Consider the following 69,124-nt stretch of genomic DNA (forward strand, 5'->3'; position numbering starts at 1 on the left):
GCTCAGGATTTTGGCTTTGGGATGGGGATTTGGATGGGGATTTTTGGGATTTAGGCTGTGGATTTTTGGGATTTTTGGGGCTTTGGGATGGGGATTTTTGGGCAGGGGATTTTTGGGTATTGGGATGGGGATTTTTGGAATTTTTGGGGTTTTAGGCTGTGGATTTTTAGGATTTTTGGGCTGATCCTCACCTGCTCAGAGTAGCTGCCCACCACGGCGAGGTGCGCGCGGCGTTCAGGGATTGGGATTCGGGATGGGAATTTCTGGGATTTGAGCTCAGGATTTGGGGGTTTGGCTGGGGATTTTTGGGATTCCTGATTTTCGGGATCAGGATTGGGACAATTGGGCTTTAGGCTGTGGATTTTTAGGATTTTTGGGGCTTTGGGATGGGGATTTTTGGGCAGGAGATTTTCAGGATTTGTGCTCAGGATTTTGGGGACTTGGGCAGGGGATTTTTGGGCAGGGGATTTTTGGGATTTAGGGTGTGGATTTTTGGGATTTTTGGGGCTTTGGGATGGGGATTTTTAGGGTTTTAGGCTGAGGATTTTTGGGATTTTTGGGGCCTTAGGCTGTGGTTTTTTGGGCTTTGGGATGGGGATTTTTGGCTGGGGATTTTTGGGATTTGGGCTGGGAATTTTGGGGATTTGAGCTCAGGATTTTGGGGCTTTGGGATGAGGATTTTTAGGGTTTTACGCTGTGGATTTTTGGGCAGGGGATTTTTGGGCTTTAGGCTGTGGATTTTTGGGATTTTGGGGATTTAGGCTGAGGATTTTGGGGATTTTTGGGGCTTTGGGATGGGGATTTTTGGGCTGGGGATTTTTGGGATTTGGGCTGGGAATTTTAGGGATTTGAGCTCAGGATTTTGGGGTTTTAGGCTGTGGATTTTTGGGATTTTGGGGCTCTAGGACCATTATTTTACCTGCTCAGAGTAGCTGCCCACCACGGCGAGGTGCGCGCGGCGCTCGCGGCATCGCTCCCGCGCCCGGGGCCAGCTCAGCCTCTCCAGGGAGAAATAATAACAATTCCCAGAGAAATATTCCCAATCCCGGGAATCCGCCCCGCACGGGAACACTGCGGGCAAAAATGGGAATTTTGGGGAATTTATCCTGAAAAAATCGTCCAAAAATTGGCATTTTTGGGGTTTTTAGCATCAAAAATGTGGATTTTTTTGGGGATTTTTGGCCCAAATTCCTTCCAAATGTTGGGAATTTGGGGATTCTTCTCCCTCTTGTCCCAAAATATTGAGATTTGGGGATTTTATCCCCAAAAAAATCATCCAAAAATTGGCATTTTTCAGTGTTTTTTTGGTCAAAAATGCTCAAAATGTCGATTTTTGGGAATTTCGTTGCCCAAAAATGTCCCAAATGTTGGGAATTTTGGATCTTTCTCCCAAAGAATCCAACAAATATTGGGAATTTTGGGTTTTTCTCCTTCTTGTCCCAAAATATTGGGATTTTGGGAATTTTATCCCAAAAAATTGCCCCAAAATTGGGGTTTTCGGGGGTTTTTTGGCATCAAAAACGCTCAAAAATTAGATTTTTTGGAGAAATTTTGTCACCAAAAATGTCCTAAATGTTGGGATTTTGGATTATGTCCCAAAAAAACGAGGAAAATGGGGATTTTAAATTTTTTTTCCCAAAAAAATGCCTAAGATTTGGCATTTTTCAGGGTTTTGGCATCAAAAACTCTCAAAATTTCGATTTTTTGGAGGATTTTTGTCACCAAAAATGGCCCAAATGTCAGAAATTTGGGATTTTTATCCCCAAATTCCCTCCAAATGTTGGAATTTGAAGTTTCTTCTCCCTCTTATCCCAAAATATTTGGATTTTGGGATGTTTTTCCTTAAAAAAATCCCAAATATTCATTTTTTGGGGAATTTTATCCCCCCAAATCCCCAAAATTGGGATTTTTATCCGTCCAAACGCCCCAAAATTTGATTTTTTTGGAGAATTTTATTCCACAAAAAATCCCCAAAATCGAAATTTGGTTTTTTTTATCCCACATTGGGATTTTTATGACAAAAAAATCCCTCAAAATTTGAGTATTTAAAGATTTTTCTCCCCCAATTTTTGGAATTTGGGGATTTTTTGGTGGATTTTTATCCAAATTGAGGATTTGGGGGTTTTTTCACCCCCCAAATGTTGGAATTTTGGGAATATTTTTGGGAAATTTGGGGAATTTTGGGGACTTACAGAAGGAATCCCAGTTGGAGAAATTGAGCTCCAGGTGCTGCTGCTGAACTTGGGAGGAAATGGAGGAAACTGGGAGGGAAAAAAGAGAAAAAGTGGGAAAAAATCCCTGAAAAATTAAAATTTTGGGGGTTTAGGGAATTTCTGGGATTTTGGGGATGAGGGAATTGGGAAATTTGAGGATTTGGGGATTTGGGAAGGAGAAAATTCCAGGATTTGGGGAATTTGGGGATTTGGGGATGAGGAAATTGGGAATGAGGGAATGAAAAAATTCCTGAAAAATTAAAATTTTGGGGGTTTGGGGAATTTCTGGGATTTTGGGGACGAGGGAAATTGGAGAATTTGAGGATTTGGGAAGGAGAAAATTCCAGGATTTGGGGAATTTGGGGATTTGGGAATGAGGGAATTTGAGGTTTCTGGAATTTGGGAATGAGAAAATTTGGGGAATTTTGGGATTTGGGAAAGAGGGAATTGGGAATGAGGGAATGAAAAAATTCCTGAAAAATTAAAATTTTGGGGATTTGGGGAATTTCTGGGGTTTTGGGGATGAGGGAAATTGGGAAATTTGAGGATTTTGGGAACTTGGGAAGGAGGGAATTCCAGGATTTGGGGAATTTGGGGATTTTGGGAATGAGGGAATTTGAAGATTCTGGAATTTGGGAATGAGAAAATTTGGGAATTTGGGAATGAGGGAATTCCAGGATTTGGGAATGAGGGAATTTTGGGAATTTGGGAGATTTGGGGATGGAATTTTGGGATGGAATTTTGGGGATTTTTGGGCTGGATTTTTGGGAAATTTGGGGAGGATTTTTGGGAAATTTGGGGTGGAATTTTGGGGATTTTTAAGATGGAATTTTGGGAGGAGATGCTGTTCCAGCACAGGGAATTTTGGGGTGGAATTTTGGGATTTTTGGGAAAATTGGGGTGGAATTTTGGGGAATTCTGGGATGGAATTTTGGGGTATTTTAGGGATGGAATTTTGGAGAATTTGGGGATTTTTGAGATGGAATTTTGGGGATTTGGGGGGGAATTTTGGGAGGAGATGCTGTTCCAGGACAGGGAATTTTGGGGTGGAATTTTGGGATTTTTAGGGTGGAATTTTGGGATTTTTGGGCTGGACTTTTGGGAAATTTGGGATGGAATTTTGGGGAATTTTTGGGATGGAATTTTGCGGAATTTTTGGGATGGAATATTGGGATTTCTGGGCTGGATTTTTGGGGAATTTTGGGGAATTTGGGGATTTTTGAGACAGAATTTTGGGGATTTGGGGGAATTTTGGGGTGGAATTTGGGATGGAATTTTGGGCTGGAATTTGGGGGAATTTTGGATGGAATTTTGGGGATTTCTGGGGTGGATTTTGGGATTTGTGGTCTCACCTCTGGCCAGGGCCAGGGCACTGAGCAGCAGCAGGAACAGGGAGCTCAGGGCCAGGCTCAGGTAAACGGCCCAGAACGAGCCCAGACACCGCGGGAGGGACGAACGGCCTGGGGAGAAAATGGGACACAAAATGGGGTTAAACAGGGGAAAAATGGGGGGAAAATGGGATAAAATGGGACAAAACAGGGGAAAATGGGGATAAATGGGGGGAAAATGGGGTAAAACAGGAGGGAAATGGGATCAAACGGGGAGAAAATGGGATTAGACAGGGGAAAATGGGATAAAATGGGATAAAACAGGGGGAAATGGGATAAAACGGGGGAAATGGGGCTAAACAGGGGAAAATGGGGTAAAACAGGAGGAAAATGGGATAAAACAGGGGAGAAGTGGGATAAAATGGGGGAAAAAACAGGGAAAATGGGATAAAACAGGGAGGAAATGGGATAAAATGGGATGAAAGAGGGGGAAATGGGGTTAAACGGGAAAATGGGACTAAACGGGGGGAAAGGGGATAAAATGGGGATAAACAGGAAAATGGGGAGAAATGGGGGGAAATGGAGTAAAACAGGAGGATTAAACAGGGGAAAATGGGATAAAATGGGAAAAAATGGGATAAAACAGGGGGGAAATGAGATTAAACAGGGGGAAATGGGATTAAATGGGGGGAAATGGGGTAAAACAGGGGAAAATGGGATAAAACAGAGGGAAATGGGGTAAAACGGGGGAAATGGGGTTAAACGGGGGAAATGGGATAAAACGGGAAAAATGGAAAACAGGGAAAATGGGATTAAACAGGAAATGGGATAAAAAAAGGGGGAAATGGGATAAAAAAAGGGGGAAATGAGATTAAACAGCATAAAACAGAAAAAACAGGGAAAACGGAGGGGAAAAAGGGGAAAAGGGGGGAAAAAGGGGGAAAAATGGGATGAAACATGGGAAAATTGGGTTAAACAGGATGAAATGGGGAATAAAAAGGAGAAAAACAGGAATAAACAGGGGAAAAACAGGGGGAAAGGGATAAAATGGGAAAAACGGAAAAAAATGGGATTAAACAGGGTAAAACAGGGGGAAAATGGGGGAAAAAACAGGAATCCCAGAAAATGAAGGGAGAATGAAGGAAAATCCTGGAAAACGTTCAAGGAAAATTCAGGGAAAATTCAGGGAAATTAAATGAAGGAAAATCCAAGGGAAAATCCAGGGAAAATGAAAGGAAGTCAAGGGAAAACCAAGGCAGAAAGAAGGGAAAATTCAAGGAAAATCCTGGAAAAATGCAGAGAAAATCCAAGGAAAATTTAGGGAAAATTCAAAGAAAATTCAAGGAAAATTCAGGGGCAAATTCAGGGAAAAATTCAAAGAAAATTCAGGGGAAAATTCAAAGAAAATTCAGGGGGAAATTCAGGGAAAAATTCAAAGAAAATTCAGGGAAAAATTCAAAGAAAATTCAGGGGAAAATTCAGGGAAAATTCAAAGAAAATTCAGGGAAAATTCGGGGAAAAATTCAAAGAAAATTCAGGAAAATTCAGGAAAAATCTCTGAAAAATGCAGAGAAAATCCCTGGAAAATTCACAGAAAATCCCTTTTTTCTCTTCCCAGATTTCCCCCCCCAGCTCTTCCCTCTCTGTTTATTCAGGGATTAATCAATAACTACAAAATATCCCGAATTTTGCTCCAGGAGGGGAAAATTTGGGGATAAATCCCAAAATTTGGGGCTCCTTTTCTTGGGATTTATCGGGGGAATTATTTAGGGATTTATTCCAGAATTATTATTTGGGATTGTTTATTCCAATGATTATTTTGGGGAATTATTTTTTAATAATTTCTCAATTATTTCAAGGATTTTTTAAGGAATTTTCAGCGTTTTTCAGGGATTTGAAGCTCCCAGAATTGGAATTTTTGGGATTATTCAAATTCCCTGATAAGAGGAATAAAAAAGAAGGAAAAACCTTTGGAAAAATGAGAAAAATCCTGAATTTCCACCTGGGAAAAGGCGAAGATCGTCCTGAAGCTCCTCCTGATCCATCCTGGGATTCCTTTGGATTTTTTGGGAATTTTTTTGGGATTTTTTGGGATTTTTTGGGATCAGGAACAACAAGAAAAACTCCTGGAATGACCCCGGGGAAGGTTCCAGTTCCTCCGCCCCCTCCAGAGGGTTTAAAATTTAATCCAAAGGAATTTCTGGGGCTCAAATTGGGGAGAATTGAAGAGAATTTCAGGTGGATTTTTGACTTTAATGAGGATTTTTTAAAATGGGTTTTTAAAAAGGAATTTTTTTTGGGGGGGGGGGGGGATTTATGGGGAATTTTATGAATTTTTTTGTGATTTTTTTTTGTGGATTTTAATGGATTTTTTGGGATTTTTTAAGTGAATTTTAATGGAATTTTTGTGATTTTTTGGTGGATTTTAATGGAAACTTTGTGAACTTTTTTGTGGATTTTGTGGCATTTTCATGGCATTTTTGGGACTTTTTTGTGATTTTTTTCATGGATTTTTGGTGATCTGTTTGTGGACTTTTGAGGGATTTTCATGGATTTTTTTGTGATTTTTTGGTGGATTTTTGTGGGATTTTAATAGATTTTTTTGTGGATTTTGTGGGGTTTTCATCGATTTTTTGTGATTTTGGGGGAGATTTTTGTGGGATTTTCATGGAATTTTTTTTTCTGTGTGTGGATTTTTGTGGGATTTTAATGGAATTTTTTTGTGGATATTTGTATTGTTTTCATGGATTCTTATGGATTTGTTTTATTTTTAAAAAACTTCAAGATGTTTTAGTGGATTTTTTTGATCTTTATGGCTTATTTTTGTATTGCAAATGGGATATTTTAAATTATTGTAGATTTTTGTGTTGTTCAGGGGAATTTTCTCTAATTTTTTGTGGATTTCAGGGGAGATTCTTGTGGATTTTTTAACGGATTTTGAGGGATTTTGGTGGAATTTTTAACGGATTTTGAGGGATTTTTGTGGATTTTTAAATTAATTTTGAGGGTATTTTTGTGGCTTTTGGGGGAATTTTTCTCTGAATTTTGAGGATTTTGGTGGCTTTTAGGGAGGATTTTTGAGGAATTTCCAAGAATTCTCCTCCCCCCTTTGAACCAAAACCAACGGGAAAAAAATCCACAAAATCCCGGAGCCGCCACCTCCAAACAGGGAAAGAAACGGGGCTGGAAAATGACAAAAAATTGGGAATTACCTTTTTAAAAGTGAGATTTGGAAACAAATTCCGCAATTCCGAGGGCACCGAGACCGGGAAATGTCACCGGGGCCAAATCCCCGGGCAGAGCTCCAGAGGACTCGGGGCCAAAATGGCGCCGGGGCCCTGAGGGGGAGGAGAAAAGGGCGGGAAAAAAAGGGCGCGAAAAAAAAGGGCGGGAACAAAAAAGGGCGGGAACAAAAGGGCGGGAACAAAAGGGTGAGAAAAAGGCGGAGAAAGGACCCAAAAAAAGGTGAGAAAAAAGCGAGAAAAAGACGGGAAAAAAGAAGGGGGAAAGCGGGAACAAAAAACGGGGACAAGGCAGGGAAAAGGCAGGAAAAAGACGAGAAAAAGGCGAGAAAAAGCCGGGAAAAAGCCGGGAAAAAGGCAGGGCTGGGGTGGCTTTGGGTTCGGGTCCCAATGGGAATTTTTAGGGATGGTCCCCTTAGAGAATGGAGGAGACCCCAATTGAAGGGAATTTGGGTGGGGGTCCCCCTCATGAGGGGAATTTTGGGGGGATCATCCCCTCAGAGAAGGGGGCGACACTCCAGCTGGGTGAATAAGTTGGGATTTGCTGTCAATATCCTGTTTTTTCAGTCCCCCCCGTCCTCAGTGTCCCCCAGTGACCCCTCAGAGCCCCCAAGGACCCTCCCAGTGCCCTCCCAGTAGGTCCCAGTAACGCCCAGTTCCCACCCCCGGGAAGCCCCCGGCCGCTCCCGCCGCCATCTTGGCCGTTGCTAACAACAAACGCCGTTGCCAAGCAACGCCTCGGGACGCCCGTGGGCGTGACGTCACTTCCTATACATGGGACGTCACTTCCGTCTCACGCAATGGCGGTACCGGGGGAGTTCTGGATGTACCGGGAAGGCCCAGGAAGTACCGAGAAGCCCCTGAGGGGTCCCGGGAAGGCTCCGGAGGTCCCGGGGGAGGCTCCGCGTCCCAAAATCCACCAACCGCCCTCCCAGTTGTCTTTAATTCCTGCTGCGGATGAGATCAAGGACGGGGATGAACGACCAGGAGCGGCTGCCGCGTCCCCCGGTGTCTCCCCGGTTATCCCGGTATCCCCCGTTATCATTCCCAAGCCCGGTTTTCCCTCTCCCATCCCCGCTATGACCAAACCAGCGCCACATTGAGGCTTTAAACCGGCCGCGCGCGTTCTTGAGCGTTGAATTTATTTATAATAAAGCTTCTTATGGAGTCTCCGGTTATTTCGTGGCTCCGGTGAGACCGGGACTGGCCTCCCTAGTCGGCCACGGCGCTGCCGTTTTGCGTTCCCATTACATTTGTGCCACCGGGGCCACCGTCACTCGTTTCCCGCGCGTCTTAGCTTCACTGCGTGCTTGATTGACGGGCGGTTCAACCAATAGAATTGTGCAGTGAGGGGCGCCGCGTCCCTTCCGACCAATAGGAGAGCGAGAAGGGCGAGTTTGCCCCGCCCCCTGGAGAGGCGGTGTGGGCGGGCCGCGCAGAGCGGGCAGAGGGAAGGGAAGATGGCGGAGGAGGAGAAGCTGCCCGCGGGTTGGGAGAAGCGCATGAGCCGCAGCTCCGGTGAGGGCCCGAGGGCGGGGGGCGGCCGTGGGGGGACCGGAGGGGGCGCGGGGAAGGAGCGGCGGCGATGGGCGAGGTGGGGAAGGGAGGTGGAGGCGGCGAGGATGGGATGTGGGGGGGATGAGGGGGCGTGGGAGGGGAGAGATGCGTGAGGGGAATGTGAGGGGGGATCCCCAATTCCGGGGGGTCCTGAGGGGATCATCGCCTCAGGGAAGGTGGGAACACCCCCGTGTGGGGAATTTGAGGGGGGTCTTCAACTCCGTGAGGAGAATTTTGAGGGATCATCCCCTCAGCGATGGGGGACACCCCAATTGAGGGGGGTCACCTCCGTGAGGGGAATTTGGGGGGGATCTTAAACTCTGTGAGGGGAATTTGAGGGGGATCCCTCAATTTTGGGGGGTTCTGAGGGGGTCATTCCCCTCATGGATTGGGGACACCCCAATTGAGGGGAATTTGGGGTGAGGGTCTCCCTCATGAGGGGAATTTGGGGGTGTCTTCAACTCCGTGAGGGGAATTTTGGGGGGATTGTCCCCTCAGAGAATGGGGGACACCCCAATTAGTTGAATAAGTTGAGATTTGATGTCAATATCCTGTTTTTTCAGTGTAAATTGATAACCAATCACTAATCAATAACTGATAGTTAATCGATAACACCCTGGGCAGGGTGTGCTGCTTCAACCACCTGGTGAACACGAGTCAGTGGTGTCTGTCAATGGATTTTTGGGGTGGATAAACTGGGACTTAGTGCCAACAACCTGATTTTTTGGTGCCAATCAATAACCGATAACCAATCAATAACCAATAACTGATCAATAACCCTATAGGATGTGTCCACTACTTCAACCACCTGATAAACACGAGTCAGTGGGGTCAATGAGGTGGTTTTGGGGGTCTCTGAGAGGATTTTTAGTGCCGATAACCAACTTTTTTCTACTAATCACTAACCAATAATTGATCAATAACCTATAACTGATCAATACCCCTTTAGGGAGGGTTTACTACTTCAACCACCTGACAAACACGAGTCAATGGTGTCCATTAATGGATTTTTGGTGCCAATAACCAGGTTTTTGGTACCGATTGATACCCGATAAGCGATCAATAACCAATAACCGATCAATATCTCTACAGGACGTGTCTACTACTTCAACCACCTGACGAACGCCAGCCAATGGGAGCGGCCCAGCGGGGTGGGCGGGGCCCCGGGCCGCGTGCGCTGCTCCCACCTCCTGGTCAAACACAACCAGTCGCGGCGTCCCTCGAGCTGGAGGCAGGAGAGGATCACCCGCTCCAAGGAGGAGGCCCTCGAGCTCATCAATAGTGGGTTTGGAGGGATTTGGGGGAAATTTGGGAATTTTGGGAATTTTTTGGGAATTTTTGGGAATTTTGGGATCATTGGGATCGCTGGAGATGTGGAGTTTCGGTCAATTTTCGGTCATTTTTTGTCAATTTTTCATCAATTTTTGGTCAATTTTCAGTCAATTTTTGGCCGATTTTCCATCAATTTTTGGTCAATTTCCCATCAATTTTCAGTCAACTTTCGGCCAATTTTCGGTCCAGTTTTGATCAGTTTTCAGTCAATTTTTGGTCCATTTTTGGTCAATTTTCAGTCAATTTTTGATCAATTTTGGTCAATTTTTGGTCCATTTTTGGTCAATTTTTGATCCGTTTTCGGTCAATTTTCCATCAATTTTCCTTCAATTTTTGATCAATTTTGGTCAATTTTTGATCCATTTTCGGTCCATTTTTGGTCCATTTTCGGTCAATTTTCAGTCAATTTTTGGTCAAATTTTGGTCAATTTTCAGTCAATTTTTGATCAATTTTAGGTCAATTTTTTATCAGTTTTTGATCAATTCTTGGTCAATTTTTTATCAATTTTCAGTCAAATTTTGGTCAAATTTTTGGTCAATTTTAGTCCATATTGGTATAATTTCTGTACATTAAAGTGTCAAAATGTTTTGATTGGAGCTCATCAATGGCAGGTTTTGGGGGGAATTTTGGGGATATTGGGAAATTCCAGGAATTTTGGGAATTCTGAGGGATTTGGGATTGTTGGGATATTGGTTTAATCCTATTTTATTTGACTATTTCTATTTAATTTCTATTTAATTCATCAATAAATGCACTTTCACTCTTAATTTTTTGATTTTTTTATATATATTTGTGTAGAATTTGTGTTAATTGAAGTATCCAAATCCATGTTAATGATGTTTAAAGCTCATTAATGACAAAGGTGGGATCAATTCTGGGAAGGAATTCCAGGAATTCCCTGGAATTTGAGATCTCCCAAAATTCATCCAAAAATTCCTTCATTGGGAGGTTCTTCTCCCCAATTTTCCCATTTTTGGGGGAGAAAAAAAACCCGGGAATGGCAAATTCTGGGGAAAAAACCCTGGAAATTGTGATTTTTTTGGGAAAAAAATCCCTGGGAATGGCATTTTTTGGAGAAAAAAAAAAAAACCCTGGGAATGGCAATTTTTGGGAAAAAAAAAAAAACTGGGAATTGTGATTTTTTTTGGGGGGGAAAAAGTAGGATTAGGTTGGTTTTATTTAAATAAAACCCTGGAATTTTTAAAATAAAACTCTGGTGATTTTCAGAAACAAAAAAAAAAACTGAGAATGATGATTTTTTTAGGTGGAAAAAAACCCAGGAATGTTGTTTTTGGGGATGTTTTGGGGCTTTATCTTCTTCCCCATGGAATTTTTGGAGTGGTTTTTATCCCTAATTTGGGATTTTTTCCGTTTTTTTCCAGGTTACATCCAGAAGATCAAATCAGGAGAGGAAGATTTTGAGTCTTTGGCTTCTCAATTCAGCGACTGCAGCTCGGCCAAGGCCGGAGGGGACCTGGGGGCCTTTGGGAGAGGTGAGGGGTTCACCCCAAAAACCCCAAATCTGGGGGATTTATCCCAAAAAAATCCTGAATCTGGGGAATTTATCCAAAAAAAACCCAAAATCTGGGGGATTTAACACAAAAAACCACAAAATCTGAGGGATTTATCCCCCCAAAAAACCCAAAATCTGGGGGTTTATCCCAAAAAAATCCTCAGTTCTGGTGGATTCATCCCAAGAAAACCCAAATCTGGGGGATTTATCCCAAAAAAATCCCGAATCTGGGGAATTTATCCAAAAAAACCCAAAATCTGGGGGATTTAACACAAAAACCCACAAAATCTGAGGGATTTATCCCCCAAAAAAACCCCAAATCTGGGGATTTATCCCAAAAAAATCCTCAGTTCTGGTGGATTCATCCCAAGAAAACCCAAATCTGGGGAATTTAACTGAAAATCTGGGAGATTTATCCCAAAAAAAACCCCCAAATGTGGAGATTTAACACAAAAAAACCCCAAATCTGGGGAATTTATCCCAAAAAAAACCCCAAAATCTGGGGGATTTATTCCCCAAAAAATCCAAATCTGGGGATTTATCCCAAAAAAATCCCAAAATCTGGGGGATTTATCCCAAAAAAAATCCAAAATCTGGGGGATTTATTCCCCAAAAAATCCAAATCTGGGGATTTATCCCAAAAAAATCCCAAAATCTGGGGATTTATCCCAAAAAAACCCAAAATCTGGGGGTTTATCCCAAAAAAATCCTCAGTTCTGGTGGATTCACCCCAAAATCTGGGGGATTTAACCCAAAAAAACCCAAAATCTGGGGATTTATCCCAAAAAACTCCAAAATCTGGGGGATTTATCCCCCAAAAAATCCAAATCTGGGGATTTATCCCCAAAAAGCCAAACCTGGTGGATTTATCCCAAAAAATCCTCAGTTCTGAGGGATTCATCCCAAAAATTCTCCCCCCAAAAAACCCAAATCCTCCAATTCTAGAGGATTTACCCCCAAAAAAATCCCAAATCCCCCAGAATTCCAACTGGGATTGATCCAGAGGAACCAACTTCCCTCCCTCCACTTCCAAATCCCAGATTTTTTTAGGGAAAAGCCCCAAATCCCAGATTTTTGATGGAATTTTGAGTTGTATTCCTTCTTTTTTTTTCAAGATCCAAACCTCCCTAAATGTTGTTTTTTTTCCCTTTTATGACCCAAAATTCCATCTGGGATCGATCCACCAGAACCAAACCCTGGAATCAACTTCCCCCTCACTTCCCAATCCCAGATTTTTTTTAGGTAAAATCCCCAAATCCCAGATTTTCAATCAAATTTTGGGTTGTGCTCCCTCATTTTCTGGGGGGAATCCAAACTTTTCCAAGCATTTTATGACCCCAAAATTCCATCTGGGATCGATCCAACTGAATCAACTCCTCTCCCCAACTCCAAATCCCAGAATTTTTTTTTGGGAAAAGCCTCAAATCCCAGATTTTTTTTGGAAAAAAGCCCCAAATCCCAGATTTTTTTTGGGGAAAAAGCCTCAAATCCCAGATTTTTTTGGTGAAAAAGCCCCAAATCCCAGATTTTTTTTTGGAAAATCCCCAAATCCCAGATTTCTGACGGAATTCCGGGGGGGTCTCTCCGCAGGGCAGATGCAGAAGCCGTTTGAGGACGCGTCGTTCGCGCTGCGGGCGGGAGAGATGAGCGGCCCCGTCTTCACCGACTCCGGGATCCACATCATCCTCCGCACCGAGTGAAGTGCCTTGGCCGGGCCGGCATTCCCGGGAATTCCAGGGAAAATCCATGGAAAAATCCAGGGAAAAATCCAGGGGAGATCCAGGGAAAATCCATGGAAAAATCCAGGGGAGATCCAGGGAAAATCCAGGGGAATCTGCGGGAGGTTCGTGGAGATCGACGGGAATCTGTGGGAACCTTCAGGAATTCACAGGGATTTGTGGAGATCCATGGAAGTTCTTAGGAATTCATGGGAATTTGTGGAAATTCTTGGGAATCCATGAAAATCCTTGGGAATCCAGAGGAATCCTTGGGAATTCATGGAAATTCTTGGGAATTCATGGGAATTCTTGGGAATCCAGAGAAATCCTTGGGAATTCATGGGAAATCTTTGGGAATTCATGGAAATCCTTGGGAATTCATGGGAATCCTTGGGAATCCAGAGAAATTCTTGGGAATTCATGGGAAGTCTTGGGAATTCATGGAAATCCTTGGGAATTCATGGAAGTCCTTGGGAGTCCAGAGAAATCCTTGGGAATTCTTGGGAATCCTTGGGAATTCATGGGAATTCTTGGGAATCCAGAGAAATCCTTGAGAATTCAGAGAAATTCTTGGGGATCCAGAGAAATCCAGGGAAATCCTCGGGAATCTGTGGGAGGTTCATGGAGATCTACAGGAATCTGGAAGTCCTCAGGAATTCATGGGAATCCTCAGGAATTTGTGGAAATCCTTGGGAATTCATAGAAATCCTTGAGAATCCATGGGAATTCTTGGGAATCCTCAGGAAGTCGTGGAAATCCTCAGGAAATTCATGGAAATCCTCAGGAATCCACGGGAATCCATGGGAATCTATGGAAATCCACAAGAATCCCCGGGAAATTCATGGAAATCCACGGGAATCCTCAGGAATTCATGAAAATCCATGGAACTCCTCAAGAATCCCCAGAAATCCCTGGAATCCACAAGAATCCCCTGGAAATCCTCAGAAATCCCGAGGAAATCCACGGAACTCCTCAGGAATCCTCAGAAATCCCCAGGAATTCCTGGAAATCCCCAGGAAATGGATGGAACTCCGCAGGAAACTGATGGAACTCCTCAGGAATCCACCAAATTCCAGGGAAATCCTCAGGAATTCCCGGGAATCCGGCAGGAAGTCCAGCTCCTGCTCCCACAGCACTCCTGGGCCGTTCCCGGTCGGCCCCGGATCGGGCGGGAACTGAAAATGGGGAAATTCCCGGAATTCCTGCGGGGGTTTTTTTGGGAACGTCGGGGAGGCCGGAGGCGGGAAATGCGGCGCCCGCGGTGGTGACGGTGACAGCGGTGACGGTCACCAAGGGTAGCGGTGGTGACAATGACAATGACCATGGCCAATGATAACCATGGTCAACGATGGTGACGGTGACCAACGATGACAATGACAATGACCATGGCCAATGATAACCATGGTCAACGATGGTGACGATGACAATGATGACAATGACAATGATGACAATGACCAACCACAACCAACAGTGGTGACAATGACAATGGTGACCAACGACGGCAATGACAATGATGACAGTGACCAACGATGACCAACAGTGGTGACAATGATGACAGTGACCAACAATGATGATGACGATGACAATGACCAACAGTGGTGACAATGACAATGATGACAGTGATGACAATGACACCAATGATGATGATGACAGTGATGATGATGATGACAATGACCACCAATGACAATGTCAACGATGATGATGACAATGACAACGATGACATTGATGACAATAACACTGATGACAATGACACCAATGATGATGATGAAGGTGACAATGACCACCAATGACAATGACAATGATGACAGTGATGACAATGACACTAATGATGACAATGACACCAATGATGATGACGGTGACAATGACAGCAATGTCAACAATGATGACGGTGACGATGACAGTGATGACAATGACAACAATGACAATGACACCAATGATGACGATGACCACCAATGACAATGATAGGGATGTCAACGATGATGACAATGACGATGACAATGACAACAATGACAGTGACACCAATGATGATGAAGGTGACGATGACCACCGATGACAATGACAATGATGACAGTGATGACAATGACAACAATGACAATGACACCAATGATGGCAATGACACCAATGATGACAATGACACCAATAATAATGAAGATGATGATGACCACCAATGACAATGACAAGGATGTCAACGATGATGACGGTGATGATGACAATGATGACAGTGACAACAATGACAATGACACCAATGATGATGAAGATGACAATGACCACCAATGACAATGGCGTCAACAATGACGACAATGACAACAATGACAATGACACCAATAATGATGAAGATGACGATGACCACCAATGACGATGATGTCAACGATGATGATGATGACAATGACACCAATGATGACAATGACACCAATAACGATGAAGATGACCACCAATGACAATGACAATGATGTCAACGATGATGACGGTGACGATGACAATGACGACAATGACAATGACACCAATGATGATGAAGATGACAATGACCACCAATGACAATGACGTCAACAATGATGACAATGACACCAATGACAACAACAATGGCAACAATGTCACCAACCACGATGACGATGACATCGATGACGTCACCACCACCGAAGACGCCCCAGCCCCGTCTCCAGGCCACGCCCCCTCCCCTCGCCCCGTGCATGTTTATTTAACTCATTCCCGCCCTTTTCTCCCCCCAAAAAAAGGCTCTGCTTGAATCAAGCCATTAATTAATTAATTACTAATGAATTACTAATTAATTGATTAATAGCAAAAACCTGAGGCAGCTCCCGGTGTCCGTCCGGATTCTCCCGGGGAATTTTCCCGGCGACGTCGCTTGGACTTCCAGTAAAAAAACAACCCAAAACCCGCCGGATTTTTGGGGTGAATTCTCGGGAAATTGGGAAAAGAAATCGGCGGGATTTCGGTTTTTTCGCCCTTTCGGGGCCTGTGGGTTTTTCAGTTTGGGGGGAAAAAAAAAAAAAAGTTGGATTTTGAGTGGGGTTTTTTTTCCCCCCTGAGATTTTTCGGTTCTGTCGTTTTTCGCTTCCGTTCGGTGGGAAAAAAAAATACAAAAAAAAAAAAAAGGAAAAAAACCCAGGAAAAATCCCCAAAAAATCCTCAAAAATCCCAGCTTGGATCTGTGCAAATATTCCCCAAAAAATGCTGTAAAGCCCCGGCTCTTTTCCTGCAGAAATAAATCCTTCTCCAGTGGAAATTCTGGGTTTTATTTTTTGATTTTTGGGAATAAATTGGGAAAAGGGAAAATTCTGGGGGTTTTTGGTTGGATTTGGAGCTTAAAATGAAAGAAAAAAAAGTCTAAAATTGAGAATTTAAGGGTTTATTTAATGGGAAAATGGGATTTATTAATAGGACATGATTGGATTTATTATTAGGGAATAATTTGATTTAATTAATAGAGAATATGGGATTTAATTAATAGGAAATACAGGATTTTTGTTAGGAAATATGGGATTTATTACTAGGGACTAATTGGATTTATTTACTAAGAAATATGGGATTAATTTAATCGAGAATAATTGGATTTATTAATAGGGAATAATAGGATTTATTTAATGGCAAATGTGGGATTTGATTAATAGGGAATAATTGGATTAAATTAATAGGGAACATGGGATTTATTAATAGGGAAATATGGGATTTAATAGGAAATAATTGGATTTATTTAATAAGGAATATGGGAATTAATGGGAAAGATGAGATTTAATTAACAGGGAAAATAAAATTTAATTAATGGGAAATATGGCATTTAATGGGGAATAATTGGATTTATTTAATAGGAAATATGGGATTTAATTAATAGGAAATAGGAGATTTATTAATAGGAATTATAGGATTTAATTAATAGGGAATGTGGGATTTAATTAATGAGAAAAATGGGATTTAAAGGGGGTTTGGGGTGAGCTGGGGTTTCCTAAATTCCCCCAAATCATCCCAAAAATTGCCCAAATTTCCCCAAAACGGCCCCAAATTCCTTCGGTCTGGGGGATTTGGGGGATTTTTAGGGGGAATTTGGGTTTTTTTGGAAGGGGGATTTTGGGGTTTGGGGGATTTTTAGGAGGAATTTGGGGAAATTTGGGGGGGATTCGTAGAATTTGGGGGGATTTGAGGAAATTTTGGGGGAAATTTAGGAGAATTTGGGGCAGTTTTGGGGGGATTTGGGGAAATTTTAAGGGAATTTTGGGGGAATTTTGGATTTTTGAGGAGGAAGATTTTGGGGTTGGGGTGTGGAGCAAAATTTGGGGGATTTTGAAGGATTTTTGGGGGAGTTTTGAGGGGATTTTGGGGGAAATTTGGAGAATTTGGGGGGATTTAGATAATTTGGGGGAGATTTAGGAGAATTTGGGGGGATTTGGGGAATTTTTGGGGGAAATTTAGGAGAATTTGGGGCAGTTTTGGGGGAAATTGGGGAAGTTTTGGAGGAATTTTGGGGGAATTTGGGATTTTTGAGGAGGGAGATTTTGGGGTTGGGGGTCATGGAGCAAAATTTGGGGGGTTTTGAGGGAATTTTGGGGGAGTTTTGAGGGGATTTTGGGGGGGAATTTGGAGATTTTTGGGGGGATTTGGAGAATTTGGGGGGAAATTTAGGAGAATTTGGGGAATTTTGGGGGGATTTAGGAGAATTTGGGGCAGTTTTTGGGGGATTTAGGGGGAATTTTGGGTTTTTGAGGTGGGAGATTTTGGGGTTCAGGGCAGGAAACAATTTGGGGAATTTTGGGGGAATTTTGGGGGAATTTTGATAATTTGGGGGGGATTTGGATAATTTGGGGGGAATTTAGGAGGATTTGGGAGGATTTGAGGCAGTTTGGGGCGAATTTGGGGCGAATTTGGGGAAGTTTTGGGGGAATTTGGGGTTTTTGAGGAAGGGGGAGTGTGGAGCAAAATTTGGGGGGATTTTTGGGGGGATTTTTGGGATTTTTGGGGGGATTTGGGGGATTTTTGAGGGAATTTCGAGGATTTTTCGGGAGAATTTCGGGAGGATTCGTATAATTTGGGGAAACTTGGGGAATTACGGAGAATTTGGGGAGAATTTGAGAGAATTTGGGGGAAAATTTGGGGCAATTTTGGGGTAATTTTGGGGGGTATTTAAATATACTGAAAAAAAAATGGGCGGAGCTTCCAACACCGAGACCCCACCCCCCAAAAACCCCCCCAAAAAAACCCCAAAAATCCCCCAAAATCCTCTCCCCACCCCCTCCGACCATCCCCCAAATTTATTTTTGCTTTTTTTGGTTCATTTCGGGTCATTTTTTTGGGGATTTTCAGGTGGGGCGGCGGCTCCGAATTTGCGGCTGCGCGAAGGCTCCGGGTGGGGGTGGGGGGGGGGTTTGGGGGGGGATTTTTTTTTTTTTTGGGAGAATTTTGATTATTTTGGGGATTTTTATAGAATTTTGAGGGGTCCCGGAGGAGTTTTTGGGGGGGATTTTGGGGTGTTTTAGGATGCGCTTCCTCCCCCCCAGCCTCCTCCTCCTCCTCCTCCGCGCCCGGCAGGTAAGGGGGGGAAATTTGGGGAATTTTGGGGGTTTTGGTGATTTTTTGGGGATTTTGGGGTTTTTTGGGGGGAGGGGGAGGCGGGGTTGGGAATTTTGGGAATTTTCGGGGGGAATTTTGGGAATTGCGGGGGATGGGTGTGGCCGGGGGGGGGGAGGGGAGGGGGACACGGGGACAGCGGGGGGGGGGAGGGGAACGACTGGGGGATACTGGGAGATACTGGGAGACAACTGAGGACACTGGGGACACCCCCAGACACTCCCAGTTTGAATTGGGGGACACTGGGAGATACTGGGGGACACTGGGGATACCCCCAGACACTCCCAGTTTAAACTGGGGGACGCTGGGAGATACTGGGGGACACTGGGGACACCCCCAGTTTGAACTGGGAGATACTGGGAGACAATTGGGGACACTGGGGACATCCCCAGACACTCCCAGTTTAAACTGGGGGACACTGGGAGATACTGGGGACACCCCCAGACACTCCCAGACATTCCCAGTTTGAACTGGGGGGCACCGGGGACACCCCCAGTTTGAACTGAGGGACACTGGGAGATACTGGAGGATACTGGAAGGTACTGGGGGACACTGGGGACACCCCCAGACACCCCCAGACACCCCCAGTTTGAACTGGGAGCTACTGGGAGGACACTGGGGGGACATGAGGAAGCAACTGGGGACACTGGGGACATCCCCAGACACTCCCAGTTTAAACTGGTGGACACTGGGAGATACTGGGGGACACTGGGGACACCCCCAGTTTGAACTGGGAGATACTGGGAGACAATTGGGGACACCCTCAGACTGTCCCAGTTTGAACTGGGAAACACTGGGAGATACTGGGGGACACTGGGGACACCCCCAGACACTCCCAGTTTGAACTGGGGGACACTGGGAGATACTGGGGGGATGTTAGGGAGCAACTGGGGACACTGGGGACACCCCCAGACACTCACAGTTTAAACTGGGAGATACTGGGAGACACTGGGGGGCACTGGGGGATACCCCCAGACACTCCCAGTTTGAACTGGGAAACACTGGGGGATACTGGGGGACACTGGGGGGCACTGGGGACACCCCCAGACAGTCCCAGTTTGAACTGGGGGACACTGGGGGATACTGGGGGACAACTGAGGACACTGGGGGGCACTGGGGACACCCCCAGTTTGAACTGGGACATACTGGGAGGACACTGGGGGACACTGGGAGATATTGGGGACATCCCCAGACACTCCCAGTTTGAACTGGGGGACACTGGGACAAACTGGGGACCCCTCCAGACCGCCCTGGGGGACACTGAGGGAAAGGAGCGCCCCAAAAACCCCAAAATTCCACCTTAAAAACCCCAAAATTCCCCCCAAAACAACTCCAAAAACCCCAAAATTCCACCTTAAAAACCCCAAAACAACTCCAAAAACCCAAAATTCCCCCAAACCTCAAAATCTTCCCCAAAACAACCCCAAAAACCTCAAAATTCCACCTCAAAAACCCCAAAATTCCCCCAAAAACAACCCAAAAACCCCAAAATTCCACCTCAAAACCCCCAAAATTCCCCCAAAAACAACTCCAAAAACCCCAAATTCCCCCAAAACGCCAAAATTCTGTCCCAAAACAACTCCAAAACCCCCAATTTTTTTCCCAAACCTCAAAAGTCCCCCCAAAACCAAAACCGCGCAGATTTTGGGGGGGATTTTGGAGGTTCCAGGGGTTTTTTTTGGGGCCTGATCCCCTAAATTTGGGGGGGGGTTGGGGGTTCTGGTCTCGTAAATTTGGGAATTTCGAGGGTTTCCACCCCAAACCCGCCCCAAACTCATCCTAAACCCATCCTAAACCCATCCCAAATCCGCCCTAAACCCGCCCCAAACTCATCCTAAAACCATCTTAAACCTGTCTTAAACCCAGCCTCATTAATCCCATTCTAAACCCGCCCTAAACCCGCCCTAAATTCACCCTAAACCCGCCCTAAGTCAGCCATAAACCCGCCCTAAATCAACCATAGCCTCACCCTAAACCCGCCCTCATTAATTCCCTTCTAAACCCGCCCCAAAACTACCCTAAACCCGCCCTAAACCCGCCCTCATTAATCTCATTCTAAACCCGCCCCAATCCCGCTTTAGTCCCGCCCTAATCCCGTTTTAGCCCCGCCCCATTTCCATCGTAACCACGCCCCATTCCCGTTCTAACCCCGCCCCATTCTGGGTTAGCCACGCCCACTTCCATTATAACCGCGCTCACTTCTGTCTTAGTCCCGCCCCTTTATTTGCATAGCCACGCCCCAGTCTATGTTTAGCCACGCCCCTTTCCATGTTTAGCCTCACTTCAAACCCGCTTTAGCCCCGCCCTAATCCCGCTTTAGCTCCGCCCCTTTCTGGCTTTAGCTCCGCCCCTTCTTGGTTTAACCACGCCCACTGCCGCCTTAGCCCCGCCCACTCTGTGTTTAGCCCATCTCCAAACCAGCTTTAGCCCCGCCCCTTTCCTGGTCTAGTTCCGCCTTATTCCCGCTTTAGCCCCGCCCACTCATTTCTTAGCTCCGCCCCTTTCCCGGTGTGGCCCCGCCCCGTTCCCCGCCCGGTGCCGGGTCCGGTCCCGCCCCGTTTCGGGGCCGTTCGGGGCTGGCCCGGGGCCAGCGGCAGCAGCGGCGACGTCACCCCCGGGCCGGGCTGGGCTGGGCCCGACAGCGGCACCGGCGCCGGGACCGGCACCGGGGACAGCCCGGGGGGCCCGACAGCGGCACCGGGACCGGCACCGGGGACAGCCCGGGGGGCTCCGGGGGGACCGGTGACATCCCTGGGGGGCTCCGGGAGAGGTTCGGGGACATCCCCGGGGGGCTCCGGTGACACCCCCGGTACCGGTGACATCCCTGGGGGGGGGTTTGGGGTCTCCGGTGACACCCCCGGGGGGATTTTGGGGCTCCCGGTACCGGTGACACCCCCGGGGGGGGGTTGGGGTCTCCGGTGACACCCCCGGGAGGGTTTTGGGGCTCCCGGTACCGGTGACACCGCGGGGGGGGCTCCGGTGGTACCGGGAGAGGTTCGGTGACATCACCGGGAGGGGTTTGGGGGGTTCCCGGGGGGGATTTGGGGGTTCCCGGTACCGGTTCCACCCCCGGGGGGGTTTGGGGGCTCCCGGGGGGATTTGGGGGTTCCCGGGGGGATTTGGGGGTTCCCGGGGGGGTTTGGGGGTTCCCGGGGGGGGTTGGGGGTTCCCGGGGGGGATTTGGGGGCTCCCGGTGCCACCCCCGGTACCGGAGCCGCATTAAAGCCCCGGGGGGGGTTCGGATCGCCCCTCCCGGTGCCGCCCCCGGTTCTGGCTGTTCCCGGGGGGCTCGGGGGGTTCGGGGCCGTTCCCGGGGCCGTTCCCGGTGCTCCAAGGGCGGCTTTTGCAGCGGGGGAGGTTCGGCTTGAGCCGGTGCCGGTTCTGGCGGTACCGGGGGGGGTTAAACCGAACCTTTACCGGTACCGGGGGGGTTTTAAACCCCTTAAACCGAACCTCAGCCGGTACCGGGGGGGGTTTAAACCCTTCAAACCGAACCTCAACCGGTACCGGGAAGGATTTAAACCCCTTAAATTGAACCAGTCCCGATCCCTGGTGGTCCCAGGAGGGGTCGAACCGAACCTTTACCGGTGCCAGGAAGGTTTTAAACCCTTTAAACCGAATCTTTACCAGTCCTGGTTGGGCTCAAACCCCTTAAACCGAACCTTTACCGGTACCAGGAAGGACTTAAACCCCTTAAACTGAACCTTGACTGGTACCAGGAAGGTTTTAAACCCCTTAAACCGAACCTTTACCGGTCCTGGTTGGGCTCAAACCCCTTAAACCGAACCCCAACCAGTTCTTGGTATCACCAGGAGGGGTCAAACCAAACCTCAACTAGTCCTGGTTGGGCTCAAACCCCTTAAACCGAACCTCAACCGGTACTGGAGGAGCTCAAACTGAACCAATCCCAATCCCTGGTATCACCAGGAAGGGTCGAACCAAACCTCAACCAGTCCTGGTCTGGTTCCAACCCTTCAAACCGAACCTTTACCGGTCCCGGTTGGGCTCAAACCTCTCAAACCTCCCCGGTACCAATTGTTGGTGATCCTGGGAGGGCTCAAACCGAACCTCTGCTGGTCCTGGTTGGGCTCAAACCCCTTGAACCGAACCAGTCCCGATTCCTGGTGGTCCTGGTTGGGCTCAAACCGAACCTCAACCAGTTTCTGGTATCACCGGGAGGGCTCAAACTGAACCTCAGCCAGTCCTGGTTGGGTCCAGATCCTCAAACCGAACCTCTGCCGGTTCCTGGAGCTTAAACTGCCACTTTACCAATCCTGGTTGGGCTCAAACCCCCCAAACCCCCCGGTTCCGATCCCTGGTGCCCCTGGGGGGGCTCAAACCAAACCTCAACCAGTCCCGGTTGGGCTCAAACCCCTCAAACCAAAACTTTACCGGTCCCGGTCTGGTTCCAACCCCTTAAACCAAACCTCAACCGGTACCAGGAAGGTTTTAAACCTCCCAAACCCCCCGTACCAATCCCTGGTATCACCGGGAAGGGTCGAACCAAACCTTTACCAGTCTTGGTCTGGTTCCAACCCTTCAAACCGAACCTTTACCAGTCCTGGTTGGGCTCAAACCCCTCAAACCAAACCTCAACCAGTCCCAGGAAGGTTTTAAACCTCCTGAACCCCCCAGTTCCGATCCCTGGTGGTCCCAGTTGGGCTCAAACCGAACCTCAGCCAGTCCCAGTTGGGTTCCAACCCCTTAAACCTCCCTGGTACCAATTGTTGGTGATCCTGGGAGGGCTCAAACCGAACCTTTACTGGTCCTGGTTGGGTCCAAATCCCTCAAACCAAACCAGTCCCAGTTCTTGGTATCACCGGGAAGGGTCGAACCAAACCTTTACCAGTCTTGGTCTTGTTCCAACCCTTCAAACCGAAACTTTACCGGTCCCGGTTGGGCTCAAACCCCTTAAACCTCCCAATTCTTGGTGATCCCAGGATGGGCTCAGGGGGCTCAAACTGAACCTCAACCAGTCCTGGGATGGGCTCAAACCCCTTGAACCTCCCCGGTACCAATTCTTGGTGATCCCAGGAGGAATTGAACCTCCCTGGTGCCCCTGGGGGGGCCCAAACTGAACCTTTATTGGTCCCGGTTGGGCTGAAACCTCTCGAACCTCCCAGTTCCAATCCCCGGTTCCGATCCCGGTTCCGATCTCCGGTTCCGATCTCCGGTTCCGATCTCCGGTTCCGATCCCGGTTCCGATCCCGGTCCAGTCCCCGGTTCGATCCCCGGTCCCCGGGGTGGGTGATGGGGCAGCGATGACGGTGCCGCTGTTGAAGATCGGGGCCGTGCTCAGCACCATGGCCATGGTCACCAACTGGATGTCCCAAACCCTCCCGTCCCTCGTGGGCCTCAACGGCACCGCCGGGGCCCGGCCCGGCACCTCCGAGAAAATCGTGAGTGGAAAAAACATTCCCAATTTCGGGGTTTTTTGGGAGTTTTTGGGGATTTTGGGGGATTTTTTGGGGATTTTTTTGGAGGAATTTTGATTTTTTTGGGGATTTTTTGGGGATTTTTTGGAGGTATTTTGATTTTTTGGGGGGATTTTTGGGGTTTTTTTGGGTGTTTTTTGCTCCGCCGGGGCCCAGCCCGGCACCTCCGAGAAAATCGTGAGTGGAAAAGTTTTGGGGGATTTTTGGGATTTTTTTTTGGGGGTTTTTGGGGATTTTTTGGAGGAATTTTGGGGATTTTTTGGAAGTATTTTGATTTCTTGGGGGGGTTTTGGGGGATTTTGCTCCGCCAGGGCCCGGCCCGGCACCTCCGAGAAAATCGTGAGTGGAAAAAATATCACAATTCTGGGTTTTTTTGGGGGGTTTTTGGGGGGATTTTTTTGAGATTTTTGGGGGAAATTTTGGGATTTTGGGGGATTTTTTGGGAATTTTTGGGGTTTTTTTTTTTTTGGAGGAATTTTGGGGGATTTTTGGGGGTTTTTGGGGGATTTTTTGGGGATTTTTTGGGGGTTTTTTGGAGGAACTTTAGGGATTTTTTGGAAGTATTTTGATTTTTTGGGGGTTTTTTTGGAGGAATTTTGGGGGATTTTTGGGAATTTTTTGGAGGGTTTTGGGGATTTTTTTGGAGGAATTTTGGGTTTTTTTGGGTTTTTTGGGGGATTTTTTTAGGGGATTTTTGGGGATTTTAGGGAGATTTCTTGAGGATTTTTGGAGGTTTTCTTTGGGGATTTTTGGAAGAATTTTTGGGATATTTTTTGGGGTTTTGGGGGGATTTTGGGGGGTTTTTTGGGGGTTTTTTGCTCCGCCAGGGCCCGGCCTGGCACCTCCGAGAAAATCGTGAGTGGGAAAAACATTCCAAATTTGGGTTTTTTTGGGGGGTTTTTGGGGATTTTTTGGGTTTTTTGGGGATTTTTTTGAGGAATTTTGGGGATTTTTGGGGTTTTTTTGGAGGAATTTGGGGAGTTTTGGAGAAATTTTGAGATTTTTGGAGGAATTTTGAGGGATTTTTTGGGGGATTTTTTGGGGGTGTTTTGGGGAGTTTTGGAGGATTTTTTGGGGATCTTTGGAAGAATTTTGGGGATTTTTTGGGGGATTTTTGGGGGGATTTGTTTTGGATTTTTGGAGGAATTTTGGGGATTATTGGAGGATTTTAGGGGATTTTTGGGGGGTTTTCGGGGTTTTTTTGGAGGATTTTGGGAGGAATTTGGGGGGATTTTTGGGGGATTTTGGGGGGATTTTTGGGGGCCTTTGGGGTTTTGGGGGGGGGATTTTTGGAGGAATTTTGAGGGTTTGGGGGTTTTTTTTGGGGATTTTTGGAGGATTTTTTTGTGATTTTTTTGAGATTTTTGGGAGGTTTCTGGAGTTGTTTTGGATTTTTGGGGGGATTTTTGGAAAAATTTGGGGGATTTTTGGGGGGTTTTGGGGATTATTTGGGGGATTTGGGGGATTTGGGGGATTTTTTGGGGGGATTTTGGGGGGGTTTGGGGGATATTTTGGATTTTTGGGGGGATTTTTTGGGGTTATTTTTTATTTATTTTTATTTCTATTTTTGCATCACTGTGTCTTGTGCCGGAACCTCCAAGAAAATCATGAATTAAACATTTTTTTGGTTTTTTTTGGGGGGGATTTTGGGGATATTTTGAAGATTTTTGAGGATTTTTAGGGGTTTGGGGGGGATTTTAGGGAGGCTTTAGGTTTTTTTTTTTAGGGATTGGGGGAGTTGGAATATTTAAATAGGATTTTTTTGGATTTTTTTGGATTTTTTTCGGATTTTTTGGGGAGTTTTTTTGCTGTTTTTTTTTTTTTCTCGGGTGGGGTTGATTTTTCGGGCGGGGATTCCGCGTGTTTTGAGGCGATTTTTGTGAATTTTTTTCGGATTTTTTTGGGATTTATTTTGGATTTTTTTTGGCTTTTTTTTGGAGGCGGCTGCGGGAGCTGCGGCAGAGGAGGGGGAGGGGAAAAGGGAGACCCCCCTCCCCCCCCCCCGGGGCTTCCCGGGGCTCCGGGACCCCCAAAAATCCCCCCAGGGACCCCCCAGGGAACCCCCAAAATTTTGGGGATCCCCCCCTTTGTTACCCCCTAAAAAAACCCCAAAAATCCCCCAAAAAAATCCCAAAAATCCCCCCCAAAAAACCAAAAATCCCCCCAAAAATCCCCTCGGGGACCCCCCAGGGAACCCCCAAATTTTGGGGATCCCCCCCTTTGTTACCCCCCAAAAAAAACCCCAAAAAATCCCAAAACTTCCCCCCAAAAACCCAAATCACCCCAAAAATCCCCTCCGGTTTTGGGACCCCCCCCAAAAAAAATCCTTCCCGGGACCCCCCAAATTTTGGGGACCCCCCCCTTTGTTACCACCCAAAAAAACCCCCCAAAAAACCCCCAAAAAATCCCAAAATTCCCCCCAAAAACCACAAAAATCCCCCCCAAAAATCCCTCCCGGGACCCCCCAAAAATCCCCCCGAGACCCCCCAGGGAACCCCCAAATTTTGGGGATCCCCCCCTTTGTTACTCCCCAAAAAACCCCCAAAAAATCCCAAAAATTCACCCCAAAAGCCCTAAAAATTCCCCCCAAAAATCCCCTCGGGGACCCCCCAGGGAACCCCCAAATTTTGGGGATCCCCCCCCTTTGTTACCCCCCAAAAAAAACCCCAAAAAACTCCCAAAAAATCCCAAAAAATCCCCCCCCAAAAATCCCAAAATCCCCCCAAAAAACCCCAAATAAACCCCAAAACTCCCTCCTCGGTTTTGGATAAATTAATGATTAATTAAAGGTTAATTAGCGCCTCGGGCCATTAATTAGCGCCTCATTAACTCCCCTGGCCCCTCGTTAATCACCGGGGAAATAAAACCTGGAAAAGGCAAAAATTATCCCAAAAAATCTCAAAAGGTTTTTGGGGGATTTTGGGGGCTAAAAAAAATGATTTTTAATTTTTTTTTTTCCCAAATCTCCAAACCACAAAATCTCTAAAAAATTCCCTTTTTCCCCAAAAATCCCTAAAAATTTCCTATTTTTCCCAAAAATCCCTAAAAATTTCCCATTTCCCCCCAAAATCCCTAAAAAAAAAAATCATTTTTTCCCCCAAAACTCCTAAAAAATTCCCATTTTCCCCCAAAAAACCCTAAAAATTCCCATTTTTTACCCAAAAATCCCTAAAAATTCCCATTTCCCCAAAAAATCTCTAAAAAATTCCTTTTTTCCCCAAAAAAATCCCCTTTTCTCCCCCCAAATCCCTAAAAAATTTCCTTTTTTCCCCCCAAACCCTTAAAAAATTCCCATTTTCCCCCCAAAATTCCCTAAAAATCCCTTTTTTTCCCCAAAAAATTCCCTTTTTCTCCCCCAAAATCCCTAAAAATTCTTTTTTTTCCCCCAAATTCCTTTTCCCATCTCGTCCCTCTCTCATTAATTTTTAATTAACGCTCCTTAATTAACGCCCCCGGGGTGGGGGAGGGGCTGGGAGGGGTTTTTTGGGGTTTTTTTGGGGGGAAATTCCGGATTTTTTGGGGAATTTTGGAGGGATTTTCCAGGATGGAGTGACGTCATCGCGGTGTGACGTCATCGGGTGGGAATGGGAAAAAATGGGGAAAAAATGGGGGAAAAATGGGGAAAAAATGAGAGAAAAAATGGGGAAAAAATGGGAAAAAATGGGAATAAATGGCAGAGAAATGGGGGAAAAATGAGAGAGAAAAATAGGGGAAAAATAGGAAAAAAATAGGGGAAAAAAATGAGAGAAAAATAGGAATAAATGGGAAAAAAAGTGGGAAACAAATGGAGGGAAAATGGGCGAAAAATGGGAATAAATGGGGGAAAAAATGGGGGAAAATGAGAGAAAAAAAAGAGAAAAATGGGGGGAAAAATGAGGAAAAAATGGGGGTAAAGTGACAGAAAAATGGGAATAAAATAGGGAGAAAAATGAGGGGAAAAAAAGAGAGAAAAATGGGAATAAATGAGAGAAAAATGGGAATTAATTGAGAAAAAAATGGAAAAAAATAGGGAAAAAATGGGGGAAAAATGGGGGGAAAATGAGACAAAACCAGAAATAAATGGGAGAAAAAAAGAAGGAAAAAAAAATGAGAGAAAAATGAGAATAAATGGGGGGAAATGGGACTAAATGGGGAAAAAAAAAGGGAAAGAATAGGGAAAAAATGAGAGAAAAAATTGAGAGAAATGGGGAAAATGGGAATAAATGGGAGGGAAATGGGGGAAAATGTGGAAAAAATAGGGAAAAATGAGAGAAAAATGGGAATAAATGAGAAAAAAGTGAGAAAAAATTGGGGGGAAAATGAGAGAAAAATGGGAATAAATGGGAGAAAAAAGAGAGGGAAAAATGGGAATAAATGGGGGAAAATGGGGAAAAATGAGGAAAAAATGAGAGAAAAATAGGAATAAATGGAGGAAAACGAAGGAAAAAATGTGAGAAAAATGGGGATAAAAGGGGAAAGAATCGGGGGAAAATGGGGAAAAAATGAGAGAAAAATAGGGGGAAATTTGGGAAAAAAATAGGGAAAAATGAGAGAAAAATGGGGGCAAAAATGGGAATAAATGGGGAAAAAATGGGAATAAATGGCGGAAAAAATGGGAATAAATGGGGAAAAAATGGGAATAAATGGGGAAAAAATGGGAATAAATGGGGAAAAAATGGGAATAAATGGGGAAAAAATGGGAATAAATGGGGAAAAAATGGGAATAAATGGCGGAAAAAATTGGAATTTTTGTGTGGGATTTCCCAGAAATCCAGATTTTGTAATTTTCTGTGATTTTTATTTAATTTTGACTCAAATATTTGGATTTTTCAGACTCTTTTCCAGAGCCCAGACGAGGGCTGGCAGGTTTTTACCTCGGCCCAGGCCCCGGACGGGAAATGTCTGTGACAGCCCTGGGGGAAAATCAGAGAGAAATGGGGAAAATGAGAGAAAAATGGGAATAAATGGGGAAAAAATGGGGGAAAAAAGAGAGAAAAAATGAGCTAAAAAATGGGGGGAAAGAGAGAGGAAAAAACCCATGGAAAAATGGGGGAAAAAATGAGAGAAAAATGGGAATAAACAGGGATAAATGGGGGAAAAAATGAGGACAAAATAAGGAAAAAATGGGAAGAAATGGGGGAAAATAGGGGGAAAAAGAGGGAAAAATGAGAGAAAAATGAGAATAAATGGGGAAAAAACATGGGAAAAATAGGGGAAAAAAGGAGAGAAAAAAATCAGAATAAAAGGGGGAAAAATGGGGAAAAAATGAGAGAAAATTTGAAAAAAAAAAGAGAAAAAATGGGAAAAAAATGACAATAAATGGGGAAAAAATGGGATTTTTTGTATGAGATTGTTTGGCAAGTTTGAATTTTGAATTTTAATTGACAAATTTGATTTTTCAGACTCTTTTCCAGAGCCCAGACGAGGGCTGGCAGGTTTTCACCTCGGCCCAGGCCCCGGACGGGAAATGTCTGTGCACGGCCGTGATCCCCGTGCAGGGCTCCTGCTCCAGGGACCTGCGCAGCCTCCAGATCAAACAGCTCCTCCAGAAGGTCAGGAATATCCGGGATTTAGTGGGGAATTATTGGGGATTTATTGGGAAATTATTGGGAATTTTTTGGAATTTTTTTTTGGAATTTATTGGGGATTTTTTGGAATTTTTTTTTGAATTTTTTTTGGAATTTTTTTGGAATTTATTGGGGATTTGTTGGGGATTTATTGGGGATTTATTGGGGATTTATTGGGAATTTATTGGGGATTTATTGGGGATTTATTGAGAATTTTTTTGAATTTTTTTGGAATTTTTTTGGGATTTATTGGGGATTTATTGGGGATTTATTGGGGATTTATTGGGGATTTTTTTGGATTTTTTTGGAATTTTTTTTGGAATTTTTTTGGAATTTAGTGGGGATTTTTTGGGATTTTTTTGGTATTTTTTTGGAATTTTTTTGGGATTTATTGGGGATTTATTGGGAATTTATTGGGGATTTATTCGGGATTTATTCGGGATTTATTGAGAATTTTTTGGATTTTCTTTGGATTTTTTTTGGAATTTTTTTGGAATTTATTGATAATTTATTGGGAATTTATTGAGAATTTTTTTGGAATTTTTTTGGAATTTTTTTGAAATTTTTTTGGAATTTATTGGGGATTTTTTGGGATTTTTTTGGATTTTTTTGGATTTTTTTTTGGAATTTTTTTGGAATTTTTTTGGTTTTTTTGGGGAATATTTTGGGGATTTATTGGGAATTTATCGGGGATTTATTGGGAATTTATTGAGAATTTATTAGGATTTTTTTTTTTTTTTTGGAGGGGGGTTTTTTGTGAATTTTTTTGGAATTTTTTTGGGATTTTTTGGGAATTTCTTGGGAATTTTTGTGGCTGGAGGTGCTGGATTAGCCCCAATAATTCCCCGATTAATCCCAAAAATTCCCTCATTAATCCAAATAATTCCACAAATAACTCAATTAATGACCCAAATAATCCCATTAATGACCCAAATGACGCCATCAATGACCCCAATTACCCCTTTTAATTAATTAATTAACTCTAATTAACTCCCCCAGGTTCAGAACATCTCCCAGTCCATGGAGGTTCTGGATTGACCCAAATATTTCCCAGATTAATCCCAAAAATTCCCTCATTAATCCAAATAATTCCACAAGTAACTCCATTAATGACCCAAATGACGCCATTAATGACCCCAATTAGCCCATTAATGACCCAATTAATTGATTAATTACCCCCTCCAGGTTCAGAACATCTCTCAGTCGATGGAGGTTCTGGATTAACCCAAATAATTTCCGGATTTACTCAATAATTCCCCCAAATAACTCAAATATTACCCAAAATAACCCTATTAATGACCCAAATGACGCCATTAACGACCCCAATTACCCCATTAATTAACTCTAATTAACTCTGATTAACTCCCCCAGGTTCAGAACATCTCCCAGTCCATGGAGGTTCTGGACCTCAAATCACAACGATTTCATTAACCCAAATAACTCTACAAATAGCTCAATAATTACCCAAAATTACCCCAATAATTCCTCCAATTACCCCATTAATGACCCCAATTACCCCATTAATTAACTCTAATTAACTCTAATTAACTCCCCCAGGTGCAGAACATCTCCCAGTCCATGGAGGTTCTGGATCTCCAAATCTCAATGATTTCATTAACCCGAATAACTCCAAAAATAACTCCATTAATGACCCAAATTAACCCATTAATGACCCAAATAACTCCATTAATTTCTTCAATTATTCCATTAATGACCCAATTAACCCATTAATTAACTCCTCCAGGTGCAGAACATCTCCCAGCCCATGGAGGTGCTGGATTGACCCAAATATTTCCCCAATTAACTCGATAATTCCCCCAAATAACTCCATTAATGACCCAAATTAACCCATTAATTTCTCCAATTACCCCATTAATGACCCAATTAATTGATTAATTACCCCCTGCAGGTGCAGAACATCTCCCAGTCCATGGAGGTTCTGGACCTCAAATCACAATGATTTCATTAACCCAAATAACTCTACAAATAGCTCAATAATTACCCAAAATTACCCCAATAATTCCTCCAATTACCCCATTAATGACCCCAATTACCCCATTAATTAACTCTAATTAACTCCCCCAGGTTCAGAACATCTCCCAGTCGATGGAAGTTCTGGATTAACCCAAATAATTTCCGGATTACCCCCAAAAATTCCCCAAATAACTCAAATATTACCCAAAATAACCCCAATAATTCCTCCAATTACCCCATCAATGACCCCAATTAGCCCGTTAATGACCCAATTAATTGATTAATTACCCCCTGCAGGTGCAGAACATCTCTCAGTCGATGGAGGTTCTGGATTAACCCAAATAATTTCCGGATTTTCTCAATAATTCCCCCAAATAACCCCATTAATGACCCAAATTAACCCATCAATGACCCAAATGAAGCCATTAATGACCCCAATTACCCCATTAATTAACTCTAATTAACTCCCCCAGGTGCAGAACATCTCCCAGTCGATGGAAGTTCTGGATTAACCCAAATAATTTCCGGATTACCCCCAAAAATTCCCCAAATAACTCAAATATTACCCAAAATAACCCCAATAATTCCTCCAATTACCCCATCAATGACCCCAATTAGCCCGTTAATGACCCAATTAATTGATTAATTACCCCCTGCAGGTTCAGAACATCTCCCAGTCGATGGAGGTTCTGGATCTGCGCACGTTCCGGGACCTGCTCATTAACAACCCTAAAAATTCCCAAAATAACTCAATAATTACCAAAAAACCTCATATTAAATACCCAAATGACCCCATTAATGACCCCAATTACCCCATTAATTAACTCTAATTAACTCCCCCAGGTTCAGAACATCTCCCAGTCGATGGAGGTTCTGGACCTGCGCACGTTCCGGGACCTGCAGTACGTGCGGAACACGGAGGTTCTCATGAAGGGTTTGGACTCGCGGCTCCGCGTGGCCTCTGAGGGCCCCAGAGCCCTCAACGCCCGCGCCTTCCAGGTGGGAAATTTAGTATTTTATTTTAAAAAATTACGGTTTTCAAGCTGTTTTTATTCCCAAAAAAATTCCAGTTTTATTATCAAAAAAATCCCATTTTTATTCCCAAAAAATCCCATTTTTATCCCCAAAAAATCCCATTTTTCCAGCCATTTCATTTCCAAAAATCCCGTTTTTCCACCCTTTTTATCCCCTGATTTATTCCCATTTTTGCCTTGATTTATTCCCATTTTTCCCAATATTTTTTCCCATTTTTTCCTCTGATTTATTCCCATTTTCCCATTATTTTTCCCATTTTTTCCTCTGATTTATTCCCATTTTCTCATTATTTTTTCCCATTTTTTCTCTGATTTATTCCCATTTTTCCCAAGTTATTCCTTTTTTTCCCATTATTTATTCTCATTTTTGCCCTGATTTATTCTGCATTTTCCCCTGATTAATTCCCTTTTTTCCCCTGATTTATTCCCTATTTTTTCCCTGATTTATTCCCATTTTTCCCTGATTTATTCCCATTTTTTCCCTGATTTATTCCCATTTTTTCCCAGATTTATTCCCATTTTTCCCTGAGTTATTCCTTTTTTTCCCATTATTTATTCCCATTTTTTCCCTGATTTATTCCCATTTTTTCCCTGATTTATTCCCATTTTTGCCGATTTATTCCCATTTTCCCCAGATTTATTCCCATTTGTCCCAATATTTATTCCCTATTTTCCCTGATTTATTTGCATTTTTCCCCCTGATTAATTCCCTATTTTTCCCAATTTATTCCTATTTTTCCAGCCTTTTTATCTTGATTTGTTCCAAGATTATATATTATGTTGTATTATATAATATTATATTGCATTATGTTACAGTATTACATATAATAGATACATCATAATATATATTATGATATAATGTGAAATAATGTGAAATAATGTGATATAGTGTGATATAATAGAATGTAATGTAATGTAATGTAATGTAATATAATATAATATAATATAATATAATACAATATAATACAATATAATATAATATAATACAATATAATATAATATAATATAATATAATATAATATAATATAACATAACAAAATATATAATATAATAAAATATAATATAATATAATATAATACAATACAATATAATATAATATAATATAATATAATATAATATAATACAATATAATATAATATAACATAACAAAATATATAATATAATATAATATAATATAATATAATATAATACAATACAATATAATATAATATAATATAATATAATATAATACAATATAATATAATATAATATAATGCAATATGATATAATATAATATAATATAATATAATACAATATAATATAATATAATATAATATAATATAATATAATATAATACAATATAATATAATATAATATAATATAATATAATATAATACAATATAATATAATATAATATAATATAATATAATATAATACAATATAATATAATATAATATAATATAATATAATACAATATAATATAATATAATATAATGTTATATAATCTAATGTGTTATATAATGTAGTATATGTATATCATATGTTATAGAATTATATTATAAAAATTATATATATTCTATTCTATTATCATAAAAATAAAAATTGTATCTCATATTATATATGATATGACAGATATAACATATATTTTAATATATCAACGAGATAAAATAATATAATAGCGTTATACATAAAAATTATCTGTTAAATACTATGCGTAATATATATACACATTTATAATATAAATAAATATATATTATATATTTATATAAATTAAATATTGACATAGAGAGTAATAGATACATATACAGAGAAATTATATATGTAAATATATATTAATAGATAAATATTTAAAACCATTTGTTAGTACTTATTTTTAGATATTTATTAATGTATACAAATACATGTATTTTAATATACTACATTCATAGTATATATATATAAATAATTAGAAACAATTAATAATAAAATATATAAAACAGGGATTATACGTAGAGAGATAACATGTATTATATATGCATATATATATATATATATATATATAAAACCAGAAAAAATTGAATAAACCAAACCACAACCCTGCTCCAAACTCCTCCAAAACCACAGAAAATAACCCCAAAAATCCCATTTTTCCCCCTTTCAGGATCTGCAGGAGAAGATGCGGGAGCTGCTGCCGCTGCTGCAACAAAACCCCCACTAAAAACAAAACAGAAGAGACCCCAAACCCCTCAAAAAAACCCCCAAAAATGTCATTTTTTCCCATTTTTCCCCCTTTCAGGATCTGCAGGAGAAGATGCGGGAGCTGCTGCAACAAAACCCCACTAAAACCAGAATAAACCAGACCACAAACCCCCTCTACAAAACAACTAAAACCCACCAAAACCGCCAAAAATAACCCCTAAAAATGTCATTTTTTCCCATTTTTCCCTCTTTCAGGATCTGCAGGAGAAGATGCGGGAGCTGCTGCAACAAAACCCCACTAAAACCAGAATAAACCAGACCACAGACTGCCTCCAAACTCCTCCAAAACCACAGAAAATAACCCCAAAAATCTCATTTTTCCCCCTTTCAGGATCTGCAGGAGAAGATGCGGGAGCTGCTGCCGCTGCTGCAACAAAACCCCCACTAAAACCAGAATAAACCAGACCACAAACCCCCTCTACAAAACAACTAAAACCCACCAAAACCACCAAAAATAACCCCTAAAAATCTCATATTTTTCCCATTTAGGATCTGCAGGAGAAGATGCGGGAGCTGCTGCCGCTGCTGCAACAAAACCCCCACTAAAAACAAAATAGAAGAGACCCCAAACCCCTCAAAAAAAACCCCAAAAATCTCATTTTTTCCCATTTTTCCCCCTTTCAGGATCTGCAGGAGAAGATGCGGGAGCTGCTGCAACAAAACCCCACTAAAACCAGAATAAACCAGACCACAAACCCCCTCTACAAAACAACTAAAACCCACCAAAACCACAGAAAATAACCCCAAAAATCTCATATTTTTCCCATTTAGGATCTGCAGGAGAAGATGCGGGAGCTGCTGCCGCTGCTGCAACAAAACCCCCACTAAAAACAAAATAGAAGAGACCCCAAACCCCTCCAAAAAAACCCCCAAAAATGTCATTTTTTCCCATTTTTCCCCCTTTCAGGATCTGCAGGAGAAGATGCGGGAGCTGCTGCCGCTGCTGCAACAAAACCCCCACTAAAAACAAAACAGAAGAGACCCCAAACCCCTCCAAAAAAAACCCCAAAAATGTCATTTTTTCCCATTTTTCCCCCTTTCAGGATCTGCAGGAGAAGATGCGGGAGCTGCTGCAACAAAACCCCACTAAAACCAGAATAAACCAGACCACAAACTGCCTCCAAACTCCTCCAAAACCACAGAAAATAACCCCAAAAATCTCATATTTTTCCCATTTAGGATCTGCAGGAGAAGATGCGGGAGCTGCTGCCGCTGCTGCCGGTGCTGGAGCAGTACAAGGCCGACTCTCGGCTCATCGTGCACCTCAAATCCGAGGTCAGGAACCTGTCGGGGATCCTGCAGAGCATCCAGGAGGAGCTGGGCGCCTTCGACTACGAGGAGCTGCAGCACAGGGTGCTGCTGCTGGAGGCGCGGCTCCACGCCTGCCTGCAGAAATTGGGTAAAAAAAGGGAAAAAATCGGATTAAAAATGGGAAATTTGGGTAAAAATTGGGGAAAAAATGGCCCAGAAATCACCCAAAATCTGTCGCGAAAGCAGAAAAAATTTCCGCGAAATTTGCCACAAAAATTGGCTCAAAATGTCTCTAAAATCATCCCAAAAATATTAAAAATATCCCTCCTAAAATAGCTCAAAAATCCTTCCAAAAATCCCTCCAAAAATCACTGAAAAATCCCTCCAAAAATGCTCCAAAAATCCTTCCAAGATTTCTCCAAAAATCCCTCCAAGAATCACCCAAAAATCCCCCAAAAATCCCTCCAAAAATTACCCAAAAATCCTTCAAGAATCACCCAAAATTCACCCAAAAATTACCAAAAAATCACCCAAAAATCATCCAAAAATCATCCAAAAATCTCTGCAAAAATCCTTCAAAAAATCCCTCCAAAAATTTCCAAAAAATCCCTCCAAAATTACCCAAAAATCCCTCCAAAAATCCTTCAAAAATCACCAAAAAATCACCCCAAAAATCACCCAAAAATCCCCCCAAAAATCCCCATTTTCCCCCCAAAAATCCCATTTTTCCTCCAAAATTTTTCCCAAAATTCCCATTTTCCCCCCAAATTTTCCCCAAACTCCCCTATTTTCCCCCCAGATCCCCATTTTCACCCCAATTTTCCCCAAAAATCTCATTTTTTCCCCCTCAGGCTGCGGGAAGCTGACGGGGGTCAGTCACCCCATCACCGTCCGCGCGTCGGGATCGAGGTTTGGCTCCTGGATGAGCGACACCGTCACCCCCAGCGCCGACACCCGGGTGAGGAAACAACAAAAAAATACAAATTTCCAAAAAAAAATCTGAAAATTTGGGGGTTTGGGGGAAAAATTCCGGCGGTTTTGGGGTGAAAATTGGTGATTTTAGGGCGGAATTTGGGAAATAATTGAGATTTTTTGGGGTCGTCGAATCTTGGATTTGGGATTTTGGGGGAAATTCTGGTGGTTTTTGGGGTGAAAATTGATGGATTTGGGAAATAATTGAGATTTTTTTTGGGTCATTAAATCTGGGATTTGGGATTTGGGAGATTTGGGTAAAATCCCCAAAAATTTTTGGGGTGAAAATTGATGGATTTGGGAATCCACAGAGATTTTTTGGGGTCTTGGAATTCTGGATTTGGGATTTTTGGGGGAAAATTTGAGGGAAAATTGGTTTTTTGGGGTGAAAATTGGTGGATTTGGGGTCACGATTCGGGTCCTGGATGAGCGACACCGTCACCCCCAGCGCCGACACCCGGGTGAGGAAACAACAAAAAAATACAAATTTAACCCCATTTCCCACCACTTCAACCCCATTTTTACTTTATTTTCCCCCACTTTAACCCCTTTTTCCATGATTTTTCCCCATTTTATCCCCATTCCCCCCCGCTTCAACCCATTTTCCCCCCACTTTAATCATATTTTCCCCCACTTTAATCACATTTTCCCCCACTTTAACCCATTTTCCTCCCACTTCAGTCCCATTTCCTCCCATTTCCCTCCATTTTAACCCATTTTCTCCCCACTTTACCCCATTTCCCCCCACTTCACCCCATTTTTCTCCCACTTTTCTCCCATTTTTAACCCCATTTAACCCCATTTCCCCCCACTTTAACACATTTTCCCCCATTTTTAACCCATTTTTCCCCCCACTTCACCCCATTTGCCCCCTTTTAACCCCATTTCCCCCACTTTAACCTATTTCCTCCCACTTCAACCCATTTTTCTCCCATTTTAACCCATTTTCCCCCCATTTCTCACCCATTTCCCCCCACTTTAATCCAATTCTCCCCCACTTTACCCCATTTTCCCCCCTTTTAACCTCATTTCCCCCCACTTTAACCCAATTTCCCATCACTTTAACCCCATTTCCCCCACTTTAACCCATTTTCCCCCTTGCTTCAACCCCATTTCCCTCTATTTTAACCCCATTTTAACCCATTTTCCCCCATTTTCTCCCATTTTCCCCCCATTTAACCCCCTCCCACCCACAAATTTTTTAACCCTTTCCTCCCCAGGTGTGGTCCATGGACGGCTCCTCCAAAGGCCGCCGCGTGCTGGAATTCCGCAGCCTTTCCTTCAGCCCATTTTTCCCCCTTTTAACCCCATTTTAACCTATTTTCCCTCATTTTAACCCATTTTAACCCCATTTTAACCCCATTTTACCCCATTTAACCCCATTTTCACCCCACTTTACCCCAATTTTCTCCCACTTTAACCCCATTTTAACCCATTTTCTCCCATTTTTCTCCCATTTTCCCCCATTTAACCCCTTCTCACCCACAAATTTTTTAACCCTTTCCCTCCCTGTGCCCTCCCCAGGTGTGATACATGGACGGCTCCTCCAAAGGCCTTTTCCTCCATTTTAACCCCCTTTTCCATAATTTCCCCCCACTTTAACCCCATTTTCTCCCATTTTAACCAAATTTTCCCCCATTTTAACCCTTTCCCACCCCCAATTTTTTAACCCTTTCCCTCCCCAGGTGTGGTACATGGACGGCTCCTCCAAAGGCCGCCGCGTGCTGGAATTCCGCAGCCTCTCCTTCAACCCATTTTTCTCCCTTTTAACCCCATTTCCTCCCACTTTACCCCAATTTCCCCCATTTTACCCCATTTTTCTCCCACTTTAACCCATTTTTCTCCCATTTTAGCCCAATTTTCCCCCATTTAAACCAATTTTGTCCCCACTTTAACCCAATTTCCTCCCTTTTAACCCCATTTTAACCCGATTTTAACCCATTTTCTCCCATTTTAACCCCATTTTCCCCCCATTTAACCCCATTTAACCCAATTTTTTAACCCTTTCCCTCCCCAGGTGTGATACATGGACGGCTCCTCCAAAGGCCTTTTCCTCCATTTTAACCCCTTGTCCATAATTTCCCCCCACTTTAACCCCATTTTCTCCCATTTTAACCCATTTTCTCCCATTTTAACCCCATTTTCCCCCCATTTAACCCCATTTAACCCAATTTTTTAACCCTTTCCCTCCCCAGGTGTGGTACATGGACGGCTACTACAAAGGCCGCCGCGTGCTGGAATTCCGCAGCCTCTCCGACTTCGTCTCCGGCCAAAACTTCGTCCAGCACCTCCTTCCCCACCCTTGGGCCGGCACGGGCCACGTCGTCTTCAACGGCTCCTTGTACTACAACAAATTCCAGAGCAACGTGGCCGTGCGTTACCACTTCAGATCCCGCAGCGTTTTGGTGCAGCGGAGCCTCCCCGGCGCCGGCTACAACAACACCTTCCCCTATTCCTGGGGCGGCTTCTCCGACATCGACTTCATGGTGGACGAGAACGGCCTGTGGGTGGTCTACACCACCAACCAGAACGCCGGGAACATCGTGGTCAGCAAGATGGATCCCCACACCTTGGAGGTGTTGAGGAGTTGGGACACGGGTTACCCCAAACGCAGCGCGGGCGAGTCGTTCATGATCTGCGGGGTTCTCTACGTCACCAACTCGCACCTGGCCGGCGCCAAAATCTACTTCGCGTATCACACGAACACTTCGAGCTACGAGTACACGGATATTCCCTTCCACAACCAGTATTCCCACATCTCCATGCTGGACTACAACCCGCGCGAGAGGGTTCTCTACACCTGGAACAACGGCCACCAGGTCGTCTACAACGTCACGCTCTTCCACGTCATCAACACGGCCGGGGACATCTGATTGCCATAGAATTCCATGATTTTTTTTTTTTTAATTTATTATTTTTGGGGTTTTTTTTTTTTTGCTTTTGCGCTTCCCTCTTTCTGTCCACGGAATTCCAGAAGGACACAACAAGGTGAAAATTCCCAGTTCTCGAATTTGCGGCACATTCGCGACTCAAATTCTGGTTTAGTGCCGTGATTTCCATCCTCGTTTATGGTTTTCCTCATTTTTTCCCCTATTTTTCCCCTTTTTTTCCTCTTTTTTCCTTTTTTTCCCCTTTATTTTTTGCTCTTTCCCTCGTTTTTCTCTTTTTCCCCATTTTTTTGCTTTTTTCTCCTATTTCTCCCTCCTTTTTCTCCCCTTTTTTTCACCCTTTTCCCAATTTCTCCTTCCCCCACTATTTTCCTCTTTTCCCACTTTTCCCTCCTCCTTTTTTCCCTTTCCCCCCCATTTTTTTCCCTCATTTTTCCCCCTTTTCCCCATTTCTTATTCCTCACACTATTTTCCTCTTTTCCCCCTTATTTTTTCCCTTTTCTCCCCACTTTTTTCCCTCCTTTTTTCTCCCCTTTTCCCCCCTTTTTCCCCATTTCTCCTTCCCCCACTATTTCCCTCTTTTCCCCATTTTCCCCTCTCTTTTCCCTCCACATTTTTCCCTCTTTTTTCCCCTTTTTTCCCCTATTTTTCCCTTTATTTTTTCCTCTTTTCTCCCTTTTTTTCCCACTTCCCCCCTTTTTTCCTTTTTCTTTTTCCCCCTTTTTTCCTATTTCCTCTTTATTTTTCCCTTCCCCTCATTTTCTCCCTCTTTTTCTCCAATTTTTCCCCATCTTTATTCAATTTTTCCCTTTTTTTTCCCTATTTCTCCCTCTTTCCCTATTTTTTCTCCATTTTTTCTCCCCCACCTCATTGGATTTTCTTCTTTTATCCCCATTTTTCTCCCAATTCTGCAATTTTTTCCCCGTTTCTTCCGGAATTCCGTGGGATTCGTGGCGCATGGAGCTGCTCTGCCTTGAGGGGTTTTTATTTTGTGTGTGTTTTCTGGGGGGGGGAGAATTTCAGGCCCAAATTCCATCTTGATTTCGATGGCAAAATAAAAAAAAAATTTTAAAAAAAATCTGTATGGTTTTGCTGGGATTTGGTGACTTTTTATTTTATTTTTTTCTTTCTTTTTTATCTTTTTTTTTTTTTCCACTCTCTTCTTCCTGTTTCTAATTAATTAAAAAAAAAAATTTTGAATTAATGGATCCCAGTTGGGAACTGGGAATGGACTGGGATCCCAGCTGCAGCCGGCCATGGGCGGGGCCAAGCCACGGGGGGCGTGGTTATGCAAATATAGGAGCGATCGCGCGCTGTGATTGGTGGGCGATGGGAGGAGCCCCGGAATAGTTTCCCGGTATTCGGGGTGGGCGTGGTTATGCAAATACAGGAGCGATCGCGCGCTGTGATTGGTGAACGATGGGACGTATCCGGCGCAGTCTTTGCCGTATATTTGTGGGCGGGGTTATGCAAATAGAGAAGCGATCGCGCGCTGTGATTGGTGGGCGGAAGAGGCGCGTTTTTTCCCTGCGACGTGAGGGGCGGGGGGGGCGGAGTGATGGCGGCGGCGTCCGGTGAGGGGACAGGGATGGGAATGGGGACAGGGACAGGGAATGGGGACAGGGAAAAGGGAAAGGAACTGGAAATGTGGACACAGAAGGGGAACGGAGAATGAGGAGGGAATAGGGACTGGGGACAGGGAATGGGGCCAGGCTGGTTAATGGGGACAGGGGACACCAGGCCGAGGTGACACCGGCCCGGGGTGTCCCCAGAGACCGAGCGGCTGCTGAGCCGCAGCCCCGGGTACGGCACGGCCCAGGCGGGCCCGGCACCGGGGCAGGAGGAGAAGCAGGAGGAGGAGGAGGAGGAGGAGGAGGAAGAGGAGCTGCGGCGCCGCCTCAAGTATTTCTTCATGAGCCCCTGTGACAAGTACCGCGCCCGCGGCAGGCGGCCCGTCAAACTGGCCCTGCAGCTGGCCAAGATCGTCCTGGTCACCGTGCAGGTGACACCGCGGGGACACCGGGCGTGGGGACACCGGGGAGGGGACACAGGGATAGCAGAGAGGGGACAGCGGGGCGTGGGGACACGGGGGAGGGGACATGGGGACATGGGGATGGGGCACAGGGACATAGGGACATGGGGCATGGGGACACCGGGGAGGGGACATGGGGACAAGGGGATGGGACACAGGGACACGGGGACACAGGGGGGGACACAGGGACATGGGGACACCAGGGAGACGGGGACAGGGACATGGGGACAGCAGGGAGGGGACACAGGGACGTGGGGACACAGGGACGTGGGGACACCAGGGAGGGGTCACAGGGACATGGGGACACCAGGGAGATGGGGACAGGGACATGGGGACAGCAGGGAGGGGACACAGGGACGTGGGGACACAGGGACGTGGGGACACCAGGGAGACGGGGACAGGGACATGGGGACACCAGGGAGATGGGGACAGGGACATGGGGACAGCAGGGAGGGGACACAGGAGCAGCAGGGAGGGGACATGGGGACATGAGGATGGGACACAGGGACACGGGGACACGGGGGAGGGGACACAGGGACAGCAGGGAGGGGACACAGGGACATGGGGATGGGACACAGGGACATAGGGACACCAGGCAGGGGGACACAGGGACATGGGGATGGGACACAGGGACATGGGGAGGGGACACAGGGACATGGGGAGACCCAGGAGGGGGTGACAGGGACATGGGGACACAGGGAGGGGGCACAGGGACATGGGGATGGGGCACAGGGACATGGGGACACAGGGAGGGGGCACAGGGACATGGGGATGGGGCACAGGGACATGGGGACACAGGGAGGAGGCACAGGGACATGGGGACAGTGGGGACAGGGGAATGGCAGGCACAGGGGGCACAGGGACACCGAGGAGGGGACATGAGGACATTGAGGAAGAGGTGCCAGGACAGCAGGGAGGGGACATGGGGACACTCTGAAAGGGACACTGGAGTGACCTGGGACAAAGCACGGGGGTGTCACTGAGCTGGGACAGCTGGTGGCAGCGGTGGCCTGTCCCCAACCAGAGGGTGACACCGTTTTGGGGGGAAACGTGGTGGTGTCACCGGGGTGGGACAGGGCCTGACCTTTGTCCCCAACCAGAGGGTGACACCGTTTTGGGACAAATCACAGCAGCGTCACCACGATGGGACAGGCGGTGACAGGGGTGGTGGCCTTTGTCCCCAGCTGATCCTGTTTGGGCTCAGCAACCAGCTGGTGGTGGCCTTCAAGGAGGACAACACGGTGGCCTTCAAGCACCTGTTCCTCAAGGGCTACGAGGATGGCACCGATGACACCGCGGCCATCTACACCCGCGGGGACCTCCTGGAGCACCTGGCCTTCGTCCTGGAGAAGGTGCCACAGGGACACCGGGAGGGGTTGGGGACACCGGGAGGGGTTGGGGACACCGGGAGGGGTTGGGGACACCAGGAGGAGTTGGGGACACCAGGAGGGGCTGGGGACATAGTGACCTCCTGGAGCACCTGGCCTTTGTCCTGGAGAAGGTGCCACGGGGACACCGGGAGGGGCTGGGGACACTGGGAGGGGCTGGGGACATTGGGAGGGGTTGGGGACATTGGGAGGGGTTGGAGACATTGGGAGGGGTTGGGGACACTGGGAGGGGCTGGGGACACCGGGAGGGGCTGGGGACACTGGGAGGGGTTGGGGACATTGGGAGGGGTTGGGGACATTGGGAGGGGCTGGGGACACTGGGAGGGGTTGGGGACATTGGGGGGGTTTGGGAAATCAGGAGGGGTTGGAGACACCAGGAGGGGTTGGGGACACCAGGAGGGGTTGGGGACACCAGGACCTCCTGGAGCACCTGGCCTTGGTCCTCGAGAAGGTGCCACGGGGACATTGGGAGGGGTTGGGGACATTGGGAGGGGTTGGGGACACAGAGATGTTTTGGGGACACAGAGGTGTTTTGGGGCTGTGGGGATGTTTTGGGGTCATGAAGATATTTGGGGACACAAGGATGATTTGGGCCCACCCAGGTGCCACCTCCATGCCTGGTGTCCCTGTCCCCGCAGTTCCTGACTGTCCTCAATGTGCCCTTTTGGCACCACGTTTTGGAGACACAGGGATGTTTTGGGGTCACGGAGATATTTCAGGTCCATGGGATGGTTTGGGGCCACCCAGGTGCCACCTCCATGCCTGGTGTCCCTGTCCCCACAGTACCTGGCTGTCCCCAATGAGACCCTTGGCCACCACGTTCTGGGGACACAGAGATGTTTTTGGGGTCACAGAGATATTTTAGGTCCATGGGGATATTTTGGGGCCATTGGGATAATTTGGGGCCACCCAGGTGCCACCTCCATCCCTGGTGTCCCTGTCCCCACAGTTCCTGACTGTCCCCAACATGCCCTTTTGGCACCATGTTTTGGGGACACAGGGATGTTTTGGGGTCACGGAGATATTTCAGGTCCATGGGATGGTTTGGGGCCACCCAGGTGCCACCTCCATCCCTGGTGTCCCTGTCCCCACAGTACCTGGCTGTCCCCAAGGAGCCCCTTTGGCACCCACATTTTGGGGACACAGAGATGTTTTGGGGTCACAGAGATATTTTAGGTCCATGGGGATATTTTGGGGACATGGGGATGGTTTGGGCCCACCCAGGTGCCACCTCCATGCCTGGTGTCCCTGTCCCCGCAGTACCTGGCTGTCCCCAACGAGACCCTGGGTCACTACGCCTACGGTGTCCCCGGGGGTGTCCCCGGGGGTGTCCCCGAGCTGCGGCTGTGCCAGCGCTTCTTCCGCAGGGGGGACATCGACCCCGGCAACGACACCTTCGACATCGACCCCGGCGTCGTCACCGGTGGGGACACGGGCTGGGGTTTGGGGTTTGGGGTGGTCCCATAGGATTTGGGGTTTGGGGTGCAGGGTTTGGGATTGGGGTTTGGGGTGCAGGGTTTGGGATTGAGGTGCAGGGTTTGGGGTTTGGGGTGCAGGGTTTGGGATTGGGGTTTGGGGTTTGGGATTGGGGTGCAGGGTTTGGGGTTTGGGGTGGTCCCAAGGGATTTGGGGTTGGGGGTGCAGGGTTTGGGGTGCAGGGTTTGGGGTTTGGGATTGGGGTGCAGGGTTTGGGATTGGGGTTTGGAGTTTGGGGTGCAGGGTTTGGGGTGCAGGGTTTGGGATTGGGGTTTGGGGTTTGGGGTGCAGGGTTTGGGATTGGGGTTTGGGGTGCAGGGTTTGGGATTGGGGTGCAGGGTTTGGGATTGGGGTTTGGGTGCAGGGTTTGGGATTGGGGTGCAGGGTTTGGGATTGGGGTTTGGGTGCAGGGTTTGGGATTGGGGTGCAGGGTTTGGGATTGGGGTTTGGGTGCAGGGTTTGGGTTTGGGGTCTGGGATGCTCCCAGGGGGTTTGGGGTTAGGGATGGTCCCAAGGGGTTTGGGGTGCAGGGTCCGGGTTTGGGATGGCCCTGGAACATTCAGAGCAGTCCTGGGGCATTTGGGATTCAGGATTTGGGAATTCCCGGGGTTCCCTGACCCCAAATCCCCACCCCACAGAGTGTCTGGGGGTGCACCCCGGGGACCCCCGGCCGCCAGCGCTGGACGGCACCGACGGCAACTTCACCCTCCAGTTCCACAGGTAAACCCCAAAATCCCCCAAAATCCCCCCAAAATCCCCCAAAATGCCTCAAAATCCCCCAAAATCCCCCCAAAATCCCCCCAAAATTCCCCAAAATCCCCCCAGACCCCACCCAGGGCTGTTCCTTATCCCAAAAAACTCCCTGTGGGTTTTTTTCCCAAGTTCCTGAGTGGGATTTTGGGGCGAAATTTTCCCTTTTTCATCATTTTTTTGGGGGGGAATGTTGAGGTGGATTTTTTTTTCTTTTTTCAGGGGCGATTTTGAGGTCGAATTTTTTCCTTTTTTTGGGGAGGATTTTGGGGTTTTTTGAGGGGAGATTTTGGAGCCTCCCGGGGTGTCTTTTGTCCCCTCAGGCTGATCAATGTCACCGCAGAGTTCCAGCTCAAGGCCATCAACATCCAAACGCTGCTGAACCACGAAATCCCCGACTGCTACACCTTCAGTGTCACTGTGAGTGTCCCCTCAGTGTCCCCTGGGTGTCCCCAAATATCCCAGAGTGCCCCCTGGGTGTCCCCAATATCCCAGAGTGTCCCCTGAGTGTCCCCTGGGTGTCCCCAGATATCCCAAAGTGTCCCCTGGGTGTCCCCAGGTGTCCCCCAAATGTCCCCAAGTGTCCCCTGAGTGTTCCCCAGTGTCCCCAAATCTCTCAAAGTGTCCCCCAGTGTTCCAGTGGTTACAATAACGACAATAGTGACAATGATAATGAGAGTGACAGTGACACAGTGACAGTGACACAATGACAATGGCACAGTGACAGTGACACAGTGACAGTGACACAGTGACAGTGACAATGACAGTGATGGTCACAGTAACAACAATAGTGACAATGATAATGACAGTGACAGTGATACAGTGACACAGTGACACAGTGACGGTGACAGTGACAGCAATGGTTACAGTAACGACAATAGTGACAATGACAATGACAGTGACAGTGACACAGTGACGGTGACACGGTGACAATGACAGTTACAGCAATGGTTACAGTAACAACAATAGTGACAATGATAATGAGAGTGACTGTGACAGTGACACAGTGACAGTGACACAGTGACACGATGACACAGTGACGGTGACACAGTGACGGTGACACAGTGACAGTGACACAGTGACACGATGACACAGTGACGGTGACACAGTGACGGTGACACAGTGACGGTGACACAGTGACAGTGACACAGTGACACGATGACACAGTGACGGTGACACAGTGACGGTGACACAGTGACGGTGACACAGTGACACAGTGACAGTGACACAGTGACGGTGACACAGTGACAGTGACACAGTGACAGTGACACAGTGACACAGTGACACAGTGACGGTGACACAGTGACAGTGACACAGTGACACAGTGACAGTGACAGTGCCACCCCGTGTCCCCAGGTGACGTTTGACAACAGCGCCCACAGCGGGCGAGTGCGGATCCGCCTGGACACCCACACGGCCATCCGGGAGTGCCACCACCCCTCGCTGCCCCAGAGAGGTGACAGTGGGTGACAATGGGTGACAGTGGGTGTGGGGGTGTCCCCGGGAGTGCCACCACCCCTCGCTGCCCCAGAGAGGTGACAATGGGTGACAATGGGTGACAGTGGGTGACAATGGGTGTGGGGGTGTCCCCTGGCAGTGCCACCACCCCTCGCTGCCCCAGAGAGGTGACAACGGGTGACAATGGGTGACAGTGGGTGTGGGGGTGTCCCCGGGAGTGCCACCACCCCTCGCTGCCCCAGAGAGGTGACAACGGGTGACAATGGGTGACAATGGGCTGTGGGGGTGTCCCCTGGCAGTGCCACCACCCCTCACTGCCCCAGAGAGGTGACACCATGGTGGCACCTGTCCCTGGGAGGTGACAACAAACCGTGAGTGTCCCCTGTCCCCATGGGTGTCCCCGGGAGGTGACACCAGGTGTCCCCTGTCCCCATGGGTGACCCCGGGAGGTGACAGTGACCCCGGGAGGTGACACCAGGTGTCCCCTGTCCCCATGGGTGACCCCGGGAGGTGACACCAGGTGTCCCCTGTCCCCATGGGTGACCCCGGGAGGTGACAGTGACCCCGGGAGGTGACAGTGACCCCGGGTGTCCCCACAGGTGACAATTCCCTGCGCCTGTCCTTCGATGTGCTGGTGACAGGCGTGTGCTCGCTGTCCCTGGTGCTCTGCGCTCGCTCCATCGCCCGCGGGCTCCTCCTGCAGAGGGTCAGCTCTCGTTTGGGGGATTTGGGGGGGATTTGGGGGGCTCATTTAGGGGATTTGGGGGGAAATTGTAGGATTTGGGGGGGATTTGGGGTATTTATGGGGTTTATGGGGGGATTTGTGGGGTTTGGGAGGTATTTATGGGGTTTATGGGGTTTGGGGGATGGAATTTAGGGGATTTGGGGAGGATTTGTGGCATTTTGGGGGGGATTTATGGGCTTTGGGGAGGATTTAAGGGGATTTAGGGGGGACTTAGGGGATTTTGGGGGGATTTAGGGGATTTGGGGGGGAATTTGGGGTATTTATGGGGTTTATGGGGGGATTTGTGGGGTTTGGGAGGTATTTATGGGTTTTATGGGGTTTGGGAGATGGAATTTAGGGGATTTGGGGGGGTGGTTTATGGGGTTTGGGGAGGATTTAAGGGGATTTAGGGGGGATTTAGGGGATTTTGGGGGGATTTAGGGGATTTGGGGGGAATTTGGGGTATTTATGGGGTTTATGGGGGGATTTGTGGGGTTTGGGAGGCATTTATGGGTTTTATGGGGTTTGGGGGATGGAATTTAGGGGATTTAGGGGGAATTTATGGGGTTTGGGGGGTATTTATGGGGTTTACAGGGTTTAGGGGATGGGATTTGGGGGATTTGGGGGAGGATTATGGGGTCTATGGGATTTATGGGGTTTGGGGGGTTTAGGGGATGGGATTTGGGGGATTTGGGGGGTTTAGGGGATGGGATGGGGTTGGTGGGACAGCGGGACACGGTGGGAGATGATGAGAAGGGTGGAATGGGGATGGTGCCATGTCCCTGTGAGGTGACAATGACAACAACAGGGACAGTGACACGATGACACAGTGACACAATGACAGTGACAACGTCCCCACAGGAGTTCAGCCAGTTCCAGCTCCGCCGGGGCCGCTCCGTGTCCCTGTGGGAGGTCACAGTGACACAGTGACAGTGACACAGTGACAGTGACACGGTGACACAGTGACGGTGACAATGACAATGTCCCCACAGGAGTTCAGTCAGTTCCAGCTGTGCCGGGGCCGCCCCGTGTCCCTGTGGGAGGACACAGTGACACAGTGACAGTGACAACAGTGACAGTGACACAGTGACACAGTGACACAGTGACAATGACACTCTGGATGTCCCCACAGGAGTTCAGCCAGTTCCAGCTGCGCCGGGGCCGCCCCGTGTCCCTCTGGGAGGACACAGTGACACAGTGACAGTGACACGGTGACAGTGACAACAGTGACAGTGACACGGTGACACAGTGACAATGACAGTGACAGTGACAGTGACAATGTCCCCACAGGAGTTCAGCCAGTTCCAGCTCCGCCGGGGCCGCCCCATGTCCCTGTGGGAGGTCACAGTGACAGTGACAATAACAATCTTGGTGTCCCCACAGGAGTTCAGCCAGTTCCAGCTCCGCCGGGGCCGCCCCGTGTCCCTCTGGGAGGACACAGTGACACAGTGACAATGACAGTGACAATGACAGTGACAATCCTGGTGTCCCCACAGGAGTTCAGCCAGTTCCAGCTGCGCCGGGGCCGCCCCGTGTCCCCATGGGAGGACACAGTGACACGGTGACACAGTGACAATGACAGTGACAGTGACAGTGACAATGTCCCCACAGGAGTTCAGTCAGTTCCAGCTGCGCCGGGGCCTCCCCGTGTCCCTGTGGGAGGTCACAGTGACGGTGACAATGACAATCCTGGTGTCCCCACAGGAGTTCAGCCAGTTCCAGCTGCGCCGGGGCCGCCCCGTGTCGCTCTGGGAGCGCCTGGAGTTTGTCAATGGCTGGTACCTGCTGCTCGTCACCAGCGACGTCCTCACCGTGCTGGGCACCGTCCTCAAGATCGGCATCGAGGCCAAGGTCACCCCGGGGACACCCCAGGGACACCCTGGGGACACCCTGGGGACAGCGGGAGGGGACAGTGCCACCCTCAGGGACAGTGCCGCCCTTGGGGACAATGGGAGGGGACATTGTCACCACCCCCAGGGGGTTCAATGGCCTGGGGACAATGTCCTGAGTGTCACTGCAGTGTCCACGAGGGGACATTGCCACCCCTGGGTGGACACTGTCACCCCTGGGTGTTGTCACAGCCCTGGTGACAATGTCCTGGGTGTCACTGCAGTGTCCCATGAGGGGACATTGCCACCCCTGGGTGCTGTCACAGCCCTGGTGACAATGTCCTGGATGTCCCCACAACCCCCAGATGCCACCTGGGAGCCCCCCTGTCCCCTGTCAGAGCCAGCTGGGGTTGGGGACGGCCCTGGGGACACGCTGGTGGCACTGTCCCCATGTCCCCAACAGAATTTCTCGGGGTACGACGTGTGCAGCATCCTGCTGGGGACATCGACGCTGCTGGTGTGGGTCGGGGTCATCCGGTACCTGACCTTCTTCCAGAAGTACAACGTGAGTGTCACCTGTGTCACCTGGGGACAGCAGTGTCACCTGGGGTCAGGGGACAGGGACAGGGACAGGGACATCTCAGGGTCAGGGTCATCCGGTACCTGACCTTCTTCCAGAAATACAATGTGAGTGACACCTGTGTCACCTGGGGACAGGGGTGTCACCTGGGGACAGGGACATCACCTGGGGACAGGGGTGTCACCTGGGGTCAGGGACATCACCTGGGGACAGGGGTGTCACCTGGGGAGAGGGGTGTCACCTGGGGACAGGAGTGTCACCTGGGGACAGGGGTGTCACCTGGGGACAGGGGACAGAGACATCACCTGAGGACAGAGACATCACCTGGGGTCAGGTGTGTCACCTGGGGACAGGGGTGTCACCTGGGGACAGGGACATCACCTGGGGACAGGGACAGGGGACAGGGACATCACCTGGGGACAGGGGTGTCACCTGAGGTCAGGTGTGTTACCTGGGGACAGGAGTGTCACCTGGGGACAGGGGACAGAGACATCACCTGAGGACAGGGACATCACCTGGGGACAGGGGTGTCACCTGGGGACAGGGACATCACCTGGGGACAGGGGTGTCACCTGGGGACAGGGACAGGGGACAGGGACATCACCTGGGGACAGGGGACAAGGACAGGGTTAAATCCCATTTTCCTGCCCCAAATCCCATTTTCCCCTGCCCCACACATGGATAATTCCCATTTTCCCCACCCCACACATGGATAATTCCCATTTTTTCACCCCACTGATGGATTTTCCCCATTTTTCCCCGTTTCCCCCCCAGATCCTGATCGTGACCCTGCGCGTGGCTCTGCCCAACGTGATGCGTTTCTGCTGCTGCGTGGCCGTGATTTATCTGGGGTATTGTTTCTGCGGCTGGATCGTCCTGGGGCCCCACCACGTCAAGGTGGGTCTGGGAACACCCCAAATTTCGGGGTTTGGGGTCACAAATTTCGGGGTTTTGGGGGATTTTTAAATTTGGGGGTTGGGAGATTCCCAAATTTCAGGGTTTGGGGGATTCCCAAATTTCAGGTTTGTGGGTTGTGAGGTTCCCAAATTTTGGGTTTTGGGGTTGTGAGGTTCCCAATTTTTGGGTTTTGGGGTTGGGGGGTCCCAAATTTTGGGTTTGGGGGTTGGGAGATTCCCAGGTTTTGGGTTTGGAATTGGAAAATTCCCAAATTTTGGGGTTTTGGGGTTTGGAGATTCCCAAATTTCAGGTTTTGATGTTGGGGGATTCCCAAATTTCAGGTTTTGATGTTGGGGGATTTCCAGATTTTGGTTTTGGGGTTTGGGAGATTCCCAAATTTTGGGGTTTGGGGGTTGAGATGTTCCCAAATTTTGGGGTTGGGAGATTTCCAGATTCCATTTTAGGGGATTTGGTTTCTTCCAAATCTCCGTTTTGGGGTTGGGGGGTCCCAAATTTCAGGGTTTGGGGGTTGAGATGTTCCCAAATTTTTTGGGTTTGGGGGTTGAGATGTTCCCAAATTTTGGGGTTTGGGGTTGGGAGATTTCCAGATTCCATTTTAGGGGATTTGGTTTCTTCCAAATCTCCGTTTTGGGGTTGGGGGATTCCCAAATTTTAGGTTTGGAATTGGAAAATTCCCAAATTTTGGGGTTTTGGGGTTTGGGGATTCCCAAATTTTGGGTTTGGGGTTGGGAGAGTCCCAAATCCATGGATGACACAGGTGACACAGGTGTGACACAGGTGACACACAGGTGACACAGGTGTGACACAGGTGACACAGGTGACACAGGTGTGACAGGTGACACTCAGGTGACACACAGGTGTGACACAGGTGACACACAGGTGACACAGGTGACACACAGGTGACACACAGGTGACACACAGGTGACACAGGTGACACAGGTGTCCCTGTCCCCAGTTCCGCTCGCTGTCCATGGTGTCGGAGTGCCTGTTCTCCCTGGTCAATGGCGATGACACGGGGGTGACACAGGTGACACAGGTGACACAGGTGTGACACAGGTGACACAGGTGACACAGGTGACACAGGTGTCCCTGTCCCCAGTTCCGCTCGCTGTCCATGGTGTCGGAGTGCCTGTTCTCCCTGGTCAATGGCGATGACACGGGGGTGACACAGGTGACACACAGGTGTGACACAGGTGACACACAGGTGACACAGGTGACACAGGTGTCCCTGTCCCCAGTTCCGCTCGCTGTCCATGGTGTCGGAGTGCCTGTTCTCCCTGGTCAATGGCGATGACACGGGGGTGACACAGGTGACACAGGTGACACAGGTGACACAGGTGTCCCTGTCCCCAGTTCCGCTCGCTGTCCATGGTGTCGGAGTGCCTGTTCTCCCTGGTCAATGGCGATGACACGGGGGTGACACAGGTGACACAGGTGTGACACAGGTGACACACAGGTGACACACAGGTGACACAGGTGTCCCTGTCCCCAGTTCCGCTCGCTGTCCATGGTGTCGGAGTGCCTGTTCTCCCTGGTCAATGGCGATGACATGTTCGCCACGTTTGCGGCGCTGCGGCCCAGCGGGGCCCTGGTGTGGCTCTTCAGCCAGGTGTACCTGTACTCCTTCAGCGCCCTCTTCATCTACATGGTGCTCAGCCTCTTCATCGCCCTCATCACCGGCTCCTACGACACCATCAAGGTGAGCGGAGCAGGTGTGACCTCACCTGGGTGTGATGTCATCTGTGTGTGACGTCATCAGTGTGTGATGTGTGTGTTATCTCACCTGTGTGTGACATTATCTGTGTGTTATCTCACCTGTGTGACATCACGTGTGTGTGACCTCATCACCGGCTCCTACGACACCATCAAGGTGAGCGGGGCAGGTGTGACCTCACCTGGGTGTGATGTCATCTGTGTGTGATATTATCTGGGTGTGACATTATCTCTGTGCGTGATGTCATCTGTGTGTTATCTCACCTGTGTTATCTGTCTGTGACCTCATCACCAGCTCCTATGACACCATCAAGGTGAGTGGGGCAGGTGTGACATCACCTGGGTGTGACGTCATCTGTGTATGATGAGTGTGTGTGTGTGTGCGCGTTATCTCACCTGTGTTATCTCACCTGTGTTATCTCACCTGTGTGACCTCATCACCGGCTCCTACGACACCATCAAGGTGAGTGGGGCAGGTGTGATCTCACCTGGGTGTGATGTCATCTGTGTGTGACATCATCTCTGTGTGTGATGTCATCTCTGTGTGACATGTGTGTATCTCACCTGTGCGTTATGTCATCTGTGTGTTGTCTCACCTGTGTGACGTCATCTGTGTGTGACATCACCCCTTGTCCCCTCACCTGGCCCCGTCCTTGTTCTCTCACCTGTCCTTCACCAGCCCGAGGGTGACATTGATGTGTCCCCTGTCCCCTTTGTGTCCCCAGAGCCAGTCGGGAGGTGACACGCCTGTCCCGGTGTCACATCCCCTGTCCCCTTTGTGTCCCCAGAGCCAGTCGGGAGGTGACACTGATGTCCCTTTGTGTCCCCAGAGCCAGTCGGGAGGTGACACGCCTGTCCCGGTGTCACATCCCCTGTCCCCTCTGTGTCCCCAGAGCCAGTCCGGGGGTGACACGCCTGTCCCGGTGTCACATCCCCTGTCCCCTCTGTGTCCCCAGAGCCAGTCGGGAGGTGACACTGATGTCCCTCTGTGTCCCCAGAGCCAGTCCGGGGGTGACACTGATGTCCCTTTGTGTCCCCAGAGCCAGTCCGGGGGTGACACTGATGTCCCTTTGTGTCCCCAGAGCCAGTCCGGGGGTGACACGCCCGTCCCGGTGTCGCCGCTCCAGGCCTTCATCGCGCAGTGCCGGGACAGCCCCAAATCGGGGAAATTCCGCCGGGGCAGCTCCGCCTCCTGCTCCGCCTCCTGCTCCGCCCTCTGCTGCTGCGGCCGGTCCGAAAAACTCCATTTGGGGGGATTTTGGGGGGGTTTGGGGGCGTTTCGGGGGGTTTGGGGTCACCCCAAGGGAGGGGGGTCCTGTCTTGGGGGGTTTGGCTTTGGGGTCACCTGGGGGGGGTCCAGGGGGGTGGGGGGTGGGAGGGTCCCAAAGTGGCCCAAAATTTGTCACAAATGAGCCCAAAATCTGGCCTTGGTCCCAAATCCAGCCCTGTCCCCAAATGATCCCGAAATCCAGCCCCAAATGACCGCAAAATCCAGCCCCAAATGACCCCAAAGTCCAGCCCCAAAATGCAGCCCCAAATGACCCCAAAATTCAGTCTTGCCACCAAAATTACCCCAAAATCCAGCCCCGAATGACCCCAAAATGACCCCAAAATCCAGCCCCAAATGACCCAAAATGACCCTGAAATTTGGCCCCCAAATGACCCCAAAATTACCCCCAAATGACCCCAAAATGACCCCAAAATCTAACCCCAAATGACCCAAAATGACCCTAAAATCCAACCCCAAATGTCCCAAAATGGCCCCAAAATCCAGCTCCAAATGACCCCAAAATGACCCCAAAATCCAGCCCCAAATGACCCCAAAATCCAGCCCCAAATTACCCCAAAACCCAACTCCAAATTACCCCAAAATCCAACCCCAAATTACCCCAAAATCCAGCCCCAAATGACCCCAAACTGACCCCAAAATCCAGCCCCAAATGACCCCAAAATCCAACCCCAAATTACCCCAAAATGACCCCTAATGACCCCAAACTGGCCCCAAAATCCAGCCCCAAAATCCAACCCCAAATTACCCCAAAATCCAGCCCCAAATTACCCCAAAATAACCCCAAAATCCAACCCCTAATGACCCCAAACTGACTCCAAAATCCAACCCCAAACTGACCCCAAAATCCAGCCCAAAATGTCCCCAAACTGACCCCAAAATCCAGCCCCAAATGACCCCAAACTGATCCCAAACTGACCCCAATCCCATCCCCTCCCCAGTTTTTTGGGGTCCCCTCTCCCCTCCTGGCATTTCTGGGCTCTGGGGGGTCTCCCTGGGGTCCTTCCCCCCCAAAAAAATCCCCTAAAAATCCCCTAAAAAACCCCCCAAAATTGTGTCCCCACAGGGCTGCGGTGCAGGACAACGCGCTCCTGGTGAACTGAGGGGACGCCCCAAAATCCCCTCACACATTTTTATTTATTTTATTTTATTTTATTTTCTGCTTTTACCCGCCCGGGACCCCAAATTTGGGACCCCCCAGGATGGATTTTTGGGGGGTTTTGGGAAATTTGGGGTGCCCAAATCTGTTTTGGGGCCTTTTGGGACCCCAAAATAATTTTTTTTGGGTAAATTTGGAACCCTGGGAACCCAAAATCCATTTTTGGGGATGTTTTGAGACCCCAAAATCATTTTTTTGGGTAAATTTGGAACCCTGGGACCCCAAAATCAGGATTTTTTGGGGGGGTAATTTTGAATATCCCCAAATCCATTTTTGGGGGACGCTTCGGGACCCCCCAAATCTGTTTTTAGGGAAAGTTTGGACCCCCCTTGATCATTTTTTTGGGGATAAATTCAGAATTCAGGACCCCAAATGGGGATTTGGGGACACTTGGGGACATTGTCCCCAGTCCTTGGGGTCACCAGAGCAGCTCTGGGCCCCAAAAATGTCCCTTTTCACCCCAAATTTGGGGTGTGGCCACTCTGGGGGGGTGTTGGTGTCCCCAAGGGGACAATAAAGGTGACAAGGGACACTGAGGGGTCTGTGGTGGCATTGGGGACACCCTGGGGTGACAACGGGGACACGAGGGTGGCCCTGGTGTCCCTGGGGGGGCAGAGGTGACAATGGGGACACCCCGGGGTGACAATGGGGACACGAGGGTGGCACTGGGGGCGGGCAGAGGTGACAATGGGGACACGAGGGTGACACTGGGTGTCCCTGGGGTGACAATGGGGACACGAGGGTGGCACTGGTGACACTGAGGGGTCTGTGGTGGCATTGGGGACATCCCAGGGTGACAATGGGGACACCCTGGGGTGACAATGGGGACATGAGGGTGGCCCTGGTGTCCTCGGGGGGGCAGAGGTGACAATGGGGACACAAGGGTGGCACTGGTGTCACCCTGGGGTGACAATGGGGACACGAGGGTGGCACTGGGTGTCCTCGGAGAGGCAGAGGTGGCCATGGGTGTCACCCTGGGGTGACAATGGGGACACGAGGGTGGCACTGGTGTCACCTTGGGGGGGACAGAGGTGGCCCTGGTGTCACCCTGGGGTGACAATGGGGACACCCCCCAATCCATATAATGGTACAGCCCTGTGATATTCAGTGGTACAGTTCACTTTCCTGTCCCCCCCGCGCTTACAGTGGTGCGGCCCATACAGCTCCCCCCCTGCACCCACAGTGGTACCTCCCATGTCCCCCCATCTCCTCTCAGTGGTACCTCCCATGTCCCCCCATCTCCCCTCAATGGTCCCTCCCATCCTCCCCCATGTCCCCTCAATGGTCTCTCCCATGCCCTCTCAGTGGTATCTCCTATCTCCTCTCAGTGGTACCTCCTGGCTCCCCCATCTCCCCTCAATGGTCCCTCCCGTCCTCCCCCATGTCCCTTCAGTGGTTTACCCTCAATGGTCCCTCCCATGTCCCCCCATCTCCCCTCAGTGAGACCTCCCATGTCCCCCCCTCTCCCCTCAGTGGTCCCTCCCATTCTCCCCCATGTCCCCTCAATGGTCCCTCCCACGTCTCCCCATCTCCCCTCAATGGTCCCTCCTGTGTCCTCTCAATGGTCCCTCCCGCCTCTCTCAGTGGTACCTCCCGCCTCTCCCATCTCCCCTCAGTGGTCCATCCCATGTCCTCCCATGTCCCCTCAATGGTCCCTCCCATCCTCCCCCATCTTCTCTCAGTGGTCTCTCCCATGTCCCCTCAATGGTCCCTCCCGCCTCTCTCAGTGGTACCTCCCATCCTCCCCCGTCTCCCCTCAGTGGTCCCTCCCATGTCCCCTCAGTGGTACCTCCCACTCCCCCCTGGTCTCTCCGTTCCCCCCTCACGCTCCCCTTTATCCCCCCCCGCCCCTCTCCCGGTCCCCTCCGGACCTTCCCGGTCCGTTCCCGGTTCCCCCCGCTCCTCTCCGGGTTCTCCGTTCCCGGCGCGTCCCGGCGCGTCCCCCCCCGCGGCGGCGGCGGCATGGTGCGCTCCGGCTCCCCCCGCGCGGTGGTCGGCGCCGCCCCGCTCCCGCCGTTGGTTTCCGCGCGAAGCCGCTCCCGGTCCGGTCCCGCCGAGCCGGGCCCCGCTCCGGGCCCCGAGCCCGCCCCGCGCCCCCCGCCCGGCCCCCGCGCCGCTCCCGATGCCGGCCCGAGCCGCGCCGCTGCCGCCGGCCCCGCTGCCCGCCGAGCTGCGCCGACGGTGAGTCCCGCCCGGGACACGGGGGGGAGGCGGATCCTCGCTGCCCGCTCAGAGATCCTCAGAGCTCCTCACTGACCCTCAGAGCCCCTCGGAGCTTTTCACAACCCCTCACTGCCCCTCAGAGCTCCTCACTGACCCTCAGAGCCCCTCAGAGCTTTTCACAACCCCTCACTGCCCCTCAGAGCTCCTCACTGACCCTCACTGCCCCTCAGAGCTTTTCACAACCCCTCACTGCCCCTCAGAGCTCCTCACTGACCCTCACTGCCCCTCAGAGCTTTTCACAACCCCTCACTGCCCCTCAGAGCTCCTCACTGACCCTCAGAGCCCCTCAGAGCTCCTCACTGACCCTCAGAGCCCCTCAGAGCTTTTCACAACCCCTCACTGCCCCTCAGAGCTCCTCACTGACCCTCAGAGCCCCTCAGAGCTCCTCACTGACCCTCGGAGCTTCTCAGAGCTTTTCACTGCCCCTTAGAGCTCCTCAGAGCTCCTCAGAGCTTTTCACAACCCCTCACTGCCCCGCAGAGCTCCTCACTGCCCCTCAGAGCTTTTCACGACCCCTCACTGCTCTTTAGAGCTTCTCACAACCTCTCACTGACCCTCAGAGCTCCTCACAGCCCCTCACAGCTTCTCAGAGCCCCTCAGAGATTCTTGGAACTTCTCACAACTCCTCACTGCCCCTCGGAGCTTCTCAGAGCTTTTCATAACCCTTCAAAGCTCCTCACTGCCCCTCAGAGCTTTTCACTGCCCCTCAGAGCTTTTCACAACCCCTCAGAGGCCCTTAGAGCTTTTTACAGCCCTTCAAAGCTCCTCACTACCCCTCAGAGCTTCTCACAATCCCTCACTGCCCCTCAGAGCTCCTCAGAGCCCCTCGGAGCTTTTCACAGCTCCTCAGAGCTTTTCACAACCCCTCACTGCCCCTCACTGCTCCTCAGAGCTCCTCACTATCTTTCAAAGCTTCTCACTACCCCTTAGAGTTTTCACTGCCCCTCACTGCTCCTCAGAGCTTTTCACTGCCCCCTTAGAGCCCCTCAGAGCTTCTCAGAGCTCCTCACTGCCCTTCAAAGCTTCTCACTGCCTCTCAGAGCTTTTCACAGCTCCTCATAACCCTTCAGTGCCCCTCAGAGCTTTTCACGGTCCCTCAGAGCCCCTCAGGATGATCCAGAGCCTGCCCAGGGTGGGCTGAGACCCCTCAGCTGTGACAGTGTCACCCCCAAATGGCACTGACACCCCTCAGTGTCACTAAGAGCCCCTCCAGATATCACTGACCCCCCCAGAACTGCCTTGACCCCCCCAAATTAACCTGATCCCCCAAAAAACCTGAAGGTCCTGACCCTTCTTGACCCCCCAAAAATTACCCTGACCCCCAAAAATTACTCTGACCTCCCAAAAAAATCCTGCCCTGACCCTTCTTAACCCCCCCAAAAATTACCCTGACCCCCCAAAAAACTTCCCTGACCCTTCTTGACCCCCCCCCAAAATTACCCTGACTCCCCCCAGACCTGCCTTGACCCTCCCAAAGTTATCCTGACCTCCCAAAAAATTGTCCTGACCCTTCTTGACCCCCCTAAATTACCCTGACTCCCCCCAGAACTGCCTTGACGCCCCCCAAATTACCCTGACCTCCCCAAAAAATTGTCCTGACCCTTCTTGACCCCCCAAAAATTACCCTGACCCCCCCGAAAACTTCCCTGACCCTTCTTGATCCCCCCAAAATTACCCTGACCCCCCAAAAAAACTGTCTTGACCCCCCCCAAATTGCCCTGACCCCTCTGCTGTGACCCCCACCCCATATTTTGGGGATCCCCCATACCCTGGACCCCCAAACTCTCCCCTCGCTCAGTTTTTGGGGTGCCCACGTGGCCTTGGCCGTGTCCCCTGGGCTTTGTCCCCACCCCGTGTCCCCTTTCCCGGTTTTTTTTTGGGATGGGAGGGACGTTTTGGGGTGGGAATTGTCCAAACCCCCCATCCTGTTCCTGGGCAGGAAAAGGGGGGCCCCAAACCCCTCCCACGTTTCCGGGGCGGTGCTGGGGCTGTCCCCGAGGTCCCCGGGGTTGTCCCCAAACCTGGGGGACACCCCAAAACACCCCCTGGATCCCCCCAAATTCCCCCAAAATTCCCCCCCAAAACACCCCCTGGATCCCCCAAAATTCCCCTCAAAATTCCCCCCAAAATTCCCCCCGGATCTCCCCAAAATTCCCCCCCAAAACACCCCCCAAATCCCCCCAGAATTCCCTCCAAAACACCCCCCAAAATTCTCCCCAAAACACCCACTGGATCCCCCCAAAATTCCCCCCAGATCCCCCCAAAATTCCCCCCAGATCCCCCCAAAATTCCCCCCAGATCCCGCGGGAAAAGGGAAGTGGGGAGAGGGGCTGGCACTGGGGACAGGGGGGTGACACGGGGACAGGAGCCACCCCAGAGGGGACAGGAGCCACCCCTGGGGGACAGGAGCCACCCCTGGGGGGACAGGAGCCACTCCTGGGGACAGGAGCCACCCCAGAGGGGACAGGAGCCACCCCTGGAGGGTCTGATCCCAAATCCCCGTGGGTGGGACATTCCCAGGGAATGGTGGTGGCACCTGAGGGGTCCCGACCTGGGTCCTGACCCCTGTCCTGACCCCAATCCCGGGGGTCCTGACCCCAATCCCGGGGGTCCTGACCCCATCCTGGGGTTCCTCACCCCAATCCTGAGGATTCCTGACCCCAATCCTGGGATTCCTGACCCCAATCCCGGGGTTCCTGACCCCAATCCCGGGTTCCTGACCCAATCCTGGGGTTCCTGATCCCATCCTGGGGGTCCTGACCCCAATCCTGAGAATTCCTGACCCAATCCTGGGGTTCCTGACCCCATCCCAAGTGTCCTGACCCAATCCCGGGGTTCCTGACCCCAATCCTGGGGTTCCTGACCCCATCCTGAGGTTCCTGACCCCAATCCTCTCCCCTGGTGTCCCCCTGTCCCCTCCCCTGGTGTCCCTCTGTCCCCTCCCCTGGTGTCCCTCTGTCCCCATCCCCTGGTGTCCCTCTGTCCCCAATGACCCCTGGCTCTGTCCCCATCCCCTGGTGTCCCTCTGTCCCCATCCCCTGGTGTCCCCCTGTCCCCTCCCCTGGTGTCCCTCTGTCCCCAGTGACCCCTGGCTCTGTCCCCCCCAGGCTGCAGGACTTGGAGCGGGATGAGGAGAACCTGGGAGAGAAGGTGAGTGCTGGGATGTCCCCCGTGTCACCTGAGGTGTCCCCATGTCCCCCTGTGTCACCTGAGGTGTCCCTGAGTGCCACCTGTCCCCACGCTGTCCCCATGGGAAGCCACCCTGTGCCCTGAAGTGTCCCCAAGCTGTCCCCTGTGTCCCCTCAATCCCCTTTGTCCCCACATTGTCCCTGGTGTCCCCATGGTGTCCCTGGTGTCCTCGGTGTCCCCATTGTTGCCCTGATGTCCTCACATTGTCCTTGATGTCCCCACCCTGTTCCCGGTGTCCCCTCCATCCTCAGTGTCCCCACACTGTCCCTGGTGTCCCCTCCATCCCTGGTGTCCCCACATTGTCCCTGGTGTCCCTGATGTCCCCATGGTGTCCCCGGTGTCCCCACACTGTCCCCAATGTCCCCATGGTGTCCCCACTGTCCCCAGGAGAGCGTGCAGGAGAAGCTCAGCCTGATCCACGGGTTCCTGTCCCTGGTGTCCCCACACTGTCCCCAATGTCCCCACAGTGTCCCTGGTGTCCCCACGGTGTCCCCAGTGTCCCCACACTGTTCCTGGTGTCCCCAGTGTCCCCACAATGTCCCCACTGTCCCCAGGAGAACGTGCAGGAGAAGCTCAGCCTGATCCACGGGTTCCTGCCCCCAATGTCCCCACACTGTCCCCAGTGTCCCCACACTGTTCCTGGTGTCCCCATGGTGTCCCCAATGTCCCCACTGTCCCCAGGAGAGCGTGCAGGAGAAGCTCAGCCTGATCCACGGGTTCCTGCCCCTGATGTCCCCACATTGTCCCTGGTGTCCCCAATGTCCCCACACTGTCCCCACTGTCCCCACGGTGTCCCCACTGTCCCCAGTGTCCCCACTGTCCCCAGGAGAGCGTGCAGGAGAAGCTCAGCCTGATCCACAGGTTCCTGTCCCTGGTGTCCCCACACTGTCCCCAGTGTCCCCACACTGTTCCTGATGTCCCCAGTGTCCCCATGGTGTCCCCCCTGTCCCCAGGAGAGCGTGCAGGAGAAGCTCAGCCTGATCCACAGGTTCCTGTCCCTGGTGTCCCCACACTGTCCCCAGTGTCCCCATGGTGTCCCCACGGTGTCCCCAATGTCCCCCCTGTCCCCAGGAGAGCGTGCAGGAGAAGCTCAGCCTGATCCACGGGTTCCTTCAGGCCGAGGTGCAGCTGCAGCTCAACGAGCTCGAGGCCAAACTGCGCCGGGAGGAGCTTTCCGAGGTCAGAGCCCAAACACAGCGGGATAAACAACGGGATTTGGGGTAAAACACCGGGATTTGGGATAAAACACCGGGATAAAACACCAGGATTTGGGATAAATCACTGGGATTTGGGATAAAACACCAGGATTTGGGATAAAACACTGGGATAAAACACCATGATTTGGGATAAAATGCCAGGATAAAACACTGGGATTTGGGATAAAACACTGGGATAAAACACTGGGATTCAGGATAAAACACCAGGATTTGGGATAAAACACCAGGATTTGGGATAAATCACTGGGATTTGGGATAAAACACCAGGATTTGGGATAAAACACTGGGATAAAACACCGTCATTTGGGATAAAATGCCAGGATAAAACACTGGGATAAAACACCGTGATTTGGGATAAAATGCCAGGATAAAACACTGGGATTTGGGAGCAAACCCCGGGATTTGGGATAAAACCCCAAAAAAAACCCAGGATTTGGGCTCAGCCCCATTTCTCCCCATCCCCAGGAGCGTTACCTGGCCAAGGTGAGGGGTTTGGGGTCACAGCCTGGGAAACCCCAGGATTTGGGATCAGGAAGAGGCCAGGATTTGGGATTGGGAACAGACCAGGATTTGGGATCGGGAACAGACCAGGATTTGGGATCGGGAACAGACCAGGATTTGGGAATGGGAACAGACCAGGATTTGGGATTGGGAACAGACCAGGATTTGGGATTGGGAACAGACCAGGATTTGGGATCGGGAACAGACCAGGATTTGGGAATGGGAACAGACCAGGATTTGGGATTGGGAACAGACCAGGATTTGGGATTGGGAACAGACCAGGATTTGGGATCGGGAACAGACCAGGATTTGGGATTGGGAACAGACCAGGATTTGGGATCGGGAACAGACCAGGATTTGGGATCAGGAACAGACCAGGATTTGGGATCTGGAACAGGCCAGGATTTGGGAATGGGAACAGACCAGGATTTGGGATCAGGAACAGACCAGGATTTGGGATTGGGAACAGACCAGGATTTGGGAATGGGAACAGACCAGGATTTGGGATCGGGAACAGACCAGGATTTGGGATTGGGAACAGACCAGGATTTGGGAATGGGAACAGACCAGGATTTGGGATCAGGAACAGACCAGGATTTGGGATTGGGAACAGACCAGGATTTGGGAATGGGAACAGACCAGGATTTGGGATCAGGAACAGACCAGGATTTGGGATCTGGAACAGGCCAGGATTTGGGAATGGGAACAGACCAGGATTTGGGAATGGGAACAGACCAGGATTTGGGATCTGGAACAGGCCAGGATTTGGGAATGGGAACAGACCAGGATTTGGGCTCAGCCCCAGGTGCTCCCCATCCCCAGGAGCGTTACCTGGCCAAGGTGAGGGATTTGGGGTCACAGCCTGGGAAACCCCAAGGTCTGGGATCAGGAAGAGGCCAGGATTTGGGATAAAACCCCAAAAAACCCATAATTTTGTGCTCACACCCCCATTTCCCCCCCAGGAACGTTACCTGTCCAAGGTGAGGGATTTGGGAATAGGAAACCCCATGATTTGTGCTCACCCCCTTTCCCCCCCCAGGAGCGTTACCTGTCCAAGGTGAAGGCTCTGCTGCGCCAGGAGCTCTGGGCTCAGAATGGCAACGGCGCCTACGGCAGCGACGAGGACTCGGAGCGCGCCGGGGACGGGGACGGGGACGAGGACGGGGCCATGGAGCTCGAGGAGGTGACACCGGCACCGTCCCCGTCCTGCTCCGGCCCCGCTGGGAGGGCACGGAAACCCCGCAGGGGCCGCTCCAACGGCGACGCCAAAAGTAACACTTTGGGGGGTGGTTTGGGGTGTAAATGGGGGTTCCTGGGGAGGGTGGAGAGGGAGAGGACCTCGGGGAGGGTTTGGGGTGTTCTGAGTTTGGGGTGTTTTGGGTTTGGGGTGTGGTGATTTCCATTGGGATGGAGAGGGGAAGAAAATTAACAGTTTGGGGTTTTTCCCCTGGGGGTGTTTTGGGGTGTAAATGGGGGTTCCTGGAGGTGGAGAGGGGGAGGACCTTGAGGAGAGTTTTGGGGTGTTTTGGGTTTGGGGTCTCCTGGGTTTGGGGTGTGGTGATTCCCATTGGGATGGAGAGAAGGGGAACTTTGGGAAGGGTTTGGGACTGGGATGAAGAGGGGAAGAAAAGTAATGGTTTGGAGGTTTCTCCTGGGGGTGTTTTGGGGTGTAAATGGGGGTTCCTGAGGAGGGTGGAGAGGTTTGGGGTGTTTTGGGTTTGGGGTGTGGTGATTCCCATTGGGATGGAGAGAGGGGAAACCTTGGGAAGAGTTTTGGGATCTCCTCAGGAAGGATTTGGGATCCCCTCAGGAAGGGGTTTGGGATCTCCTTGGGAAGGGATTCGGGAAAGGATTTGGGAACCCCTCAGGAAGGGATTTGGGAAGGGATTTGGGATCTCCTCAGGAAGGGATTTGGAATCCCCTCGGGAAGGGATTTGGGATCTCCTCAGGAAGGATTTGGGAAGGGATTTGGGATCCCCTCAGGAAGGATTTGGGAAGGGATTTGAGAACCCCTCAGGAATGATTTGGGATCATTTGGATTTGGATTCCCCGCAGGGTCTCCGGGCAGCTCCCGCGTCACGCGCAGCTCCGGCCGCCAGCCGTCCATCCTCAGCTTCCTGTCCAAAGGGTCAGTGCCCGGGGGTCCCCCTCCTGTCCCTCATCCCACCACCCCAAACCCTTCCCTGTCCCCAAAAACCCAGCCTGGGTCCACCCCCAGATCCTCATCCCACCACCCCAAACCCTTCCCTGTCCCCAAAACCCCATCCTGGGTCCACCCCCAGATCTTGTCCCTCATCCCCCCACCCCAAACCCTTCCCTGTCCCCAAAACCCCATCCTGGGTCCACCCCCAGATCCAACAAGCGGAAATCGGAGGAGGCCAACGGGGAGGTGAAGCCGGAGCTGATGAACCTGGAGAAGGAGGAGGAGGAGGAGCTGGAGGAGAAGGTCGGTGGTGACATCCCAGACCTGTCCCAGGTCATTTTTGGGGTGATTTCCCGGGATTTTGGTCAGTGGTGACATCCCAAACCCATCCCGGATCATTTTTGGGGTGATTTCCTGGGATTTTCTCAGTGGTGACATCCCAGACCTGTCCTGGGTCATTTTTGGGGTGATTTCCTGGGATTTCAGTCAGTGGTGACATCCCAGACCTGTCCTGGGTCATTTTTGGGGTGATTTCCTGGGATTTCAGTCAGTGGTGACATCCCAGACCTGTCCTGGGTCATTTTTTGGGTAATTTCCCAGAATTTTGGCCACTCATGGACTGGATTTTCCTTCTCCTTTTCTCTTTTTTTTTTTTTTTTCTTTTTCTCCAGGATCAAGATGAGAAAAGGATGAAAATGGAAACCAAAGATGGGTGAGGAAAACAAGAACTTTTCCAACCAGAACTTTGTCCCGGTGACGGCGACACCGACACCAATGATGTCACAGCTCCACATCCCAAAATTCCATTTTTTCCCTCTCCCAGGTCGGAAATCAAAGATGAAATCCCTCAGGTTAAAATCACAGCTTCTGCTAAAGTACGTTTTTCCTCATTGGAGTTTCTCAATTCCTTAAAACTCCTGAATTTTGGGGTTTTTTTTGGGATGAGTTGGATTATCCTATGAGAAAACCACCCCATTCCCAGCTGCTTCAACTTCCCAAAACCAAACACAGCTGGGGGTTGGTTCTGATGGGGTAAAACCATCAGATTTTCTTAAAAATCTGCTGATAACTCCAGAAATAACTTTTCCACAGACCACCCCTCCAAAATGCCTCGACTGCCGGCAATACCTGGACGACCCCGACCTCAAATTCTTCCAAGGAGACCCCGACGACGCCGTAAGGGAATCCAAACCTTCTTTCCTCCAGCTCAGGGAAAAGGCAATAAAAATTAATTAATCCCATTTTTTTTGGTGTTGTTTTACCAGCTGGAAGAGCCCGAGATGCTGACGGACGAACGTTTGTCCATTTTTGACGCCAACGAGGACGGCTTCGAGAGCTACGAGGACCTTCCCCAGCACAAAGTCACCTCCTTCAGGTGAGATTCACCTGGAGATGATTCCCCTGTGGGATTTTCCTTCTGGAATTGTGTCCCCACGAGGCCCTTTCCTGTCCCCTCAACAGCGTCTATGACAAGAGGGGACACCTGTGTCCCTTCGACACCGGCCTCATCGAGAGGAACATCGAGCTCTACTTCAGCGGCGTCGTCAAACCCATCTACGACGACAACCCCTGCCTGGACGGTGAGAGAACACCCAAAATTCCAGGGAATTTCAAGGAATTTTTTGAGATTTCCAGATGGGAATTTGGCAGGATTTTTTTTTTGGATTTTTTATTTTTTTTTTGGGGTTTGGTAGGTGGGGTGAGAGCCAAGAAGTTGGGGCCCATCAATGCCTGGTGGATCACGGGCTTCGACGGAGGGGAGAAGGCCTTGATTGGCTTCAGCACAGGTGAGTGAGGGGTTTGGGAAGGGTTTGGGGGGATTTTGGGGTTTTTGGGTTGGTTTGGGCTTTTTTTGGGTTGGTTTTGAGGTTTTTTGGGTTTGTTTTTGGGTTATTTTGGGCTTTTTTGGGGTTATTTTGGGCTTTTTTGGGGTTATTTTGGGGGTTTTTTTGGGTTGGTTTTGAGGTTTTTTGGGTTTGTTTTTGGGTTATTTTGGGTTTGTTTTTGGGTTATTTTGGGCTTTTTTTGGGGTTGGTTTTGAGTTATTTTGGGTTGGTTTTGGGTTATTTTGGGCTTTTTTTGGGTTTGGTTTTGGGTTATTTTGGGGTTTTTTTTGGGTTGGTTTTGAGGTTTTTTGGGTTTGTTTTTGGGTTATTTTGGGCTTTTTTTGGGTTTGTTTTTGGGTTATTTTGGGCTTTTTTTGGGTTGGTTTGGGGTTATTTTGGGCTTTTTTTGGGTTTGGTTTTGGATTATATTAGGGGTTTTTTTGGGTTGGTTTTGAGGTTTTTTGGGTTTGTTTTTGGGTTATTTTGGGCTTTTTTTGGTTTGGTTTTGAGTCTTTTTGGGTTATTTTGGGCTTTTCTTGGGTTGGTTTTGAGTTATTTTGGGCTTTTTTGGGGTTGGTTTGGGGTTATTTTGGGTTTGTTTTTGGGTTGGTTTGGGGTTATTTTGGGGTTTTTTTGGGTTGGTTTGGGGTTATTTTGGGGTTTTTTTGGGGTTGGTTTGGGGTTATTTTGGGCTTTTTTTGGGTTATTTTGGGCTTTTTTTGGGTTGGTTTGGGGTTATTTTGGGGTTTTTTTGGGTTGGTTTTGGGTTATTTTGGGCTTTTTTTGGGTTGGTTTTGAGTTATTTTGGGCTTTTTTGGGGTTGGTTTGGGGTTATTTTGGGTTTGTTTTTGGGTTGGTTTGGGGTTATTTTGGGGTTTTTTTGGGTTGGTTTGGGGTTATTTTGGGGTTTTTTTGGGGTTGGTTTGGGGTTATTTTGGGCTTTTTTTGGGTTATTTTGGGTTTTTTTTGGGTTGGTTTTGGGCTTTTTTGGGTTGGTTTTGAGTTATTTTGGGGTTTTTTGGGATTGTGAGGGGAGGGTTTCAGGGTTTTTGCCCTTTTTCCTTTTTTGAGGAGAACCCCCCTTTTTTCCCCAAAAAAATCCCACAATTTTGGGAGAACCTCCTTATTTTTTCCCCCCAAAAATCTCACAATTTTGGTGACAACCCCCATTCTTTTTCCCCAAAATCCCACAATTTTGGTGACAACCCTCCCCCAGAATCCCACAATTTTGGGGAGAACTCCCCCTTTTTTTTCCCCAAAAAATCCCACAATTGTGTTGAGAACCCCCATTTTTTCCCAAAAAAATCCCGCAATTTTGGGGATTTCCCCCCCATTTTTCCCCAAAAAATCCCACAATTTTGGGGATTTCCCCCCTATTTTTTCCCAAAAAAATCCCACAATTTTGGGGATTTCCCCCCCATTTTTTCCACAAAAAATCCCACAATTTTGGGGATTTCCCCCCTATTTTTTCCCCCAAAAAATCCCACAATTTTGGTGACAACCCCCCTATTTTTTCCCCCCAAAATCCCACAAATTTTGGGATTTCCCTCCGCAGCCTTTGCTGACTACATCCTGATGGAGCCGAGCGAGGAGTACGCGCCCACCTTTGCCCTGATGCAGGAGAAGATCTACATGAGCAAGATCGTGGTGGAGTTTCTGCAGAACAACCCCCACGTCAGCTACGAGGACCTGCTCAACAAGATCGAGGTGACGGTGCCACCGTGGTGTCACCTCCCTGAGGTGACAGTGCCACTGTGGTGTCACCTCCCTGTGGTGACAGTGCCACTGTGGTGTCACCTCCCCGCGGTGTCACCTCCTCACCCTTCTCAACCATCCCCAACCTTGGTGACCCTTGGAATGGGTGATCTGGGGAGGAGTCAGTGGCCATTCTTGACCATCCCCAACCAATCCCAACCATCCCCAACCCTTCCCAACCAATCCCAACCATCCCAAACCATCTCCAGCCCTTCCCAACCCTCCCCAACCCTCCCCAACCCTTCCCAACCCTTCCCCAACCCTCCCCAACCCTCCCCAACCATCCCCAACCCTTCCCAACCATCCCAAACAATCTCAAACCCTTCCCAACCATTTCCAGCCCTTCCCACCCAATCCCAACCCTTCCCAACCCTTCCCAACCCTTCCCAACCATCTCCAACCCTTCCCAACCATCTCCAACCCTCCCCAACTCTTCCCAACCCTTCCCAACCAGTCCCAAACTCCCCCCAGACCACGGTGCCGCCGGCCGGGCTCAACTTCAACCGTTTCACGGAGGACTCTCTGCTGCGCCACGCCCAGTTCGTGGTGGAGCAGGTGGAGAGTTACGACGAGGCCGGCGACAGCGACGAGCCCCCCGTGCTCATCACGCCCTGCATGAGGGACCTCATCAAGCTGGCCGGGGTCACCCTGGGCAAGAGGTGAGGTTTGGGGGTAAAAAACCCAAAATTGGGAAAATCCGGATAAAATTTGTCAGGATTTGGGCTCTGGGGTCTCAGTTTTGGGGAAATCCGGCCCAAAATTGGGGGATTCTCATGCCTGGCATGAGTGACCTCGTCAAGCTGGGGTCACCCTGGGCAAGAGGTGAGATTTGGGGGCAAAAAACCCAAAATTGGGAAAATCTGGATAAAATTTGGGCAGATTTGGGCTCTGGGGTCTCAATATTGGGGAAATCTGCCCCAAAATTGGGAGATTCTCATGCCTGACCTTATCAATCTAGGGTCACCCTGGGAAAGAGGTGAAGTTTGGGGGTAAAAACCCCAAAATCGGGAAAATCCAGACAAAATTTGTCAGGATTTGGGCTTTGGGGTCTCAGTTTTGGAGAAATCCGGCCCAAAATTGGGAGATTCTCATGCCTGACCTCATCAAGCTGGGGTCACCCTGGGCAAGAGGTGAAGTTTGGGGGTAAAAACCACCAA

General features: G+C 49.0%; 5 protein-coding genes across 8 annotated transcripts in view; 4 read left to right on the forward strand and 1 right to left on the reverse strand.

Annotated features, from left to right (window-relative positions):
* The window catches only part of LOC310921756 (hepatic lectin-like), a 10,502-nt gene extending 3,439 nt beyond the window's left edge, over nucleotides 1-7,063 (reverse strand). The window contains exons 1-4 of the mRNA XM_083881976.1: nucleotides 5,544-7,063; nucleotides 3,566-3,673; nucleotides 2,193-2,261; nucleotides 920-1,071 (exon numbers count right to left, since the gene is read on the reverse strand). Of these exons, the coding sequence (XP_083738102.1) occupies nucleotides 920-1,071; nucleotides 2,193-2,261; nucleotides 3,566-3,673; nucleotides 5,544-5,586 (372 nt within the window). The 5' untranslated portion in view covers nucleotides 5,587-7,063. The remainder of the gene's footprint in view (nucleotides 1-919; nucleotides 1,072-2,192; nucleotides 2,262-3,565; nucleotides 3,674-5,543) is intronic.
* Nucleotides 7,064-8,218: 1,155 nt separating this feature from the next.
* Nucleotides 8,219-13,507, forward strand: PIN1 (peptidylprolyl cis/trans isomerase, NIMA-interacting 1). The gene is made up of 4 exons (XM_083882020.1): nucleotides 8,219-8,301; nucleotides 9,433-9,621; nucleotides 11,056-11,166; nucleotides 12,777-13,507. The coding sequence occupies exons 1-4, from the start codon at nucleotides 8,244-8,246 to the stop codon at nucleotides 12,884-12,886; spliced, it is 468 nt and encodes a 155-aa protein (XP_083738146.1). The 5' UTR covers nucleotides 8,219-8,243; the 3' UTR covers nucleotides 12,887-13,507.
* A 10,232-nt stretch (nucleotides 13,508-23,739) lies between these two features.
* OLFM2 (olfactomedin 2) lies at nucleotides 23,740-41,206 on the forward strand. Of its 2 annotated transcripts, none has more exons than XM_083881864.1 (6): nucleotides 23,740-23,880; nucleotides 29,298-29,468; nucleotides 32,280-32,435; nucleotides 35,867-36,086; nucleotides 36,790-36,896; nucleotides 39,106-41,206. In XM_083881864.1, the coding sequence occupies exons 1-6, from the start codon at nucleotides 23,743-23,745 to the stop codon at nucleotides 39,781-39,783; spliced, it is 1,470 nt and encodes a 489-aa protein (XP_083737990.1). In that variant the 5' UTR covers nucleotides 23,740-23,742; the 3' UTR covers nucleotides 39,784-41,206. The 2 variants fall into 2 exon arrangements, with proteins under 2 accessions (XP_083737990.1, XP_083737991.1); XM_083881865.1 differs by having other exon boundaries at nucleotides 29,298-29,447.
* A 144-nt stretch (nucleotides 41,207-41,350) lies between these two features.
* On the forward strand, nucleotides 41,351-55,638 carry MCOLN1 (mucolipin TRP cation channel 1). 3 transcript variants are annotated; one of them, XM_083881862.1, is made up of 15 exons: nucleotides 41,351-41,372; nucleotides 41,571-41,800; nucleotides 43,015-43,182; nucleotides 44,479-44,641; nucleotides 45,333-45,414; nucleotides 45,768-45,864; nucleotides 46,801-46,900; nucleotides 47,502-47,608; nucleotides 48,917-48,967; nucleotides 49,382-49,477; nucleotides 49,919-50,020; nucleotides 50,810-50,932; nucleotides 52,446-52,652; nucleotides 53,707-53,897; nucleotides 55,021-55,638. In XM_083881862.1, exons 1-15 carry the CDS (start codon nucleotides 41,357-41,359, stop codon nucleotides 55,055-55,057), a joined length of 1,770 nt encoding a protein of 589 aa, XP_083737988.1. In that variant the 5' UTR covers nucleotides 41,351-41,356; the 3' UTR covers nucleotides 55,058-55,638. The 3 variants fall into 3 exon arrangements, with proteins under 3 accessions (XP_083737988.1, XP_083737987.1, XP_083737989.1); XM_083881861.1 differs by lacking the exon at nucleotides 48,917-48,967 and having other exon boundaries at nucleotides 49,331-49,477; XM_083881863.1 differs by lacking the exon at nucleotides 48,917-48,967 and having other exon boundaries at nucleotides 49,331-49,477; nucleotides 53,749-53,897.
* A 1,597-nt stretch (nucleotides 55,639-57,235) lies between these two features.
* The window catches only part of DNMT1 (DNA methyltransferase 1), a gene marked incomplete at its 5' end in the record, with an annotated part of 37,855 nt that continues 25,966 nt past the window's right edge, over nucleotides 57,236-69,124 (forward strand). The window contains 14 exons of the mRNA XM_083881951.1: nucleotides 57,236-57,294; nucleotides 60,444-60,486; nucleotides 61,597-61,704; nucleotides 63,283-63,514; nucleotides 64,299-64,371; nucleotides 64,596-64,689; nucleotides 65,058-65,098; nucleotides 65,210-65,261; nucleotides 65,479-65,562; nucleotides 65,652-65,761; nucleotides 65,848-65,966; nucleotides 66,081-66,173; nucleotides 67,768-67,919; nucleotides 68,439-68,626. Coding sequence (XP_083738077.1) covers nucleotides 57,236-57,294; nucleotides 60,444-60,486; nucleotides 61,597-61,704; nucleotides 63,283-63,514; nucleotides 64,299-64,371; nucleotides 64,596-64,689; nucleotides 65,058-65,098; nucleotides 65,210-65,261; nucleotides 65,479-65,562; nucleotides 65,652-65,761; nucleotides 65,848-65,966; nucleotides 66,081-66,173; nucleotides 67,768-67,919; nucleotides 68,439-68,626 — 1,448 coding nt within the window. The remainder of the gene's footprint in view (nucleotides 57,295-60,443; nucleotides 60,487-61,596; nucleotides 61,705-63,282; nucleotides 63,515-64,298; nucleotides 64,372-64,595; nucleotides 64,690-65,057; nucleotides 65,099-65,209; nucleotides 65,262-65,478; nucleotides 65,563-65,651; nucleotides 65,762-65,847; nucleotides 65,967-66,080; nucleotides 66,174-67,767; nucleotides 67,920-68,438; nucleotides 68,627-69,124) is intronic.

The sequence above is a fragment of the Zosterops lateralis genome, assembly GCF_965231275.1.
Source record: "Zosterops lateralis genome assembly, chromosome: 36".
Taxonomy (NCBI): Eukaryota; Metazoa; Chordata; class Aves; order Passeriformes; family Zosteropidae; genus Zosterops; species Zosterops lateralis.

Excerpts from the sequence above, each read along its gene's own strand:
- PIN1 (XM_083882020.1), top strand. The coding sequence starts at position 8,244 with ATGGCGGAGGAGGAGAAGCTGCCCGCGGGTTGGGAGAAGCGCATGAGC. Across the intron at positions 8,302-9,432 it reads GCGCATGAGCCGCAGCTCCG|GACGTGTCTACTACTTCAAC; the intron begins GTGAGGGCCCGA and ends ATATCTCTACAG. Across the intron at positions 11,167-12,776 it reads CCTGGGGGCCTTTGGGAGAG|GGCAGATGCAGAAGCCGTTT; the intron begins GTGAGGGGTTCA and ends GTCTCTCCGCAG.
- OLFM2 (XM_083881864.1), top strand. The coding sequence starts at position 23,743 with ATGACGGTGCCGCTGTTGAAGATCGGGGCCGTGCTCAGCACCATGGCC. Across the intron at positions 29,469-32,279 it reads TCAGGAATATCCGGGATTTA|GTTCAGAACATCTCCCAGTC; the intron begins GTGGGGAATTAT and ends TAACTCCCCCAG. Across the intron at positions 36,897-39,105 it reads CCCCCAGCGCCGACACCCGG|GTGTGGTACATGGACGGCTA; the intron begins GTGAGGAAACAA and ends TTCCCTCCCCAG.
- MCOLN1 (XM_083881862.1), top strand. Across the intron at positions 50,933-52,445 it reads TGGGGCCCCACCACGTCAAG|TTCCGCTCGCTGTCCATGGT; the intron begins GTGGGTCTGGGA and ends CCCTGTCCCCAG. Across the intron at positions 53,898-55,020 it reads GCCCTCTGCTGCTGCGGCCG|GGCTGCGGTGCAGGACAACG; the intron begins GTCCGAAAAACT and ends GTGTCCCCACAG.